Source organism: Carya illinoinensis, chromosome 9 (assembly GCF_018687715.1).
Source record: "Carya illinoinensis cultivar Pawnee chromosome 9, C.illinoinensisPawnee_v1, whole genome shotgun sequence".
Classification (NCBI taxonomy): Eukaryota; Viridiplantae; Streptophyta; class Magnoliopsida; order Fagales; family Juglandaceae; genus Carya; species Carya illinoinensis.
Genome location: NC_056760.1, coordinates 43908726 through 43979323, shown reverse-complemented (window position 1 = coordinate 43979323; position 70598 = coordinate 43908726). Strand labels below are relative to the sequence as shown.

Sequence of the window (70598 nt, the reverse complement as noted above, 5' to 3'; positions counted from 1 at the left end):
GACAATAGTTAGATCATACTCAATATGTTCGATCTGAAAGGAAAAAGAAAATTAATAATACATACACCATATTTTCTATAACTATTTTAAAAGTTAGTATATGTTAAAAGGTACAGTAAAATTTGAAATTTTAACTAAATAAAAAAGTCAATATTAAATTAAAAAAACTTAATAACTTTTTATGAAATAAAACTATCATGAATATTGATGCATTTCAATTGTGAAATGAGTTATTGAATAATAATATATTTTTGTGTAGATCTTTTATGATAAGTTTGATGTTATGATTAATTGATTAAGCATATATATAAATATATATATATATATATTTATTCTATTATAATAAGTATCTATACTATATGAACAATAATGAATAGTAATTATCTTGTATATATATATGTTAATTGTCATATGGAAATAGATCGAAGGTTTCCCACAATGATTTCTCATGGGACGCCATCCACATGAACATCATTAATGCATGTTAAACTATCATTTGCAGAATTAGCAGTTACTTTACTCAGTTAGCTAAGGAACGGGTATCAACCCAAGCAATACAAGTGCACAGCCAAAGAAAATTCACTCAGCCACATCCACCTCAGCTATAGAAGATTCAGGAAATATTCCTTAGTTTGTATTCTGTTAGTAGTGCAGCATTGCTGTAACCGTTTATTTCTTTTTATATTATTTTCTCATACTTGTACTGATGTCTATATAAAGACACACTGTAAACGATGTACCATGGAAATGAAGAGTATTATAGAAAACATTGCCTCTTTCTTTTCTTCATTCTGTTATGGTATCAAAGCTGTTGATTAGCAGTCTCTTGATCCTCTTTCTCACCATGGCCATCGAACCAGTCAACCTTAGCACACCTCCTTCCACCCTTTCATCTTCATTTTCTGATATAGTCACCATCAACTCAACCCAGATAATTACCTTTGTGGTGAGTTCAAATCTTTGCATATTTGAGAGGTCAAGATTTATTTTCTTACGTTGATGGTACCCAAAACATTCCTTCTCCCACTCTCTTAATTATACAAAATGTTTCTTCTTCCTCTACTTCCAATTCAGACACTCGACCCAATCCCTCTTATCTTTCTTGGAGACGGACTCATTAGTTAATTCTCAGTATCCTCTTTTCTTCCCTCACTGAATCAATCATTGGTCATGTTGCCTCTACAACTACATCCCGTTAGCTTTGGCTAGCTCTTGAATCCATGTTTAGTTCCCACTCGCAAGCTAAAGAATTCCAAATTCATTTTCAACTCACCAATTTGTCTTGTGATGAACAAACCATCTCAGACTATTTCAGCAAGGTTTATATGTTGGCTGACACCCTCTTAGCCACTAGAAACCCACTCCCTGATAAAGATTTTGTGAACCATCTCTGGAATGGTCTTGGACACTCTTATGAATCTTTTATCACCTCTGTAACTACTCGAACCGAGCCCATTACCTCTAATGAATTATATCATCTGCTCTTGATTCAAGAAAGTTGAATGTCTCATTTCTCTCACAGCAACAGCACTTCCAATCCTTTCGAGCCCTCTGCAAACTTGAGTACTAGACACTTACATGACCAACGTGGAAGACCACGTTATTGAGGTGGTTGATTTAACAGAGGATGAAGCAGGTTCTATAATCACCGAGGCCGTAACTCACCTTTTTCCCACCCTAGGTCTAATCCTCCACCTTATAACCAACAATGACCCACTTGTCAAACTGATAATATTGCCCTTCAATGCCATTATCGATTCGATCATGCCTACCAGTTTGCACCCCAAAACTCCTTCTCTACCCATTACACTTCTGATAGGGTCCTCGGTCGAGATCCTAGACACCAAGCTGCCGCGCCCCTTCTTGCTCCTCAATGACCGATGTGGGCTGCCACTTGCTTGACCGTGATGGTTATGGGTGGTGTTGGCTGAGTTCGTATGGTTGATCAGTGGCTGATGGTGGGCGAGATTCTAGTGACTGGGCGTGCATGCATGCATGTGCAGTAGCTGAATTGTCTAAAACGGTTGTGAGTGGGATCATGTGGTTAAGTGGCTGACTGACCAAGTTAGGCACACGTGGCTCCTGCTAGTGGGCTGACCAAGTCAGGCACCAGGTGTCTCCTGATGGTGGCTGACCAAGTCAAGCACAGGTGTCACTCGCTTGGGGGGCTGACCAAGTCACACCCAAGTGTCTTCAGATGATGAAGCACACGTGGCTAAGGGTGGTTTAAGTGGGTTGGCCGAGTGGGCGATTGCTGAGCGGTTTAAGGGATGGTTGGTTACTCCCTACAAAGTAGGGGAGCGGTTGTGGCTAGACAGGTGGCAAGGGCTAGGCGTGTGGCTTGGCTGGTGGGTAGTAACTGTCAGCTTGTCTCTGACCTTACTCCAGATTCGACCAGGGTGGCCTGGTGCAGACCAGATGCCCTTCAATGGCAACTCGTGGTTGCCTTAAGCGATGCCCCACTCGAACGGTTCAAAATAATCAGCAAGCAAATGCGAATGTGATGCAATAGACACAATCCAAAATGCTGAAATACCTCAACAATGCATTAATCAAAGGAAAACAATGAAATCAATAGGTTACCCTGATTCACGAATTGCACAGGATGAGCCTTCTCCTTTGGGATTCACGGATTGCACCCAATGGAGCCTAAGTGACAAAGCACCAATGTGTCTATGGGGGCTTACAAGCCAAATTCGTCCAAATGTTCAAAGATAAAAAAGTAAGTGATAGCCTATTGCCTCACTTATACTAGAAAGCAATTAAAACGATTACAAAGGGAAAATGGTTCTGGGCCCACGCCTCCTGGTTAAGGCCTCATGCTATCAGTGGCCCATGGGTGGCCAGGATGACTCACAGCATAGGCTTTATGCTTGCACTCGTGGGTCTTCAGGTTGGTCTGCCAGGCTAGCTTTGGTTGGTCCATGGTCCTTGCATGTGTGACATAGGTTGTGTGGGCTGGACGCCATTGGTGAGTAGCTTGGTTGGACCGTGGTTGGCTTAAGCATGGCAGGCTGTTGCACGGCCCAGGCCAGTGGGGCCTGGGCGTTGGTCTGCATGGCCCAGGCTGTGGTGCCTGGGCATTGGTCAGCAAGACCCTGGCCAAAGCCAGTGTGTTGATCAGCATGGCCCTGGTCAAGACCAAGGTGTTGATCAGCAAGGCCCTGGTCAAGACTAGGGCGTTGAGTGGCATGCCAGCATGCGTGGGCCTGCTGGGCAGCCGCACCGTCAATTCCAAGGTGGGTGTGCAAGCGTGCGCTGCGCGGGTGCCTAGGCCATGCATGGGCCTTGTGCCTACGCACAGCCCATACATGCACGCGGTGTGTGCGCATAGCCCATGCGTGCCCGCTGCGCACGCGCACTAGGCGTGCGTGTAGTCTAGCCGTGCGCTGAGTGTGGTGTGACAACCTCGCTTGCGTATGCGCGCCGACTATTCGCTGCCTGATGGAGGGTGACCGTGGTCTAGCATTCACCAAGGGCTCGGTCTGTGGGCAATCAAGCGACGCCAACAGTGCTGCTGGCGTGCTGTCCTGGCATGGGCTGGTGCTGGTCAAGGCATGGCCTGTGGCCTCCTGCCTTGGGGTTTTGACAACTTCTCCCTTGGCCATAACTGACCCCACTTGGTACCCCAACTCCACCGCAACCCACCATATTACACATGACCTCTCCTAGCTTAACATATCATTATCACCTTATAGTGGAACTGACCAGATTCGTGTGAAAAAAGACAACGGGCTGCCAATTAGTAATATCGGTGACTCCTCACTTCATGCCTCCTCTTCTTCTTTTTATCTTTTTAATATTCTTGAAGCTAATTCCATTACAAAGAACCTTGTCTCTGTTGCTAAATTTTGTATTGATAATGCATGTTTCTTTGAATTCCATTCAAACTTTGGTCAAGGAATGGATTTCGTTATTATCTTTCCATAGTAGACATTTTACTAGATTTTCATGGTTTTTCCTTCGAAATGTAAAACTGATGTATTGGCAGTTTTTACCTCTTTCATTGCCTTTGCCTAAAAATCTTTCAATACCAAAGTTATTTCCATACAATACAAACAGATATTGGTGGTGAATTTATCTTTGTAAACAACTAGGCATCTCTCATTGTTACTCGTGTCCTCACACCCATCAATAAAATGGGCTTGTTGAGCACATATGCCATCATATTGTGGAAATCGGACTAACTCTTCTTGCTCAAGCATCACTCCATTTTTTCCTTTTGGGATGATGCTTTTGAAACGGCAACATATCTCATCAACTTACTTCCCACACCGGCCCTTAAAAATACATCCCCATATTTTTTGGTTTATTATAAACCCTCTGATTATAAATTTCTCAAAATATTTGGGTGTCAATGTTGGCCAATTTAGGACCTTATAACTGCCATAAAATGAATTTTCAGTCTACTCCTTGTATTTTTCTAGGGTATAGTTCATCTCACAAGGGATACAAGTGCCTAGATCTTACCTACAAATGCATGTACATCTCACATGATGTTACCTTTGCAGAACATATCCTACTCCTTTCACAATACTTCTTCACCTTCCACTCGGCCAAGCCCACCCATTACTTCCACTATTCCTCTCTTATGCTTCCCTCATTCTATTCTTGGCCCAATACCCTCCACTTCTCCCTCTGCTCATCATTCCTCTCTTGGCTCAATCCATCAACCTCCACTAGGTCCAACAACCATGCCTCTCTCATTTTTCCCCATTTTCAAATCAACCTAATTCCACGTTCTCTTCAACCTATGTTCCTCCAATCTCTCCCATGGCACCACCCTTAATTCTTCCTCATCCGCATTCCTTAATTCCTCCACATTCTCAAATAATTACCAAGTCTCACACCACCTCTTCTTGGCCCAGAGTATATACTGATGGTACTATAAATTTTGTAACCACAACGTCGCTGCCTCTTGACAATGTAGCCGTGCCTGATGAACCAACTTCTTTCACACTTGCCTCAAAATTTCCCAAATGGTGCTCTGCCATGACCCAAGAATTTGATGCTCTCGGTAAAATCCACACTTGGACACTTCTCCCTTCTTCCTCTACTTCTAATCTTGTTGGTTGTAGGTTTCAAGGCTAAGTTACGTGCAGATGGCTCAATCGAGCGACGGAAAGCACGGCTCGTTGCTAAGGGTTTTCATCAACAACATAGAGTGGATTATACCGAGACCTTCAATTTTGTTTGTTAAGCCATCTACCATCCGATTAGTTCTATCCATTGCAATTTCTAGTGGTGGATTCTTTGGCAAATTGACATTCAAAATGCGCTCCTCTATGAGAACCTAACAGAGATAGTGTTTAAGCAACAACCACGAGGTTTGTTGATCCTCAACGCCCTGATTTTGTCTGCAAACTCAACAAGGAGATTTACGGCTTCAAGCAGGTCCCCCATGCGTGGTTTGCACAGTTGAGTTCATGGTTGCTCAACTACGGTTTTGCAGCCTCAAAGGGAGACCCCTCTCTGTTTGTTCTTCATCAATCTGATCTCTGCATCTTCGTCTTTGTCTATGTAGACGATATGGTAATTACTTCATCTCCCTCCTCTGCCATAGAATCCCTTATCACTGATCTTGCTCATGCTTTCCCAGTTACTGATTTAGGGTGCTTGTCATATTTCCTATGCTTAGAACTTGATTATTTGCATGATGGGATCCTAGTATCTCAGAGGAAATATATTGTGGATATCCTAAAAAAAAAACTAACATGCTTGGAGCCAATTCAATTGCTTCATCTATGTCTGCTTCAAACAAACTGTCCAAATTTGATACTCCTATGTTTGACAATGTCACACTATTTAGAAGTGTGGTTGGAAGTTTGCAATACCTCTCCTTGATTAGACCCAGCATTTCTTTTTCTGTAAACAATATCTATCAATTCATGCATGAACCAAAAATTCAATGGACAACGGTTAAATGCATTCTTCGTTACCTAAAGTCTACCATAAACCACGGCCTTTTCTTTTCATATCAGTCTAATTTCTCTCTTCATGCTTATTCAGATGCTGACTGGGTGGCTTGCCCTGATGATAGACATTCTACTGGAGGATATTGCATATTTCTTGGTTGACATCTTATTTCTTGGAGTTCTTGTCAACAACATATTGTTGCTAGATCAAGCACAGAGGCTGAATACAAAACCTTAGCCAATGCCACTGCCGAATTGATATGGCTCCAAACACTCATAAAAAAACTAAGTTTTTTCCCCTATTCCCCACCTGTTTTGTGGTGTGATAATCTAGGAGCAACTTACTTAACAGTAAATCCTGTGTATTATTCTCGTACAAAACACATGAATATAGATTTTCACCTTGTTCGAAATTGGGTAGCTGCCAATACACTTCAAGTATCTTTTTGTAGCCGTAAAGATCAGTTGGCTGATGTATTCACCAAGCCTATAGTTGTTGACAAATTAGTCTCACTCAGGTCGAGTCTCACTGTGCTAGACACCCCAATGGACTCGAGGGGGTCAAATATTCCTTAGTTTGTATTCTGTTAGTAGTGCAGCACTGCTGTAACCGTTTATTTTAATTTGTATTCTGTGAGTAGTGCAGCACTGCTGTAACCGTTTATTTCCTTTTATATTATTTTCTCATACTTGTACTGATGTCTATATAAAGAGACACACTGTAAACGATATATAGTGGAAATGAAGGGTATTACAGAAAACATTGCCTCTTTCTTTTCTTCATTCTGTTACCGGGTTATAATTTTTACAGCACGTGGAAAGTAAAACAAGAAGAAAGAGTGATCAGAAACAATAATAAAGCGAAAGACTGATCTCCGGAGCTTGACAACTATATATATACTCTTGATCTGCATTAATCGGCTTGTCCGACTGCCCAGACTCACATTCTTAATTTGCCAGATCGAAACGCATGAATTAATACAGAGTAGCTTTTCCAATCTATGATCTTCTCTCTTTCACTCAGGTTAGCTTTTCTTATTTGCATCATAACAGTACTTCATAATTTAGAAGGTCGTTTTACAATCATGCATACAAGTCATGTTCACGGCGACTTTGCTTAATTGACGCCTAATTTGTTAATTTTCCTGAAAAATCGAGTTCATAAAGCACCCAAATCAATGCTACTGAGGACAAAGCTACTAGCACCGGACCAAGCAACCATAACATCAAAGGAAAGGTAATGTAGAGCACCCGGTTACCGATGAGAGCCAACATGAACCCCCGCTCGAATATGGTTTGTGTGTGTCCAGGAGATGAGAATTCCCCACAAGCATTTATCAAGATATTTGCATCAATCAGGTATCCAATGGACATAGAGCTGCATAAGAAGCTAACCAACAAAAGGAGCGATGCCGACCCAAACTTGACGACAACAATCCTACCAGATTGGGATCCGAAAATAGGGTTCGTGAGGAGGTGACCGCTTGCTTTGAAGGCATTGTTGACCAGAGCTGCCAGTGCCATGTTCACAAGAATGGCTATTGAAGCAGTGAGCGTGGTCGCCATTATAGTGTTTCTTAAACTTTGGACAGCCAGCATACCCTTCTTGTTATCACCCTGCGCGCATGCATGCATGGCTAAGACTGATTAGCGCAAGCGAATCACATACTCCTCGCAGAGACTCTAATTAATTATGAGGGATAATATGAAAGCAGATACATACATATATATGCAAGAACATGGTTTAATTACCTGCGTTATGTCTTGAAACCATGCTCTCCTTGTTAACGTATTGATTCCGATGGTGGTATTACAGGGCTTGTTTTTGAAGCTGTGCCACAGATAGGCATGGTAACCCAACGTAAAAAAAAGGCTCAAGGGAACCAATATGGTGTCCAAATAAACCATCACTCCCATCCAAATTTCAATGGAGGGGCATGTTTTGGTAGCCAGAGAAGGCTATTTGTAAGGAAATATATCCTCCCAATGGAGCAGTGATGATTTTGTTATTCTGGCAATGCATGCCTGCCCATGATGGTAATAAAGTTTGTCTGACGAGGGGATGCATTTAATTTATTTTTGTTTTATATTAATGGGGTACGTACGTAGGCTAGGGTTCTTTTGTGGAAATAGCAGAGTGGACAACTCAGAAAAAAGTTGGTTCAAATGGCCATCCACATCCACTAAGTTATGCATGGTAATGGAAATGGAGTTACTCAACAATGGCATATATATATATATATAAATAAATGCCTTCCCCTTACGCAACAGAAATTAATAATTTTACAGTACCACAGAAGTGGATGAATCAGCAAGGGGTCTAAGTGGCATCCTTTCATGAGTCCATTTAATATGTAATTCTTGAGCAAGAACATTCTTCATCATCTGTACGTCTATTTAGCTTATATTATATATATATATATATAAGTTTAAGTAAGCTGGCAGAAGCACGTACACTAGTAGTGCATGGTCCTTGTGTTTTATTGGTTTAATTCATTGATCTTTGTAATGCCATTTTGCCTCCCACTCAAGTTTTATTCAACTTCTTTGTAAGATCATGATCAGGCCAGCCACGCCTAAAGGTTGGCATGCATGATCTCCGCTAGCAAGCTAGCTTGACATGGGAAGTTTTTGAGAGAAGTGGCCGTACCCATGCTGTTAATGAATAGTACTGATTATCATCATTAAATATATATATATATATATAAACTTCAAGGCCTGGCCTGTAATAAGGTTGTAATTAGATATGTATTGATCATCGATGCAGGATGCATGAATGAGTAGTACTAGAGAACGTCTCGAGATAAAAAGAATTAAATGCCCACCTCTCACGGCGCGGGCGGCATATTTGGTTCATATAAACACGATTCAAGGCATTATCTGATCATTGTTTATTTATTAAAGAAGGTTTGTTACCTAATAATTAAAAAAAGGGGTCAAGATTGCTTGAAACTGAAGCGTGCACGTACGTACTTGCAGGTAAGTGGAGGGTTCACTTCACCCGATCAGTCGGCATCATGATCCATAACCAGTATTGCTACAGTGGTTCCTAACTTTTTCTATTAAAGTTATTTTATTTAGCAGTTCTGCACCACACCTATAAAATAACAATAGATGTATGGTGTAGAGAGATGCCGATAGAATAGAATTTTTCTCTTCTATAATTTCATTAAGAGAAAATCTTAAAAACGGGTGTGGTGCGTTTGGAATGTTTACACCATCCAATGAGGCTGACACATCAGTCTTCTATTATTTTCATTATATACCGGGAAGCATAGGATTGACACTTCTATATATCGATGTCACAAAAATTTTCTAGAGACGTCGAACCAAATTCATTCTCCCCATTATCATTCAGGAATCTTGAAGACTTTTCGAGATTTTCAATGGAGTTCGTTCGGGTCAATGTTGTTTGAAATTGGGTCGTGGTGCTTCCCTTCCATTGTCATTCTCTTTCTATTATATTTTTAGTGGCCAGTAAAATTGAGACCACCATGTCTAGAAACCAGATCATCAAATCAAAGAATGGCATACAGATGGCAAAACAATATCGAAACACTAGCAACAAAGATTAGTTCCAATACCAAAAAATCACTCGTACTCTGCTCCTGCAAATGCTTCAACTCGTGTAGATTGGTTGTATGTTTATAAAAGAGGGACGAAACTTACCATCCTTGCCAAGAATACTAATAACAGTAACAGTATCAATACGAAGTCATTCAAACTTTCAGTAGCTTTTGTTTAGATTAAACTCATTCAATTTTTGGTTGGAAGTTAGATTAAAATCACTTAAAAAATTATTTTTATCATTTTTGCGACTGTAATTATCATTTTGTTTTTGTGTGTACAGATATATGATGTCCTCTTGTTGATCGATTAGTGTGTATATATATATATATATATAATGTATGTACTGAATTCAGATGTCTTAGCCAAATTCTAAGGTTTTGAGTGAGAGAGAGAGATAAATACACAAAATTGTTCACACAACATTTATTAAGAATTTAGTGCTACTCGAAAAACTCATCTAGACAATCATAAATGCTGGAGAACCTACTTAATTGTATGTTTATCTTTTTCCGTTCTAGGCATTAGAATTTGAATAGAAATTCCGGAAAATCCAAATCTATTTATATTCCCTTATCATCACTGTTCTTTGATTTTTGTTCTCTAGTTTCATTATGTAAATTATGACCTCCACGCATCTTTGTAATTTCTAACATATGTACTCTCAAAATAGGGAAACTCTGAGCATCTTGCTTTTGTCACTTACTTTATTCCTATATCTATTTGATTGTTTTATTTTGCCTTAGTTGAAGAGATTGGATCTTTTTGTAAGAATCAAACTTGAGAATTAGTTAAATTGCCCAAGAGCACCAAGATTATTGACTGCAAATGGGCTTCAAGAAAACGAAAGGTATCCAGGATATTGAGTATGCTAGATACAAAGCATGTTTGATTACAAGAGCCTACAATAAAAAAGAAGGTGTGGACTTCAATGAATTGGCTATGGTTGATTGTGAAACATAGCTCTATTCATGTTTTTCTTGCCATAATTGCTCTATTTTGATTTGAAACTTTAACAACTTAGCATCAAAACAACATTTTACAGTGAGCTTGAGGAGATTATCTGTATGTATCAATCAAAGGGGCTCATTAGTAAAGGTAAAAAAATTATTATTGTATGGGTTGAAAGAGTATCTCTATCTCAAACAAACAGGTGTGCAAATGTACTTGTTTAACCTTGGAAGTTTGAGGACTAGTTGCAAAGGCAAAACCCTGAAATGCACCGATATGGAATGTATTCTTTTCTTTATGAAAGGATGCTAGTCTATACAAACAAGTTGTAGCACACATCGTCTCACTATAACTTTTAGTCGCAGTTTAATAGTCTGTTTATCAGACTATTTTAAAACTACTTCAAGCGGCTTCTCCTTAGTGGGAAATGGGTGGGAGCCAATTTTTGGCTCCAGATCTTTTTTTTTTAACCGGTGTTGCGTTTGTTTACTTTGGGATGATTGTTGGGGACTTCTACCTCATTGAACCTTGTATTATGTAAATTTGTAATTCTTAGTTTATCTATGAAACTACTTGCTTAGAAAATAAAAAAGAAAAAGAAAAACAGATGCCAGTTAGTCATTACATGAGTAATGTATGTGTCCTATTAGATTAAATACCTTTGATTTACTATTAGTCATACATGAGCAGGACAATAAACAAATGTCTGATATGCATTCTAGCTTGACACCGTAGAGGCACTATGTTGGTTATTTGTAACAAACTTAGATTCCTTTTACTAGGTACATATATACAACCTTACAAATGGAATATGGTGAGGGAATTCATTTTGCCTTTGTGCATTGTCTGCTACAATAGTACTATGTCTTAAATGGTATCTAGAGCTTGCGATTAACTGTCTCTGATCCATGGTTGAATCCCCTTCCTCATCTTCTTCCCCTCCTTCCTCCTCTACCATTACCTCATCCTTCTCGCATATTGTCACCACTAAGTTGACCACTGAAAACTACCTTCTATGGAAGGTTCAGACCTCTACATATCTGCGTGGTCAGGACCTCTTCTCCTTTGTTAATGACTCATTTCCCAACCCTCTTGAATTTCTTCCTACTTCCTTTATTGAAAACCCAAAACCAAACCTAACTTTCCTCTCTTGGAGACGTACTGATCAACTTGTCCTCAACACTTTTTTCTACTCCCTTTCTGAATCTATCTTAGGCCATGTTCTTTCTTCTACTACTACTCACCACTTATGGACTTCTTTTTCTTCCATGTTTTCCTCTCACTCTCAAGCAAAAGATTTCCAAGTTTATTTTTAGCTTGCAAATTTATCCAAAGGAGATCAAACCATGTATGATTATTTTGGGAAAGTACGTCAACTTGTTGATTCTTTTGCTTCCAATATGGCCCTTTTATCTAATAAGGAGCTTTTAACTTATCTACTCAATGGCCTAAGTCCATCATATGAGTCCTTTGTGACTTCTATCACCACTCGGTCTGAACCTATTTCATCCCATGAACTCTACCAACTTCTCCTTATACATGAAACCCGACTCTCTCATAACAATAGCTTGTCCCTTCTTCCTTTGAGCCTTCTGTGAATTTTACTTCCTCAACCATAGACCAACGAGGAAGGAATTTCTTTTTGGGTGGACGTCAAGGTCGTAGTAGCCTAGGCTGCTACCCTTACGATGGCCATGGTAGTCGTCCCTCTTTCTCTCAAAATTCATCTCAACAGTACAATGCACAACATCCCCCTTGTCAAGTGTGCAATAAAGCTGGTCACGTTGCTTTTCAATGTCGCCATAAATTCAATCACTCCTATCAAATGGAAGCACCAAATAATCTCTTTGCACATTATACTGCACAAAGCTTACCTCCAAATTTGGCATGGTATCCGGATTCAGTAGCTACCCATCATCTTACAAATGATTTTTTTAACTTGAATTTATCTTCTGAGCCTTATGCAAGTGGTGAGACAATTAGAGTGGGTGATGGCGCTAGACTACCCATTCAAGCCTTCAACGACTTCTCTAAACTGCAACTTTGCTACTTTTATTCTTCACAACTTACTTCATGAGCCTTCTATCACCAAAAATCTTGATTTTGTTCTTAAATTTTGCATAGATAACCATTGTTTTTTTGAGTTTCATGACAACCATTTTTCTGTGAATGATAAGGAAATGCAGAAAACCCTTCTCAACGGGCCAACCCATAACAGTCTCTACATCTTTCCTTCCACCGTGCCTTCACCTCCATCCTCTCCTTCAGGTCATGTTGGAGAGCGTACCACTCTTGATCAATGGCATTGACGGCTTGGGCATCCATCGTTAGCCTTAATTTCTCGTGTATTGAACACCAAGTGTTTGCCCCTTATCCCCACATACTCTATTTTTCAATGTTCTCACTGTCCTTTAACAAAATGTCATCAACTTCCATTTCATGCAAGTCAGACTCATTATACTATGCCTTTAGAATTATTGTAGGGGTGCTACCCATATATGCAGGGGTAGGGGCACCCCTTTCCCCCAGATGCGGGGGGTGAAAATTTGGGGGGAGGAGGGGGGGCGGAGGAGGATCTCCCCACCCACTTCAAGAACACTAATGTCCCATTGGCTTAAAAATTATTTTTGAGTCAAAAAATATTTTTTTGGACCCAAATTGTTATATAGTTAAATCGTAAATTAAAATTTATATATAATAATAATTTAAAAACTGATAACATAAAATTATTATATAGTTAAATCGTAAATTAAAATTTATATATAATAATAATTTAAAAACTGATAACATAAAAATTATGTTATTACTTTTTAAATTCTTTAGACTTATTTACAAGAGTACTCACAAGGTCCCACATTATTTAAGTAAGATTCTTGTATGATCTTGTAGTTCTATATAAAGTTGGTTTAGGATGTCTATGCCATATGCAATCTTGTGAACAAGTTTCACATTTTTGTAACTCTTGTTAACAAGTCTGACAAATTGTAATATATATTTGTATATATACAATTTATAAAATATAAATATACATTTATAAATGTAAATATTGAGTGTGGGGTGGGGGAAAAGCGGGGTGGGGTTGGGCCTTACCCGCCCCTCACCCCTGCTTAGAGTATTTCATGCGGGGCGGGGTCCCTTGCCTCCTCATGGACAGTGCGGGGTAGCCCGTTCGCCCATGCGGGGGCAGGGCGGACGGGGGCTGGCCCCTGCTGCCCACCCCTAAATTGTTGTGTGCTGATGTTTAGGGCCTAGCTCACTATGTCTTTCACAATTGTTATAAATATTATGTCTCATTTGTTAATTATTATACTCGCTTTACATGGCTCTTTTCACTTAAATTAAAATCGGAGGCTTCGTATTTTCTCAACTTTTTTATCATTAATTGAAAGATTGTTTAATGCCAAGTTATTAACTTCTCAAATGAATGGTGGTAGCGATTTTAAACTACTCACCACTTTGTGTAAACAACTCGGGTATAACCCATCATTTTTCATACCGTCAACAAAATATGCTTGTGGAAAGGAAGCACCGTCACATCATTGAAACCGAGTTTGCCCTCTTGGCCCATTCCTTTCTCCCTCTCACTTATTGGGCCGAGATCTTTGAAACGACCGTTTATTTAATAAATTTACTTCCCTCCAACATTCTAAAAAATAAATCACCTTACTCAATTGTATACAAATGTGAACTAGACTATACATTTTTCAAAGTATTTGGTTGTGAGTGTTAGCCCAACCTATGATCCTATACATCTTATAAGTTAAATTTTAGATCCACATCATGTTTGTTTTTGGGCTACAGTTTGGCCCATAAAGAATACAAATACATGGGTATCAAAACCAAGGGCTATACATTTCTCGTTATGTCCTCTTCAATAAAGCTTCATTCCCCTTCTCCAAAGTTCAGTCCAATTCCACTTCTCCAAATCCAATTTTTGATCAAACCACATTACCTCTTCTTCGCACTCCATCTATGGGCCCTCACTCAAGTCCAACCACTCACGTCTTTAGTCCATCTATTATATGCCTTGGTCCAATTCCACTTTCTACGACTGTACCTACCACACAAATATCTTCATTTTCTTCCTCTCAATCCTCTATCCCTACCAATCTCAAATCCTCACCACCTTCAGTTCCCACTTTTCCTCTTCCTCCACGATCTCGCATAATCACTCGTACACAAACAAACTCCTCTCATCCTTGAAGGTTTGTTGATGGTACTACATATCCTACTCAACACTGTCTCACAATCTTTGCATAGGTTCTCGATGAACCTCCAAATTTTACTCAAGCTGCTAAGTTCCCTGAATGGACTCATTCCATGGCCTAGGAATATGATGCTTTAATTTAGAATTGTACATGGACACGTGTGCCGCTTGTTCATCACTCTAATGTCCTCGGATGTCGATGGGTATATCGCACCAAAACTCATGCCGATAGTTCATTTGAAAGGAGAAATGCATGCTTAGTTGCCAAAGGGTTTCATCAACAACTAGGAATTGACTTTCATGACACCTTCAACTTGGTGGTTAAGCCATCTACAATTCGTTTGGTGCTTTCAATTATCGTGTCCTGTGGGTGGCCTTTTGTGACGCCCCCAAATTCCATTTGGGATCGAACGGAAATTTGAAGCGTCGAGACATGCAACACAAGGTTACCTACCCCCGTTCATGACATATAAGATGCAATGTTCCTAACATGCATCTAACAATATGCAATATTCGCAGCGGATAATTTTTTTTCTTTAGCAATACTATGCACCAAATTGAAAATATCTCAAATGCTTAAAACATACTCCATACATAAAAATCTATTGAACAACTAAAATCACAACACTAGTCCAAAATAGTTATGATCCAAAAGTACTGGAGATGCAACTCCATCGTACAAGTAGTAATTTAACTACTATATTAACATTAACGACGCACCGTCGTTCAATCGACTGTGTCTAGTTGGTCAGCTCCTGATCCTCCTTCAGGTCCTGTAATAAGATCTACCATTCGGGGGGAATGGTAGTTGGGACTACCACAGTGAGATTTGATTTCAAATCTCAGCAAGTTAACAAAAAACTTCCACACATGCTAATGATGCATGGATGACAGTAAAAGTATAAATGCATAATCAAATTCATAAATAATTAAAGCATAACTTAGCGTACAACATAGCATAATTGACATAACTTAAATTGAAACATGAACTGAACTTGACTTGACATGAACTTGATCTGACTTAACATGAAAAATACATACTCTACAGTTGTTATGGCCTCATGTATTCTACGTGTAAATACATACTCCACAGTTGTTGTGGCCCCATGTATTCTACACAAACTTGACTTAACATGAAAAATACATACTCCACAGTTGTTGTGGCCCCATGTATTCTACACAAACTGAATGTACTCAAGATGAAACGTGACTGGAAAACGAAAGGACTGGAGCCCTGACGTAACATAACGTGATTTGAGCATAACTTGAAATACATGACCAACTTGAGATAGAAACATTTCGTAACATGGCATAACATATAATAGACAACATATTTAACATGACATACTTGTAATGTACAGTAAGACATGACAGAATATATTATGTAACAGATAAAAATTGATGACAGAATAAATTCTGTATAATAGATAATTACGTGATAACTTGACATGGCATGACATATATGATAATAAACATACATACACTGTAGTTCCTTTACTTAGCACACATACACAGTAGACTGCTAGTAAGTTAAAAGCTAACTTACCTCGATCTCCGCGTTTCTTATAAAACTTCAAGTGCGATCACGAGGAACTGTAATTAGTGATTCTAAAAGTTAGAACTAAATCACTAATAATTTGAAATATGAAAAATACTAACTTAAAGAGTAAAATTTTCATTTTACTTTCTACATGTGGGAAAATGACCGTTTTACCCATAACTTAAGGATTTTGCATACTAACTCCAAAAGTTTCCAAAATTTACATTCCTCATGTAAATTTTGTCCTAAACTTAAATATCAACTCAGAAAAATTTAAAACAAAACACAACTATGGAAAACACACTATGGCCGAAACATCTATAAGCCATTTCCCTTGATTTTTTTGTTGCAATTCTTTTCAACTTCAAAACTCATGCTTAAACCAAAATTTTACAACAAACATCTTCCAATCCTAAGTTCAAAACCATACTTAAAACATCCATTTAGAAAAAGCTAATAATCAATACCAAACTTTTTTGTAAAAAGATCCAAGTACTTGAATCACAAGTTTTGACCTTAAATCAAAACATCTCCAAGAGTTTCAAAAATCAAATCTTACTTCTAACATATTCATAATATCATCCTAACATCAACCATGCTTTAAATTATCAAACTAAAGTCACCAAAATCACAAAATAACATTTGGAGTTTTTGGTTTTACACTTAGTCCAAAAACAGAAACTTTTTCCTCAACTAGTTTTGATAAATCTCTTGATCTATGACTTGTAAATATATGATCTTCAAACCAAACCATCACATGGTTTAAAAAGATGTCCTAAAACATATATAAGCTTCTAATTCAAGATCACATGGTTAGAAATTAACCAAAATATAAATTTAGCCAAGAATATCCACACTTTGACTTATTTGAATATCTCTTTACATAAAATTTCATATCTTTGAAACTAACATCAAATATCTTCAAAATAATAATATAATATGTATATAAGATACTTAGGATCCTCCAATAAAATTATTAAAGTCATTAGAATAGGTTTAGACCACCAAAGAGTTAAACTTTCTCAAAACAAAAACTGTTTTTCTTCTTCCAGTTTCTAAGTTTCTAAATCTAAGAAAATCTTTCATCAAAACCTTTAATCATGCAAAAATCCTCAACCAATAGTCACATATACATGTTAACAATACTCCATAAAAATTTCGGACCAATATCTATCCATTAGCTTGGTCAAAAACTCCAAATTATAACATATTCTCCAGTTTATCTCCCAGAATGACCTTTTTATAGTTTACATAATATTTAACTGACCAAATGATCTTCAAATGGGGCAAATAAGATATCCATGTAAACTAGACTAAAAAAGGAACAACTTATATGAAGGAGACTTTATGATAAAACACTTACAATAACTTCGAAATGGGCGTGCAAAAGAACTCCTAAAAGCTGTCCGAGAGAGAGTGTTTGATAATCTTTTATTGGAAGGTGTAATTGAAGATAAGTTCATGGGTGCTGGCTGGACATATTTATGAACGAGATAAGGGAGGTGATAAGGCTGGAATTGAGAGTTGAGTGTGGTTTTCTCCTACCCAAAATATCTATAAAAGATTATCTCATAATATTCTATCTAATAATATTTACAAAAAATCAACTTAAGATATTTTTATCTAATAATATCTATAAAAATCAACTCAAAATATTTTTACCCAATAATATTCACGAAAATTACCTCAAGATATTTCTTTTTATCCAATAATATCTACAGTTTTGAATATACGTTTTGTCTGAAAAAATGAAAAAATGTTATTGCGCCATAAGACTTTAAATAACCCTCCGAGTCTAATGGCACAAATCATAATACATTTTGACACTTCTAACTATCTCCAATAATCAAAAATACACTTCTGATACCATAGTAAATAATAACACTAACTATGTAGTTAGACAAAAACCTATACGATTAATGGATTTGTGAAAACTTATGGGGTTTTCACGAGATTCCTAAACTTAATAGAAATTTCACAATTGAATTTCTAGCGGGCTGTTACAACTTTGCGCCATACTGACATCCAAATGGTTTCTTGCATGGAATACTAATGGCTGGTGTTTAAATGCAGCAGCCTCAGGGCTTTGTTGACTCCACTCGGCCTCACCATGTTTGCAAACTTTAGAAAGTCATTTATAGCCTCAAGCTAGCTTCAAGAGCTTGGTTCACACATCTAAGAACATGGTTACTTGACTATGGTTTTGTTGCATCTAGAGCAAATCCATCACTTTTCATTCTCACAAATAATGAAATTCAAATTTTTTGTTAGTCAACGTGGATGCATGATATTGTCATCACATCATCCACTCTTTCAGCCATTGCATATTTATTACACGAGTTAGGTTGTGCATTTCCTATAAAAGACCTTGGCAGTCTCTCATTTTTCCTAGGCATTGAGGTAGACTATACTAGTGATAGTCTTGTTTTATCTCAACGTAAATACATCAACAATCTGCTCACTCGAAGCAAAATGCTTCAAGCTAAACCCATGTCTTCACCCATGACGCCTCTCTAAAACTGTCTCAGCATGACTCCCGAGAGTTTGAGGATGTCACTTTATACAGAAGCATCATGGGTGGATTACAGTATTTGTCAATTACAAGACCAGACATCTCCTTTGCTATGAACAAAGTATGTCAATTCATGCATACATCCAAACTTCCTCATTGGAGTGCACTTAAACGGATTTAATACTTAAAATCCACAATCAATCACGATTTATTCTTTGCCTCAAAATCAAGTCTTACACTTCAAGCTTACTCTGATTTCGATTAGGGTGGGTGCCCCGATGATCGTCGATCGACTGGAGGCTTTTGCATCTTCTTAGGCAAACTTCTTATCTCCTGGAGCTCCAAGAATTAGCCAACTGTGTCTAGATCATCAATTAAAGCACAGTACAAGTCTATTACCTCATCCACTACTGAGCTTAATTGGTTACAGATAGTTATATGTGAGCTGAGAATTCTTTTAACTTAACCTCCAATTTTATGGTGTGATGACCTTGGTGCCACCTACTTCTCGACAAACCCTGTTTATCATTTATAAACCAAACACATGAACATTAATTATCATTTTGTTTGAGACCGAGTAGTTGCAAATTCACTAAAAGTTTGCTTCATTAGTTCCCAAAATCAAAAAGTTGATGTGCTTACAAAACACCTTGTAGCTGACACAACTTCTTATGTTTTGAGTCGAATCTCAACGTTGTAGATACACCCTTGAACTCAAGGGGGTGTATTAGATTAAATATTTCTGATTTACCATTAGTCATACATGAGCATGACAATAAACAAACATTTGATATACATTCTAGCTTGACACTGTAGAGGCATTATGTTAGTTATTCTTTAGGTTATTTGTAACAAACTTAAATTCCTTTTACTATGTATATATACAGCCTTACAAATGGAATGCGACGAGGGAATTCATTTTGCCTTTGTGCGTTATCTGTTACAATAGTACTTTGTTTAACATGTCCAAGTGCAGATTTGGTGAATAATATAGTCAACGAAACGACATCGTGTTGATGCCGCGAAAATCAATGGTCCTAATTTAGTTGGTTCCTCTGCCGAAGTCGCACTCTAGCGACTAGTCCCCCTCTGCCAATCCGCTTTAGAGGGAGACAGAACCAGAGAGAGAGGCATGGGGCTAGGGTTTCTAATTGGGTTAATCTGCGTCTGCAGCTCAATCTTATTTCCAGTGAGTGCTTCAATCCACGAATACAGAAACGAGGCGTTTATTCCTCAATCAAACGCCTCCTTCTTCCATGGCGGCAGTGAAGGGCTTTACGCTTCTAAGGATCACAACGCTTCTAAGGATCAAACTTCGTCCACTTCCCTAAACAACAAGTCCCTTAAGGGCAAGTCCTTTATCAGGTTTTGTTCTTACTTTCCTTTTTTACTTCACCAAATATTTTAATCATTTCTGCTTCTGTATGTCTTCTCTTACTTCTGTGCCTAACCGTGAGGGTTTGTTTAAGTTAATTGAATGTAAAGATGATAATTCTGGCTTTATCTATTAACTTAAATCTTACTAGAATATCCCACCGAGGAGCAAGACATGGAACATGACTTTTCTGTTTCTTGTATTGACATTTGGAATCGATCGTAAGAGTGCCTTTCTTGGTCTAGGAGCCCAGGAGATTGAATTCTTTTTTAATTTCTTAAGCTTTAATGAAAATTTTTTATTACCAGATTGGAAGGATAGTTTCTGACCCGTGGGGTCGTGTAGCGGGTTTACTCTCCAAGGTTTGGCCCAAAATCCGGCCTTGGTGAGTTTTCATGTCGTTGAAAAAACCATTCTATTGTAGTAGTACAGCATTGCACGTTCTGATTTGTTAAGTAGTTTTGTCCAAATCTTTCTCATCCAAACAAGAATATTTCTGTATACGATTCAGAAAATACTGGACCTCCGCCTACTTAAGTAAATAATTGATTATTTACTTACAAAAAAAAAAAAAAAAATTAAGTAAAACACCAAAATGGCATTTTCTTTTGAAACATGTTCTTTTAATCCTTGTGGGTACAGACTTATGCTCATAGATTTCATGTTACCTCATCTCTGAGGAATTTATTAATGCTAACTACTTGAATATGGGTTCCTAATTTTGATGTCCATGTATATGTACCGAATCTTGTAATGCTTGGGTATGGATTTATTGAGGATTGCCACTCTCACTGTGGACTCTCAGGTTTGAAACGGTCACTTTTGTGAGGACAAAAGAGTCTGCTAGTAAGCAGTATGCGATGCATCCGAACACTGGGTTGGTGGAAGCTATCATACTTGAGGTAAAAGACAGGGAAAGGATTGGAGGTTCTTTCCTGAAGTCTAATGCAATATGCTGCAACCCAAGTCTTGCAGACTCTGGATCCTGCAAGTTAGGAGAGGTTATTATACAAAACAATGTGGACAATCCCAATTGGCCTAGACGCATCCAAACCTCCTTTGAAGGAAACAAGGAAGAAGTTACAATGAAGAATATTGAAGTTGAAATAAGTAGTACTGGAATGTACTACCTCTATTTTATGTCTTGTGATCCATTACTCAAGGGCACAAGAATCAAAGGAAGGACTGTATGGAGAAACCCAGATGGTTATTTACCTGGGAAGATGGCTCCTTTGATGACATTCTATGGTTTCATGTCTTTAGCTTACCTTGCACTTGGCCTAATCTGGTTTTTAAGGTTTGTTCAGTTATGGAAGGATATCACACAGTTGCACTACCACATTACAGCTGTAATTGCTCTTGGAATGTGTGAAATGGCTGTCTGGTACTTTGAATATGCCAACTTCAATTCAACTGGAAGCCGGCCGATGGCGATTACTTTGTGGGCTGTAACTTTTAGCTCTGTCAAGAAAACTGTGTCTCGCCTTCTTCTTTTGGTGGTTTCGATGGGCTATAGTGTTGTGAAGCCGACACTTGGTGGTATAACCTCTAAAGCACTTATTCTTGGCATAATATATTTCATTGCTACGGAGGCACTTGAGCTAGTTGAACATTTGGGGAACATTAATGATTTTTCTGGGAATACAAAGTTATTTTTGGTTCTGCCCGTTGCTTTCCTGGATTCCTGCTTTATTCTGTGGATTTTTTCGTCATTAGCAAGAACTTTAGAGAAACTTCAGGTAATCTTTTTGTTTTCTCTGTTCCTCTTTCCACCTTATCACTGCTTCAGTATGAATGCAGGTATTTGTTTACAGTCTATTATATGTACATATGATGGTAATAGATTATCTAATTCAGTAACATGTTATAATGTAAAATTTGTTGGTGCAATGATGTTTATTCATCTTGATGTATGGATTTATTTATGGTTCTATGGATGTGGCTTCTCCCTAATTAAATATGCAGGTTTCAACAATGAAATTGAAGAATGTGCAAGTACAATGATTAGTAATGTAACCATTTTTGCACTCTTAGCAATAGGATAAGTTCTCCAGCTAAAATTACTGAACATTTGCCTTTATATTGGCACTGTCCTTGATATAAAATGTTTTTTTGCTCCTTGTTGTTTGTTGTGGATGCAGATGAGGAGAAACATGGCAAAACTGGAGCTTTTCCGCAAATTTACCAATTCTCTTGCAGTGTCTGTTATTCTCTCTATCGCTTGGATAGGCTTTGAGGTAATAGGACATCTGTTAACTAAACATTTGCAATTCCATGAGATGCAACATTAGATGAAGTTTGGTGGACTATTTATAAGTATCTTAATTTAAGTATCAACTGGAACTCATTTGACTTGTGTTGACTTAGCTCTACTTCAATGCAACGGACCCATTGAGTGAGCTGTGGAAAATTGCCTGGATCATTCCAGCGTTCTGGAGTCTACTTGCATACTCTCTCTTGGTGGTAATATGTGTTCTTTGGGCTCCTTCACAAAACCCAACTAGGTACTTGCTTTTACATTGTCACTTGACCTACTTTGATGTCTTAATTCTTGGTTGGTGATGGTTAACTGTACCTCTAATGTTTTAGACAGGATTTGAATGTGTTCAGGATTAATTGATTGGGATGTAGATCCTTGGAAGTTTCTGTATAAACTTTAAAGTCTAAAGTAGGAGATAGATTGACACATGAAATGGGCTTTATAATATGATCCAAAAATTCTTCTGGACAGCTCTTAAGTGCTAAAGAAGTGATACATAGACAACCATTTTATAAGTACATAATAAAATAATATATATTTTAAATTTAAACAAATCAAAGTCAAAAGCAAAAGTAAGAAAAATTAGAATTTGAGCAATGATTTGTACACAGGAAAAATACAAGGGGAGAACAAATTGGTGGGGGGCATTACTGATCATGCCCCCCCTTTTCCGGAGGTAACTGGAAAATAACTGACATTCACCTGGGATTGTTTGCTGTTTTCAATTCTTGTTTGAATTTTATGACTTCTATGGATAAATTATTTTTTGAGCAATGGTTTTAAAAACTTTTTCTCCATGTGTCTTCAACATATTAGTTTCAGAAACAATAAGAATGCCTTCCTTTTGTAGATAGCATTTTAAAGCTGAGCCATCCACTCAAATAGGCCTTGTAGCAATTGACTTTATTTTGGAGAAACATACAAAATGGGAGTTCTCTCGTATCATTCTTTTGCCCCATCATTCCAAAGCCTTATTTGTTAATCCATTTTCCTTTCTTTTTTTGGTGGACGGTTTGTAGAGTACAAATGGTCGCAAGCATATTGGTATCTTTGTTTTGCTTGTGTTTGAAAGTTTTAATAGGAAGTAATGACATTATATATTTACTCTGTTTGGTGTTGGACTTGTAGATATGCATACTTAGAGGAGACAGGAGACGATTTTGAGGAGGAGGGTATATCATTGACGACGGGAGGGACAAAGGTGGGTGGGGATATGGGGGCTAAGCTGGAAAGGAAGGAAAGGAAAGCGTCCAGTGCGACGGACCTTGTGTATGGGCTTGGAGAAGATGTGGAGGAAGATAAGCGAGAATAGACGTGTTGCTGGCCCTGTGAACGGGGTTCTTCTGTTGGTAATCTAGAAATCTAGTAATAGACGTAAATCTCGATGTATTCTGAAAGGACTTATAAATGAGAGAAGGAAATGCAATACTATTACTACAACATAAATCACAATCACTGAAAATTACTTTTTAATCATAGTTTTGTTAAAGTTGTGTGTATAATAAGGTATAACTTCATTGTTTTTCATTTTGTAAATCGATGTTACTTTTACCATTAAAAGTGGAAAGCTTTTAAATATTCCACAAAAATATTCTTAAAAAACACTGTTATTGGCATTTATATTACTCGTTTACTGTAATAAATTAATAATCAAGTGGAAAGCTCCTCACAAATTTGTAGTACCTAATTTTAAATTTAGAAACCAAATTAATAATTTTTTTTTTTTTTTTTTTTTTTTTTCTAATATGTGATTGTGTTAAGAGTTATGAAAATGCAAAGATTCAGACTAGACTTGTTACACGGTTACAGCACTACATAATTATAACGGAAGTGATGTACTTTGTGAAGAATATTTTCTATGATATGAAGTTGCATAGAAAGCAAAGTCAGTCGGTAGAGTTTAGGTTTCAATTAGCAATTTTTCATAAAAGTAATGTTACGTGCAGTCGTAAAATGTGCAAATGTCGTACAATCGCTTTGAAAAAGAGCAGAGTCTATGATTAAAAAGTTAGTTTTTTTTTTCATGTAGGTTCTGTATTAATTCACTTTTTTTAAAGAGACCGCGTGACGCTTATACAACTACGACTGTAAATATCATTTCTCTTCGAGTAATATCAGCTCCAATATATATACATATATATATTTAAAACATTTCCCATCTCCAAACAAATCATATTCCGATATATTTATTTACATTTTGTCAACTTAGGAATATAAAATATTTTTGTTTACATTAATTTTACTTTCTTAAGGAATTAAATTATAATTGCTCAACTTATGGATTTCTTGCATTTTTTCTGATTACTCGGGAAGTTGTGACCCTATCAGCTTGAGCCACAATTACGCCTATACTTGCTCGCTCCGTACTATATAACATAGAAAAATGGACAATGCCAGGGACCATCCAGCATACAATCCCGCTAGGTACAGGAGACTTTGCGCAAGGTTGCCATATCAGCATATATTAAAAAAATAAAAAATGAAATAAAAGAAGGAAAAAGCAAATAAAAATTAAAAAGAAAAGGAAAACTTTGCACACACATAAAAACTTCAAACATTTTCTGACTAAAGAACTTTTGAAACTGTAGTTCTCCACTATAATCCATCTTTTGCGAGCGTCTAGTATTTTCCGACCCAAGAACCTCCACCTCACTAGTCATCTGCATCGGTGTTATCTTTGACAGTTTTGAACACTTCACATCTACCAGGCTTCATCATCATCTGTGGTAAGTGGGTTCATTTCTCTCTTATGTTGATGTAGAAGTTTCCTCTGCCGTTATCAAAGGGCCCCCCACCACACACGTCCCAGCCGAGATCCCCTATTTAATTGTTTTACTTTTATACACAAAAATATAAATCCAAAAAACCCCCTTCCCCTACCCCACACACTCAGGTTAGCTTGATTGTGAATTTTCTCATTACCGTTTGGGAAGAATATACTTGAAAACTTTCACACCATTGAGTTTCCTTCAACCCATGCATTTTTTAAAGCATGCGAAGTGCCCCTTCAACCCTCCAGGTTCATTTTGTAAGCAAAAGAATCGTCCTTTGGACTTTGCTAACGAGGTAAATTGGGCTTAAAGTCAATGTTAAGTTGCCACAACATGTCAATGAGGAGACGGAGGAGGGAGATGGTGGGAGCTAGGGTTCAAAAACCCATCATGGGGTGCGAAATGGAAGAGACAAAAGAGGGAGATGGAGGGGGTTAGGGTTCATAAACCCATCCATTGTTTATGATGAATATTTTAGAAAGATGAAGGAAGGTGAAAATGGAGGGAGGGAGGAGGAAACTGGGAAGGGCGGCATGAGATGGGCTTCAGAAATTGGGAAACTGAGATGAAACACAATGTTTGAGAAAATTCTTAAACGCACAGTATTAATTTCCACGTAGACTCCCGCATTTGTTTGTGCGCATCTCCTACGCCAACTCTCCTGCATAAAGAGTTTTCTTCCAGCATATACCACTAGGCATACCTTCTAGCATATTTGAGACTTTTTTTTTTCTTTGAATTTTTTTAACATTGTTAATTATTAAGAAAAAAATAACAATTTTATTAAAAATCACTTTCTTTATTATTAAAAAGCCTTCTAAAAAAAATTCACAGTCGAGGATGTGGGCAACTAGTTTTCTCTCATTTCCAGACTATTTTGGTGAGGAGGAAGAATATCCTTCATAGGAAGGTCAGTTTGCCAAAGGCAATTCAAGGGAGATAGATAGAACAACTCAGTGATTAAGATTGAACAAGAACAGAGGATTGAAACAAATTACAAGATATCTAAGAATTAATTGAACGTTGGAACAAATTCTCACTTATAGAGGAAGAAAAAGATGAAATTGTAATTACAGGAAGGATGTTAAGGAGACTATGGAAAGAGGTAAGTTTTGTCTAGTGGGGAAAATCATAGCTGATAAGAAGATTAACAAAGAGGCTTTTAAATACCATGTTCAAGATATGGAAATTCTGCAAAAATATTAAAATAATCGAAGTAGGAGAAAACCTATATATATATATATATTCGAGTTTTAAACTAAGGTAGACTTGAATAGGATATGGGAGGGACAACTATGGATGTTTGATATGAACTTGCTGTGCCAGGAAAAATTTGAGGGCTTAACTCCTCCAAATGAATTGTCTTTTACACATACCAATCTTTGGGTCCAATTACATAACCCCCCCTGTGATGCATGAATAAAGCAATTGGAAAGAGAATTGGATCATCAATTGGGATTGTTATTAAAGTGGATTATGATATTAATGAAAAACTATTGGGGAAGATGGCTAAGAGTTCTTGTGGAAGTAGACTTGATGAAACCATTGGCAAGAGGGAAAGTGGTGGACTTGCTGGGACATAGAGGGCTTGTTAACTTCAAGTACGAAAAACTCCCTAAGTTTTGCTTTACTTGTGGAGTTATTAAACATGCTTCTAGTGGTTGTATTGGCCAAAACACCCATTTGGATACTTCTGAGTTGACAAGTATGAATCAATACGAGACCTGGATGAGAGCTTCTAACTTAGGAACCATTATTACTAGCTTAGGTACAAGTTCAAGTTATGGTAGTAGCGCAGAAAAGCAACTTGAAAGTATCACTAAGTCTAAGTCTGATTGCCAATATAAAGAAAGTCAAAGCCTTGCTAGAACTGATGGAGGGATAGGGGAAGAGAGCAACAAACTTGTGTTGAAGTCAATGCTTCATGAAGATATGCAGGACAATAAAACAGAAGCACAAAGGATGCAGGTCTTTCCTAAGTTAGCTTTGGATATGACTCATAACAGTCCGAACATCTCAATCCTAGATTCATTATCAGATTTGAGGGTTAACACTGAGGAGAAAGGACTTGATATGGAGAAGACTCAACTACAACTAAGTAGACCATAGCAAGTGGCTGAGACATGTGGAAATAAGTGGAAAAGAATGGCAAGGGGGTAGAGTAACATTGAGGTGCAAACTAATCCTACATATACTACAAGGAAAAGAAAATCAGAAGAAGATAATAATATCTATGCTCTGGAGAATAACAAAGATGTCAAGGGCAAGAAACAAACTATGGCACCTGATGTGAATATATCGGTGAAGGCTGTTAATCATCCCCGTTGAGAGAAATAAGGCTTCTAAGTTGGAAATGCAGAGGAATTGGCAACCCTTGGACAGTTAGGGACCTGAGCCATTTGGTTAAGGTTTATAAGCCTAGCATCTTGTTTCTCATGGAAACTAAGAAGCACAAAATGAAATTAGAAGCTACTAGAAGAATGATGGGTTTTAAAAGGTCTCTTTACAGTGTTGGAAAAGGAAAAAGCGGGGGACTAGCTCTATTTTGGGAGGAGGAAGTCAGACTCAGAATTCACAATTACTCCCAAAGACATATCAACTCATGGATTGATCAAAAAAAAAAATTCATGGATGATGACATGCTTCTATGGTCACCCAGAAACAGAAAAAAGGGCAATCAAGTTGGAGTATCTTGAAATATTTAAAACTTCAACACCCTAAAAAGTGGATCTACTTGAGAGACTTTAATGAAATTTTATATCAAAATGAGAAGCTTGGAGGGGCTAGAAGAAATGAAAAACAGATGGAAAGTTTCAGGGAAGTGATGCAAGACTGCAAGCTTAGGGACTTGGGCTTTACAAATGGCAAATATACATTGGCCAACAACAAGTTAGATCAATCTTTTACCAATGAGAGATTAAATAGGGTAATTGCAAATGCTACGTGGTGTAACATTTGGAAGTGGTGATGTGAAAGTCTTGCCAACATCTACATCTAATCATTGTCCTATTTTACTGTCACTAAGTCAAAATAATAATGAGGCAATCAAACTTACTCGAGTAAGAAGATATGAAGATAAATGGTCATCTTTTTCAGATTGTGAAGATGTGATAAAAAAAAAAAAAGGCATGGGAAAAAGGGAGGGATCAGGTTGCTGGAATGGAAAAAATAAAAGAAAAGTTAGAGGATTGTATGAGGGACTTAAGGAGGTGGAGTTACAAAAAAGAACAAGAGGAAAGAGGTAGTTTAATGCAGAAGACAAACATGTTGCAACAATTGCAGCAAATTATCACAGCAGAAATAGTGCAGCAGGTTAGATAGATTCAAAAAGAAATTGATGATGTGCTTGAGAGGGAACACTTGAAATGGAAACATAAGGCACTATCATCTATGTGCAAGCCAAAGGAAAAAGAGGAATACAATTTTGGAACTGCTGGATGAGTTAGAAAATAAATTGACAAAGCCTGATTAGATTGGTAAAGCTTTTACTCAATATTATAAGAGCCTGTTTACAACCTCTGAACGTACTAATATTGAGGGATTTCTTGATGCAACTGAAAGGAAAGTATCTCAACAAATGAACAACAGTTTGCTTGCACCTTTTAGTAGAGAAGAGATAAAAGATGTTGTCTTTTAAATGGGGTCACACAAGGCCCTAAGACCAGATAGATATGGAGCTTGCTTCTATCAAAGGTACTTGGATATAGCGAGGGAAGAGGTATGTGAGGCTATTTTATCATTTCTGAATTTTGAGCAAGACATGTCAAATGTGAACTATATATACCTGGTGATGATTCCAAAGAATAATAACCCAAAGAAAATTACTAAGTACAGACCAATCAGCCTATGTAATGTGCTGTACAAGATAGTTGCAAAGCTATTGGCCAATCAAAACAAAGAAGTTATGCCTGACATCATATCACAGAATCAATGTGCTTTTATTTCTAGAAGGCTAATTTCATATAACATTCTAGCAGCATAAAGCAGTCCACACTAAGAAAACAAAGATGCATGGAAAGAAGGAATGTATGGTTATGAAATTGGATATGAGTCAGGCTTATGATGAAGTAGAATGGAGATTTCTTAAAAAAGCAATGCTCAAAATGGGGTTTGATATAAAATGGACAGAATTGATACAAAGGTGCATACCTTCATCAACATTTTCAGTCTTATTCAATCGGGCACCTCAAGAGCTTTTCAACCCATCAAGGAGGTTAAGACAAGGCTGCCCACTATCTCCTTTCTTATTTATTATCTGTGCTGAAACATTATCTGCTAAACTAATCCAAGCAAAATAGAAATGGATGATATCTGGGGTTCCATTGGCTAGGGGGAAGATTAAGATGAACCATGTGTTTTTTTGCGGATGATAGTCTGATGTTTTGTAGGGTTCTATACAAGAATGGACAGGTTTGAATCAGATTCTATATGCTTATGAAATGGTCTTTGGACAACAACTTAATAGATAGAAAATATCTTTGTTCTTCAGTATAAATACCAAGCAATTGACCAGGAATTATATTATGGATATTGTTGGATTAAGAGCTTCTACTAATTTGGAAAAGTACCTAGGATTACCATCTTTCATTGGAAGGTCTAAACATAGGGAATTCCAAAGCATTGTGGAAAGAGCAAGCAAGAGAATAGAGAATTGGAAGAACAAGTTTCTGTCACAAGCCAGTAGGGAGATCCTAATAAAGGTTGTCGTTCAAGCTATCCCCACATATAGTATGGTGTTTTCTCACTACCTAAAACACTATGCTATAGGCTTAATGCTCTGATGGCAAACTTTTGGTAGGGCTCTCAGAATAAACTCCAAAGTTCATTGGAAGAGTTGGCACAGATTGAGTTTAAGCAAAACAGAATGAGGAATGAGATTTAGAGACTTAGTGAGTTTTATCAAGCCTTTCTAGCTAAATAGGTTTGGAGATTGCTCACTCAACCATCATCTCTAGCAGCTAGAATTATGAAGGCAATCTATTTCCCTAACTAATCTATATTAAAGGCTAAACTGGGTTCAAGACCCTCACTTATTTGGAGGAGTCTAAACTCAGCTATTGGGATAGCAAAAGCAGGTTGTATATGGAGAGTAGGAGATGAAAAGAAAATACGTGTGGACTGATAAGTGGATACCAATAACAGGATATGGCAACATTCAATCTCCAATGAGAATTCTGCCAAAAAATGTTAAAGTTGAAGCTTTAATTGATCACAATAAGAGTTGGTGGGACTTGCAATTACTGAGAGGGGTGTTTAAAGAGGAAGAGGGTAAAGAGATTCTCAAGATACCTATGTCATAGTGTGCTAGTGAAGATAAACTGGTATGGATAGCCACAACAAATGAAAAATTCTTTGTGAGAAGTGCATATCACCTGTACAAGCAGCAACAACAAGAATAGATGGGGGAATCATCAAATAAAAGGGATGACAAACAACTATAGAAACAAATATGGCAACTAAAAATAAAAAATATGGAAACAACTATGGAAACAAATAAAAGGGATGACAAACAACTATGGAAACAAATATGGCAACTAAAAACAAAAAATTTTGTCAAAGTTTTTATGTGGCATGCAATGAATGATGCTTTACCAACAAAACAGATATTCCAAAAAAAAAAAAAAAAACAGAATTTACATAGAATAAAGGTTACAATAGACCAATTGTGTTCTATCTGTCAAAATGAAACTGAAACACCTACTCATATTCTTTGGTCATGCCCATCTACACAAAATGTTTAAGGGTTGGGAAGCAGGAAAACACAGAAAGCTTCCATTACAGATGAAGAATTTGGTTCCATTTTCCTTCACATGATTCATAGAACAAATCATGAGGAAATTAATCTATTTGCTAAAATAGCAAGGGCAATATGGCACAGGAGGAATCAATAGATTTTTGAAGGGCTTTCTTATCTCCAGAAGCACTGATTAATAATGCCAAACAAGCACAGCAATATTTTAAGCAAGCACAAGATCAACAAGAAGGCAAGCATAAAAGGATACAGCATCAAGTCAATGCACAATGGATTGCACCACCAACTACATGGCTAAAACTTAACTAGGATATAGCTGTTAGAGGGGAAGAATACAGAATTGGAGTGGGAGTGGTTATCTGAGATAGTGATGCTGAAGTCTTTGCTAACTTAATGCAGCCAATTAACTTTTGCTTATAGTCAGACATTGCAAAAGCCATTGGTCTATTCACAGCAGCAAGAATGTGTAAGGAACTAAATCTGCAAGATATCATTTTCGAAGAAGACTCAAGCCATGTAGTAAATGTTATGAGACAATGCACAAAACAAAATGGGACACTAAGCTGTTTGGTGGAGGATACTAAGGCCACATTGCTAAGTACAAGCTAGAAGATCCAACATGTGAAAAGAGAAGCTAATAAAATAGTACATCAGTTAGCAAAAATTGTAGTGTCTTTGAGTCAAGAAACTTTTGATATAGACTATTTAGATCTTTGTATTGTCTCTTGTAAAGGCTTAAGACCATAACAATTATTGATATTATGAAAATCCTTTTATTAAAAAAAAATTAAAATTTTCGAGATAAATTTGAGCCAACTAAGATTGGGTTTAGATGTTGAGAAATGTTAAAGTATGTTATAAATAGTAATGAAAAAGTAGGTGAAAAGTAATAATAAAATATTAAATAATAATAAAAAATAATGAATAATAATAAAAAATATATAAAAATAATAATAAAATAATAAATAATAATAAAATATGTCGAAAAATATAGAGAATTTCTTAACACACCCTGAGTGACATTTATCTAGAAAAAGAATAAAAAATAATAACTCTGCAGTTGAACCTGTAGCAAGTAGGTAGAAGTCACAAGAGTGGAAACTGTTTCCTCGGCACCTGGGTTGCATGCAAATACGTATCGACTTTCTCTCCGACGTGGGGTCGGACGTGGGGTTCCACGTTCTCCTCCAATCAAATACTTATCTTTCATTATTAGTATACCTTGTAAAAATTGATAAAAGCACCGTTAAAAAACCAACACAAATAAGAATAAATCCAAACTGAGAAACCCTTTATTAATGGCGGGTTAGATCTGTCGCAACGTTTTTCACATTTCAGAAAACGGGTCCTTAGCTACTTTTTTCTTATTCCTATATAAATCAACACGTCGAATTGATTTTCCGGGAAGTTATATCGAGTGGAGAGATTGAATTTACCGTTGAGCGTAACCGACACGGCTTTCAACTCCGACCTTCGTTCTTATTTTTCCTCCTTGGGAAATTTACTCATCATTACGCAGAAAATAACCCCTTCGTACGTTTCTCTGTAATTTCAGCTCAAGACCCAGACAACTTCACTGCAAAAAGTTCGTTCGGATCTTGGTTTTCAAAAACATCCAGATTTTATTAGAAACAAAAGAGCTTTTACTTATCAGATTTGGTTTAATATACTTTAAACCGAGTTCTAATTTTGTTGGGTCTTTTCGAGTAAAACGTAGTAAATTGGTCTTTTTGTGGATTGGTTTAGGGAGACTCAGTGAAAAGATGGGGAAAAGGCTCGGGCTTTTGCTGTGTTTTTTGTTTATGCTATTTGGGTTTTGTGTGGCACGGTTTGTGGTGGAGAAGAACAGCTTGAGAGTGTCTTCACCGAGCTCGTTGAAAGGTGTATATGAATGTGCAATTGGAAATTTTGGGGTTCCTCAGTATGGAGGAACTATGGTTGGCATTGTGACGTACCCCAAAGCCAATCAAAAGGCATGCAAGAGCTTCGATGACGTAGATATCTCTTTCAAGTCGAAGCCCGGAGGCCTACCCACCTTTCTTCTTGTCGATAGAGGAGGTCAGGTTTCTTGTTTGTTTGTTTTTTTTTTTTTTTTTTTTTTTAAAGAAGTCTTTTAATTGACTATACACTAAGGTTTTCTTTTCCCAATATTTATCTTTTTGGTTTTCCTTCCAATTATGAGTTACCCTGAAAGAAGATTATGGCTTGTTAAAAGTTTCATTTTTTGGCGATAGCTTATGAATCCGATTCTATGTTGTTAAATTAACGACGTGGATATTCTAAAATCGATTTATATTATTTTAATTATGATATTTATAGCAGCATGACATAGCAGATGGTGTCAATGACTCGATGCTTTGTATAGTCCGCGACGGGTTTACCTTGTAAATATATACAATTGATAACTGGAGCTTCGTCCTTCTTCATTAAGATTCTATTAAGGAATTTTTTCATAGATTTCGATATTTCCCGTTTATTTGATTGAAGCCCAGGTGCAAAGTTTTGCTTCTGCCTTTTGGATTAACTGTATAACCAAAATTGTCATCCATCATTTAGTGTTTTATTAGGACATAAGTTGAAGGCCGCTTACATGATTTTTGGATTTTTTTTCCTATTTTCTTTTGAAAGTTTTCATCTTTAACTTGATGTGCTGGCAGATTGTTACTTCACCTTGAAGGCCTGGAACGCACAGAATGGTGGAGCAGCTGCCATTCTGGTTGCAGATGACAGGATTGAACCATTAATTACCATGGACACTCCTGAAGAAGAGAATGCCGATGCTGATTATCTACAGAACATCACCATTCCTTCGGCTCTTATCAGCAAATCTTTGGGGGATAGCATTAAGAAAGTTCTATCTAACAGAGAGATGGTTAACATAAATCTTGATTGGTCCGAGGCTCTTCCACATCCTGATGAGCGGGTTGAGTATGAGTTTTGGACAAATAGCAATGATGAATGTGGGCCAAAGTGTGATAGCCAGATCGACTTTGCCAAGAACTTCAAAGGGGCAGCTCAAATACTTGAGAAGAAAGGGTACACTCAGTTCACCCCGCACTATATAACTTGGTATTGCCCAGAAGCTTTTATTTTGAGTGAACAGTGTAAGTCTCAGTGCATCAATCATGGGAGATACTGTGCTCCAGATCCAGAACAAGATTTTAGAAGAGGCTATGATGGCAAGGATGTTGTGGTTCAAAATCTACGCCAAGTTTGCTTCTTTAAGGTGGCAAATGACGGTGGAAAGCCATGGCTTTGGTGGGACTATGTGGCAGATTTTGCAATCCGTTGCCCGATGAAAGAGAAGAAATACAGTGAAGAATGCTCAAATCAAGTTATTCAAACACTTGGTAGGTTCAAGACTTCATATGGATGCTTGTGTTTCGATATATCCTTCGTGTTCTATGCATAAGCTGTAAATTTCAAATATTTAACAAGAATATTGTAGTACGTATTAATTTTGCCTAGCACATTAGTTACTTCACTGCAGTCTTTCTATATAAATTTTGGATTTATCTCTGAAATTTGCCGAATTTTGCCAGATGTTTGGTTCAGGGTTTATGTCTGCTCCTAGCCATCTTTAATCAAGGTGGATTGTTTTCTGTGACATCCTCTTGAATGACCGATATATGTGCCACTCCCTGAATTGGCTCATTCACCACATTACCATCATTCCAGTGGTTAATTCTATTGTTACCCAATGTTTTGTTCTATCTTTTAAATTAGCCAACGACTTTTACTTCTTTTCTTCCATTTTAAATTAAAATTAGTTACAACTTGTTGGTCTGTGTTTTAGCCGTGGCATTATCTATTTTAGCTAATTTCTTGAACTTCTGTCGATGCCTGAACTCCATTGATTTGGATATTTCTTGCTTGAACACAATGTCTCAGAATGTCATCTAAGTTAGTTTTGTAGGGTTCTTGGAAACACATTTTACTTTTTCATGGAGTCTTTGTTTTTGGATGTTCGTGTAATGTACTAGGTACTGGCTGATGAGAGCAAGCTTATGTTCCATATCTAAAGACTGAAACTTATTGTTATCAACACGTTCCCTGTGATGTGCTTTAACAGGCGTTGATCTCAAGGAGATAGAAAAATGCGTTGGAGACCCTACTGCAGATGTGGACAACCCAGTTCTTAAATCTGAACAGGATGCACAGGTGAACTCTTCAGTCATTCACTACTTGTCTGTATTTCTCTTTGTTTCCATGCTAGGCTTTTGCTCATCTTGCCCATTAACAATTCTGGTTTTCAGATTGGCAAGGGTTCTCGTGGAGATGTTACCATATTGCCAACTCTTGTTATAAATAACAGACAGTATAGAGGTTTGAGGAAGCTCTATACGGATCCTGTTAGGTGTTTAGCTGCATAATAGTTTTTACATTGTTTACCTTTTCATTTAATTCCTTTTATTTTGATGTTAACAATGCTTTCAGGTAAGTTGGACAAAGTAGCAGTTCTCAAGGCCATCTGTGCAGGTTTTGAAGAGACCACAGAGCCTGCCATTTGTTTAAGTGGAGGTCTTCATCTTCCCTTCTGTGTGTGTGTCTGTGTATTGCCTTCTTACAAACAACCCACCAGAAGAAAAGCAAAACAAGTGGACCGGCTTGACTTCTGTTTTAGTTCAGCTTCGGATGGGCTTGATAAAATCTATCAGAATCTCTATGAAGTATTTTATTTCCCCAACATTTTTTCGGTACAGCTATTGTTGAAATTACATGGCCCCTTGAACTGGCATTTTATAGAGAAAAACAGATCAGCTACATGTGTGAGCTGGCCGTCTTTTATAGATTGGTTTGGAAATATTTGAAGATGATGTTCTTAATCTGTGATCCCAATTTTCAACTGAATCGTTGCAACATACTTTTGACAATATGTTATTTATTGTCTATAAATTGTTCCTTGCAGATATAGAAACAAATGAGTGTTTGAACAACAACGGTGGCTGCTGGCAGGACAAGGGTGCCAACATAACTGCATGCAAGGTATTTTCATTGTCTCAACATTTCTGGTGCTATTTTTGGGGGAGTTTTAGAGAACTTCTAATTTCGTTGAGTTCACTTGTTCCTTGGTTCTTATTTGATTCTCGCTATTCTTGCAGGACACTTTTAGGGGAAGAGTATGTGAATGCCCTGTTGTGCAAGATGTGAAGTTTGTTGGAGATGGTTATACTCACTGTGAAGGTAAAATTCTTCCCCTCATGTAGTGCTAGTTTGGTTTCAAGATAGACCTGATATACCAAATTAACGTAATCTGCAAAGAAAGCTATTGTGAGTGATGCAGCTAGGTTTGAGTAGCTATAATTCAAGTCTCTATGGCAATTGGACTTGGGAACTAGGAGCTTGATAGAAGCAGGCCTAATAACTTGCTTGTTACCTGGGTCTTCTTGAAGTAATAATTTTGTATGCAAACATGCCCCTTTTTTGTTGGCTCATTCGTTTGAGTCTTATACTTAAAAAGCATACTCACCAGCCCGTCTATAAATTTTCTCTGTGCTCATCCCTGACATCGCATTTCTGGAAATCAATTCTTTTGTTGCTGTGACCTCACATGGTCTAACACTAAAAAATTTGAAGATGAAAGGAAAAATGGGCCAGGACTGTGCGGTAATAATAGAACTCTTAAACTATAACAGAATTGGCTCCCTGATAAAGGTAGTATATTGGGGGGTTTTCCCCCTTTGGCATGGGTGGGATCGGTAGGGTTATAAATGATATGTAGCTCTAATTAGGTGGAAGTATCTAGAGATTAATGGGTTGCGCCTGGTGTGGTCTTTAGACGTGGTGTTGACTCTAATTAGTTGGTTTCAATTTATGAGAAAACTGCTACTTTTGTTTTGATTCATCTGTTTCATTTCTATTCATGACATGAGTGTGCTTGGTTTAACAGCTTCAGGAGCTTTACGCTGTGAAATTAATAATGGAGGTTGTTGGACGAAATCCCAGGATGGCATGACTTACTCTGCTTGTGTTGTAAGTTTTCCAGCTTTAAGTCAATTAATGACGCACAAATTTCACATTATCCTGTATTCTTGTTTCTGATCTAATGGGAAAGTAAATAGGATGATGACTCCAAAGGTTGCAAGTGTCCACCAGGATTCAAGGGTGATGGAGTCAATGCCTGCGAAGGTATGGTTGCCCTTGATCTCTCCCATTAATAAAATCAGGCATCATATACATAGTAAAACTGATGAAGTTGTGAGTAATTGAAACCTCAATTAGAGTTGAGGCTCCTCTGGTGGTCCATTGTCATGGGATTTTCATCTTAACCTGAGGACTTGGACTTGTTCATTGTTACAACACTAAGGAATTATTACAGAATATACTTTGTGAAGAATATTTATGATTAGAGCTTACATGCAAAGCGGATTTAGTGCTTTAGTTTTTTAGGTTTCAATTAGCACTTCAGAAGCCCACGGTTGTTCTCGAGGGGCGGGGGAAAGGGATGGTTGTCTTGAGCCTAGTCATAAGCTTGCACATGCTTTGTTCTTTTCAATTACCAACTAGGATTTATTTATTTTTTTAAACCTGACTCACTGCACATGCTTCTTTGCTGTTTCCTTGCGCCAGATGTTGATGAATGCAAAGAGAAGCTGGCCTGCCAATGCCCAGAGTGCAAATGCAAGAATACATGGGGCAGTTATGAGTGCAGCTGTGGCGGTGGCTTATTGTACATGCAAGAACATGACTTATGTATAAGTAAGTATCCCCAAAGTGTCTTATTTTGTTTTTCGGAGGAGATACACTTGTTGGCTGAATTTCATCTTATGTTCACTATCCACAAGACTGAATCTTTGATTGACATTTACCATACAACGAGATTTGCATCTAGCTACCAGTTTTGAATTTGCATCTAGGAACCATGGTAAATTGTTTTTGCTAATTTTCATTTGAAACGGTTGTTTATTTTGATTTGGCTGTGTTTGAGTTTCATCTGATATACAAGAAGAGTATTCTGCAATCTTTCTTTCTTTTTCTTTTTCTTTTTTTTTTTTTTTTTTTTTTTCAGTCCTACAATTTGATTGTCATTTGTTAATGAACACTCGATACCAATTTCCCGTTGCAATGTGCCAATTGTTTTCCTCTGCTAACTTATCTTTTGGGAAAATCCAGGTAAATATAATACAACAGTCCGCTGGAGCTTTGTTTGGGTTGCTATTCTCGGCTTGGCTGCTGCTGGGTTCGGGGGGTACTCAGTTTACAAGTACAGGATCCGGGTATGTCTGATATTGCATAAATCATGGATACATTAAAACAATCCTCTGAGTAGACCTTGATTCGGAATGGAGTAAAAATGTATGCATATATCACACTCGTTGAAGTCAATTCTATATGGTTCAAGAAATGCTGAAATTGATAGACAATACATTTGGTAATTCAGCTTATCTTCTGATTCTGAAGAAGAATCCAGAGGTTTTTAAAGTCAAATATCAAACTAATTGAAAGCGAGAATGATAAGATGCTGGGATATGTTTGAATTGCGAGACACTTAGATTGGTAATATTCTTGAAGTGAAGAGTGAAGGAATGAAAGAAAGGGTAAAGAGAAGAAAGCAGAGGGAAGGAAAACTTTCAATGAGAGAGAGAGAGAGAGAGAGAGAGAGAGAGAGAGAGAGAGAGAGAGAGAGAGAGATTTAAAAGGGGGACTTGGTGTAGGTGGCCAACTTTAGAGTTGATGGGCAATTTGTGCAATAGATGGGTGGATGAGTTGAATATGCAAAAAACATAGCTTAGACCCAAAAAATGCCCTAAAATGCAAAGCATGTGAATGAGTTTTGGTCGGCAATCAATCATGATGGATCTAATTTGGATCATAGGATTCAATTTATCAATGTGGCCTACCTTTTGTAGTAATTCAAATTTTGTGTGTAAATTGCTTGCTGCAGAGATACATGGATTCTGAAATACGAGCAATCATGGCGCAGTACATGCCATTGGACAATCAAGGAGAGGTACCTAATCACATATCCCGTGGCAATGTCTGAAAGTTGGTATAGAGATGTTGAAAGGTGCAACCGAGATGATGAGAAAATGACAATCACCAAACTCTTTAAGTTGGATACCTACATTCCCCCACATTGGATTTGAGTATTTGGGGATGGTAATGTTTTCAACCGTGTTGACTTGCAACAGGGTTTTTCTGTTTCTCTTCAAGTAGGAAGGTTGTCCTCGTGTTCTTAGTACTTATCACTGTAAATCTGTAACCTAATGGATGAACATATATATATATACACACATATACATTATAATAATTAGAAATTGTCCTCCCAATCAAGGAACCAAGTATATTTGTGTTAGTAATGGTCTGTCTGTCTTTTTATTTTTGGCAATTAGATTCGGTGAGTGTTTTCCTCCCACGTTTTTGGGTCCTTGGATCAAAATTCAAGTTGAGGCCCGCAATTGGTAGAACAACAACTTGACAATGATCTTGTTAAAGTAGTGGAAGTGAGCTTGTGAACTGGACAAAGGGGCCATTATGTGTTTCCAATTGTATAATATTGTGAAAAAATATATCTAGGGCGATATTCAAGATCTCATCCAAAACTTGAAGGAATAGCAGAGGCTTGCCGGTATAATATTTAAAGTTTTCAACATGATTAACGCGATATTTGATGGTATAACAAAGGGGGAGATGTGAACCATGATTTATTTAATAGAAATACATATACTTCATCGTGCCCATAAGTTGATGAAAAAGAAAAGAGAATAGAATTTGATCAAACAATCTAATAAGAGACCAGCAAAGAACTCGGCATGCCCATAATGAACAAAGGTCACCCATGGAAAAGATGGAGAGAAAAAAATCACTGCCTTCAAGCATCTCCCAAAACAAAGAGAGCGCGTATACCACATCATGGCAACATCTATATTATTCCTAATTAATTCATAAAAATACACGAGCACAAAACATATTTGAGGGAGCTCTCTTTTGTTGCTCGAAGCATTCTCCAAAGCCATTGGACAATAATGCCTCTGAAATCTAGAATTTTTGTCCTCAGAAAGCTACCGTAGTCTAGTGAAACTTTCATCCTGGAGCATATTTAAAGGTTAAATTTGGTTCTGCTCCCAACAGGAAACATATGTTCACTTACCAAAAAGAGAAACAAATGTTCCGAGTAAAATGCTTGACGTCAGAATTTAATCCTGGTATTTTATCCAGCTCTTTAACTTCTTCGAGTATGTGAAAAATGAAACATAGAGACTGCACAATGTAAAAATACAACTAACCTTGCACAATCGAACTAATTTTCAGTTTGGTTTTCCAAGTTTGAGCCCCTCTTCCTTTTACGATTCCGAAGGATCCTATAGACATAGAATGCTACCACAGCACCGCTGCACAGAAAAAGCAATCATCTAACAATATCTACTCGGCCAAAAAGAAGTAAATATCACAATCAGCTACGCTTTATAAGACTTAAATAAATGAATAATTGATTTTTGATAAGTAAATAAATTAATCATAAGTGGCGATCATGCAGAGCCATCCACAGTTCATCTGAGAATAGATCATTAATTTAAGCTATCTCACATAAGGTATCTGCCGGTGCATGTTCCCGTGTCTGTGTGTGTGTGTGTGTGTGTGTGAGAGAGAGAGAGAGAGAGAGAGAGAGAGAGAGAGAGAGGCATGAGGAAGAAGACCAGCATGAGCAATATGTGAAGCTCCCAGAGAGTGGCTTTGAAGTGACCAGGGTATAATCATCGACTACCACAGAATGGCTTCAGGAGGCAGATGACAACACTCCAAAACAAGATTACGAATTCTCCAAAGGAACTTGTTACGTTTTTATCTGACCCCAGACACTTCAAAATAATATTACGAATTCTCCAAAAACGATAAAAGGGCTAAATGGGGCACCAAATAGTTGACACAAGATTTCGTTTTATTCTTGATAGAAGTACTAGATAATTCGAGCATGTAGCCTTTTGTTTTCTGAGTCAGCCACAGATTATTTCTAGCATTCACAGCATCTTGCGACATTATTCTACTGAAAGTATGACAGCTATTGTCATGCTCTAACCCAAGATTCTTTCTTCAGCTTCCCAAATGGGAAATTAGTTGGAAATTGCTGGTAAGCAATCCAGAGTCTAGCTTTCACCCAAGAGGAGGAGAAAGCATGTGTTAGACAGACAAGGATTCTCATTTTGTCATTCAGCTGCATCATAAAGTCACTTCAAGTTCTGATAAAGATTGAGTTGAACTTTAGACAACACAAATCACTGTAATTTATTTTTTGATGAAAATAAGAAACTTATTTGTTATTCAAAATAGTTAAGAACATACAGAAGTTGGGATGTATGTTGCCCACCAAAGGCAGGTTTTTCATCCAAAGGAGAGAGAATCAAATAGAAAACATTTTTTCTATAAGAATCAAATAGCAAACATAAGTCACGAGAATAATAAGAACCTGATGAAGGTTGTAAAATAACTCAGAAATGATGGAGCCTGCAAACGGGATAATGAGAAGCGGCAGTCATTAGAAGTTGAAAAGGTCATTCATTTGACAAGCATCACAAATGAAGAATATATTACCTGAGACAGCATGCGTATCTCCTGTAAAAATATTATACTTGCTATTGCTGCAGGTTCAACAACCCATTTAGAAATAAATAGAGAAAAAGTATAACATAAGAGTGCAAACTAAAACAAGAAAGTAAACAGCAAACAAGCCGAAATTTCAACTTCTTTTACAAGTTCGAACTACAAAACAAATTGGATAAATTAAACATCTGAAGTCAAACAACAAAAATCCAAACATCCGGACCGAATTGAATATATTCCATATGTTTCACAAGTGACGTAATTGTGCTCAGGGTGTGATGGGTAGTAGGGGCTATCCCCATGCCAGGAGCGTTGCAACCATCAACCAAGAAGCTCTATGGGAGGGGCCAGAGATGAATAGGAAATAAATTAAGATATGAGGTCAATACAGAAATGAGAAATATCTTAAGATTGAAAATTACATTAATTTAAAAATTAAACTAATATCCATTTAGTGTTAACAAATATTATTTCTATAGGTAATAAGATTCTATTAAAAATGCAAAAGACATAGCCTAAGCACATGGGTAGTTTATAAGAGGAACACATAATTACAAATAGTAAAAGAGAAGGAAATCATAAAAACTCAATTCACTACAATCTATAAAGGCTACCCAAAAGAACCAAGTATTGAAAAATACAGTTTCAAGCTCCTCCAACATCCTCTCATGATTCTCAATATGCTTTTATTTCCTTTTTCTCCAAATACACCACACTATTAAAAATAGGGACCATTTTCCACATTGCTGCAATTTTTGCATTGCAATGTAATCCTCTCCAATTGACAATGAGATCTACTAACGTTTTGGCATAAACTAAACTAACCCACCTAGAATGAAAATGTCATTCAACAGTGTACCGACACACAATGGGGTATAAGGTCGTCTGTCCCAATGATGTGACATTTCCTTAGGTTGTTCACAGTGAAAATTTTCCCCGAGAATGCTATCTAGGCAAAAAAAGCATCTATCATCAGCACCTTCGATTACAGCACGTCTATGATCCAACTGTCAGCTCATTTTCCCAAGCTCACCAGATCAGTAAATCCAGCCACAAGGGTTGGTTAGTGGTAAACCCACACAGTATTTATAAATTTTTAGCCACGCTTTTCATGTTCTGAAAAAATACCTAAACAGAATGCGGAATTTATAACATGGAAAGGCGTCTACAGGCGCAAACACCTAAGAGCCAAGTTAACAAAGTGTTCCAAGACACGTTGACTATATTCTAATAATTGAAAATGATAAGATAATCAGAAAACCTATTGTGGGAAAGAGAATGTAGTGAAAAAGTTTATCAAAGGTAAATTTGCAAGCCCTTAATGTAATTATACAGATAAAAATTACTTATAAAAAAATGTAATTATACAGATAAAAATAAAGATCCTGACCTGCTTGTCCTTTCAAGCCCAGAGGAAATGTTTCTCCTTTTCCATACGATTTCAAGCTTAAAATGCTTAAAGACAAAAGAGTACCACCTAGGATAACACCAAACCTAATGGCACCAATGCTTCCCGTCAGCATGAAGGAAAGAAAGCCACCAAGAGAAAGGATCAGACCTGAAAAGTATTAGCAGCACCATTACAAAGATTGAAAGGGAGAAAAGTGCTAGATATTATTTGATATCATTGTCTGCTTAATTTTCATTCAAGCAGATAGAATTTGACAGCAGCCCTGTTTTAAACGAAACCATATGACATCATAAAAATTTGGACTGGCATATTCACATTTGGTGCCATTCTTCTCACACAAACTGCATCTATTCCCAGGCTGATTCAACTGAGTAATCACTCCAAATGCATTGTAATGAAAAACCTCTACATTGAAAGCTTTTGCATACAACTTACACCATACATTGTACATACCATATGGTATCCCAACATGGAAGTCATGGACTCTTGAAATTTCATTCAGATCATCGGTTGAGGAAGTATATGTCTCCACAATCTCCTTCACTGGTTCAGGGGAATTCTCTGCAGCTGAGGTGAGATATACTTTACCTTCTTCACTAATTTCCTTTGCTATCACACTCAAATCGTTCTTTGCCTTTTCTGCCTGTATTTTCAACTGTTCCGAAGTTTCTTTTAGGATGATAACTGCTTTCTTGGAGTATACCTCGTATGCTTCTTGGGAAATGCTTTGCATCTTCAAGGCTTGTTCTTTGAAAGATTCTAGAGCTTGCTCCCAAGCTTCTTCTGAGGCTTCAGCATCCAATTTGATATCTTCCTTATCCTTCTCTACTTCAATATCTATATTGTCCTGTAGAGGGAAAAAAACTATCATGAGGCCACTCTCATGGTAGAAAAAGCATGGTTAAACGATGTATATAATCCACTTAAGGGCATGATTGTGCCAAAACAAAGATGGCACGAGCCAAACTTGAAGACATCTTAAAATAAACCACAAAATATTACCTACTTCACAATTCGTTTATCAAATAAGATATTATTAATAGTAAACTAAAAGCCCATCACAACGTAACAGCTTTTGATCCCTTTCCAGCTCAAGAAACAAACTGAGATGGCATATCGCATTGTCAAATTTGTCGCCGCCATTAGTGTATCATAGCAAAATAGAATGGTATTGTATTTAGAATGGAATCGTGACTCGTATAAACCTAAACACAAAGCACTTAAATGCACTAATATCTATAAAAACCCAGGTGTATGCTACTCTTATTCAAACATAACCATCACGAAAAAGTCAAATCTCCATTCTCCAGAAAATGGCTCTCATCAAAATGGCCAAATATCGGCACCACGAAATACGTATTCATAGTTAAACGGAACGGACATAACTAAATTTACCAATTCATCATCAAATACCAAACTCAAAACAGCTGAAGAAAATGAGAATTTTTATTTGCACACAAAGAAAATTTCAAATGAAATTTCAAAAATTGCTCCTACCGATTCCTCGTGAGAGGCTGCATAAGTTAGAACCGGAGGTTTCCAGGAGTTCCGTCGCTCAAGAGAGAGAAAACGAGCCCCAAGTAGCTTGGGAGAAACAGCTTTCGGCATAACAGAGAACCTGCAGAAGCGAGGCCTGAGAAGGGGATCGAACCTTACAGACGGCACAAACGTAGACATCTTGGACGGAAATGAGACGTAGCTAGGGTTAGGGTTTAAGACCGAAAGGGACTCCAACGTCACACTCATCTTATAGTATTTTTGAGAGCGAGAGGAACAGAAAGAGGCGAAGCAGACGAGAGGAGCGCGAGTGTCTCCTCTTTTTATTATTTATTTTTATACTGTTTTTGGTTTTGTGAAAGGTTGGCTCTAAAATACGCCGAGGGTGTGATGCGCGTCCATCTACGCTTGCTTCCGATGCTTTGATGACACGTAATCAACTAAATTTGATGCTGTCCGGGGCCCACTGAATCTTGTAAGGTGGTGGGTCATAATCTGATAGACCAAGCGTGCATTATTTTCTGTGGACCCGAATGATGAAATTTTGAAGATTTTTAATTATTTATTATTATTTTAATTTCTTCTAAAATGTCTGATATAAAATTAATTTTCAATCTTTTTATTAATTTTAATGCTTTTGATTCAATAAATGTATTTCCTGTAAACTGAATAGAACAAAATCATGAGTGGTTGGGGGGAAAGAATATTGGAAGGGGCAAAGAAAGGGATAGATGCAAGCATTAGAAAAGAAGCTAAGACCTGAATGAATGGGAAAGCAACGCACCTCAGCTAAGTAGCTTTTCTCTCTCACATAGGGCTTCAAAAGCCCAACCAAAACTAGTAGCTGAAGCCCAGTCCAAATAATAACATATAATCAAGTGGAGGAGGAGAAAGGAGGTGTGTGTGAGAGGAGTCCATTGTCCAAAGGCTTTTTGAGATAATTAATTACTAAATGAAAGAAGTAGAAATTGGTGAGAGGAAAGAGTACATTTTGAATTCACTCAGCTGCTGATCAACACCTATCTGAATTTAATTTTAAAACCAAATATGGAAAAGAACTACATAACTTGATATTACTACTGTTACTACTCTTACCAATGAGTTGCCATTTCCTTTTTTTTTTTTTTTTGGTAATTGAAGAATTGAACTCAGAATAGAATCGAACCTCTCTCTCTCTCTCTCTCTCTCTCTCTCTCTCAACAACAATAACATAGTAGCGGTTGCCGTGGCGCATGGGCGAACAATCAGGGCCCAACTTGCACCCCAGCCCATGCAAGGGTAGGAGGTGAGGGCAGGCCCGTTTGGAGGTGGGGGTAGCACCCCTTATTGGTAGCAATTCAATTTACAAAAATTTGTGAGTGAAAATATTTTATGCCCTATTTATAAGAATCTTATTAAAAGAGAGCACTCTTAAAGAAAAGGAGTTAATGTTCATTCAAAAAAAAAAAAAATCTGCTAATTGAGTTTATCTCATAAATGAAATGGATTGATTTATCTAAGGGGTTCGGTAACTATGTCATTATTTTGCAAGAGCTCCTCACCAGTTTGGTCATACAAAAAATTGCATATAATAGTTTGGTGCCATCTAGATATTCTTCTCTTATTTTCTATTGGATGGGGAGAGTTCCATCCTGGCAAATCTACAATCTCTTGTATTTGATATGCACTCATCTACAACAAATATTCATCGTTTGTAAATCTACTATACACGTTGAAACTTCCTTATTGCCTTTTATTTATTTATTATTTTTTATTTTTTTTATTTTATTTTTTTAACGTATCACATTGTTCAGGCTAACACCCCAAATAGGCAGCATGGATTTTGCTCTAGCTAGTACCCCAACAAGAAACTAAACACCTTACTCTGGTCAGTACCCTAGCAAGGCACTAAAGACCTTCTCGGGCTAGTAGCTCCAAAAGCACCAAAGACCTTGCCGAGCTAGTACTTCGGGCCACGGCAGGATACCAAAGACCTTGCACGGGCTACTTCCCCGACGAGGCACCCTAGACCATGCTTAGGTTCATTCCTCGGCAAGACGTAGCTCGGATCATGCTTCTTATACTAAATATCAAAAGATCTTTCTTTGACTAATCCCGCGAATAGACCATCACTCATAACCAACAAGCAAAGAAAAATGAGGGTCTCACTGTAGCTCAATAAGAGAACGGACCAATTTTGGAACTAATTGACATAGAGTATTTGATGAAAATACCTTAAAAGTATTAGTTGTGATTTTATCGATATTACCAAGACATCCCTACTAGGGTATGACAGGATAAAATGATGAGCTACAAGCTCAGGGGTTAGACATTCCAACCAAACAAAAGACACTTTGCCCATAATAAAGAATGATATAACTCGAGAGACTCTTTTATCTTCACCGGATGGGTCCAACTATAACGAGTAAGACCTATACAGAAAGTCCAATGAGTTTAAAGGTCGCAAACATACCATACACTAGCACCAAGAGGGCGCACAACCTAATGGGATTAATATGGTAATCATTGCCAATCAAAGATATCTATTCCTAAGAAAACAACGAGATATCTATTAATTGTCACCTATTAATATTATCGTTTCTTTGAAGTATATTCGTAGTATATTATTCATTATTCAAGGACAAGTGTAAGATGAGACTAATTAACTACAAAATGCCTCAAGATCCGATATTTATCTAGTACGCACCACTGTTTAAAATTTAACAAGTAATCATTTAAGTGTCAATGGTTGCATACTATTTTCTTTTTCTTTATACTATAGATGAACTAATACATCTTAAATCACTTTGGATGAACAAAAAGAGTTGCCATTTCAAGCAAGAACAATATTGTATGTAGTCGCAAAAGAACACACTGCCCGGTAAGGCATCTGTTACGATGAAGAAGACAATATTTTATGACATGATAAAAGAAGATATGTTATATAATACATCCATATCTTATTCTCATCTCACTATATGAATGTTGCATTGTTGATTAACTTTTGAATTTCTTTTATTGAAATAATTAAGAATTGATTCATGAGTTAGATGTAATGTCATATTAACATAATAATAGAATGAAAATAAGATAAAGATAACATGCCGCAGCATATTCCACGAAAATATTAATGCTGTGATTCCTAAACCACCCTTGACAAAATCGTGTGAATCTTGGATCCAATGAGTGCACACACTACATAGGACAAATCCCGTGTGATGTAACACCAAATCATAGGAGCTTCTAACCCAAAAAAAAAAGACATGAATGATACCGTAAGAGTGGATAGATCAACTTAAAAAATAAAAGGGTCTTCTCTTTTCCAAGTTCTCTTATCTGTACAAGGCTTGTTATAAAAAGTACCAACATGGCATCGGGCTAGCTACTGCATCTTTGGCATAGCAGCGGCCATTTGCTACGGGTAGGGTATCTCATCTAAGGCACATGACGTTAAACTCCATTCTCCACCCCTTGAGTCTTTCCACAAAATATAATTAAAGATGAGTACAGATAAAGGTACAGAAAGAAGGTATATACTTTAATCTCCCGTACTTCAAAATCCTAGAACAAAACAAGACTTTTACAGACCTCATTTTGGGCTCCAACTATAACATGAAAGGATCAAGAAAGCCCTACTTTTGATTAAAAAATAACACAAGCGTGGGAAAGTTTTGTATTCGTTTTTTCATAAACCTATTTGTTCTACATTGATTTTTTATTTTTTTTATTTTTAATTTCTCGTACATCCTCTGCTACTTCTGCTACCTTTTAGCAAAAATTTCTCTTTCCGCCGCCACAATTGTCTGTCAAATAACTAGTCATTCCAGTCATTTTCCCATCCATCTCTGTTTGAAGATCTAGAAGTAAGGCCATTTGCAGAAATGCTTCCTACAAGTCCTTGGGGCTTCACTGCATTATTTTCATCCCAGTCATCATCCCAACCCTGATCCCAACCTTCTGCTGTTTCCACATTTGTAGCTGAAACAGATTCCGGCAGACCCATTTCAAGCTCTTGATATGGGACTCCACCGGGATGCCTCCTCTTCCTAAGCTTGCAGCAAGCCCATGTCCCTCCAAAGACTAGCACTGTGAGGATCAAGAAGTATGCACCATTGACTGGTGTCACCAGCTTGTGAAAAGAAGGGAGACGCACATAAAAGTTTGCTCCTACAGGAGGGCCCACAGGAAGCTCACAAACACCATTTCCAGCATTTAATATGAGTTTGGAGCTTTTGTCATCAGTTAACGAAATATTGGTCTGCAAAACAAACATTAAACAAGCCCATGAATGAGGCAAGACTGCTCACAAAAAGTCAAGTATTTTCCAGTATTTTGTATTAAAATAGAATTGGCCATATAGCAGCAAGATCTAGAATCCAATAACAAGCCTTTCTGTGAGTAATAATTCTTCATTGATAAGTGCGAAAGGCGCAATCCAAGTACACAAGAGATATACAAGAGAGACGCCAATCTAGAAGGTGAAAAGGATACTAAAAATTCATTCAAGTTTAGTCCATTAAAATCTATGGATACTGTCCAAAGGAAAAGTGTTGATAAAAAAGTTCTTGATAAAGTTCTCTCGTTCCACCTACACCAAATGAGGCAAATAGGAACAATTTTCCATGCTGCTGTATTAGCGGGCTCCTACCTAGTCTTCTCAAGAATAAAAAACTCCTCAATACTTCTAGGCATGACCTAAACAAATCCAACCTGCCTGAAGAAGTCATTCCATAGAGCACTGGCAATATCACAACGAAACAATAGATGGACAACGGACTCCCCACTATACATGCAACACCAATCAATTACAGTTCGCTCCCAGAAAAATATGCATTCCATACCCCCAAATCAATTCCACAAGCCTCTTATCCATTCTCATTCAATCATGGTGGGAGACCCATCAGCTGATAAGTCAATAATAGTCGGAGCTTTGGGCATCAAGCACACAGCAAGAAGTAGCTCCGTCAAAGCAACTACATGTCTCTTCCTTAAGTCATCTGTTGTCAGAATCTTCCCATGTGTGACTGACTGTCCAAGGAAAAACAGCCGCTCTTAATGGAACCTTACTCCACCAGATGCTCTCCCATGGAAACTGATTGTTGACGTAAGGACTGAGTACATTATAGAAAGAACAGACACTAAAAAGTTTCTTACTTTTCTCAAAAAAAAAGAACAGACACTAAAAAGTTTCTTACTTTTCTCAAAAAAAAAGAACAGACACTAAAAAGTATTCGCTTGAACAGAGTTCAAAATGTCTTGTCCCTGCCTCCTCTTCTCAACCTAGTGGAGTATAGAAAATTAAAGAACGCCCTAAAGACATCAACCTCCTAGTCTTACGCTGTTCTGATGAAGCTAACATTCCACTGAATCGCATTACTCAACGTCTCCAAGTTGTTTGACACTAAAGTATTCTCAATGCATGTTTGGGATTGTGGTGGGCAATATAACTTTTAGCTTCAGGGCTTTTAGTTGTAGAGCTTAAGTAATAAGCTCTACCATTAAAAATTTATTTATAGTTTGGTAACCATATGTTTAAAGTACTTTCAAATACGTTACATTTGTTTGGAAACAATATAATAAAATGCTTTTTGAGGTCATTTGAGTTAATGTCGTACCTATAATAAGATCAAAGGGAAAAACTGTAATTTTTTAAAGTTGTATAGGTATTTTCACCCATTGACAGTCTTCTTTAAAATCGGAACTATGTTCCGCATTATTCGGAAAAGCATGTTTGAGGAAAAGCCTAAAACTTACATTTTAGCTCTTTTGATATTAAAAAGTACTTTAATATGTAACAACCAAACAACCTAATTTTATCATTAAAGAATTTTTTAGGCTATTTAAGCACTTTTTACGACTCCTAACACAACCCCAAACAATCCCTTAATACACCTCCAGTAAGACTTCTATTAGGATCCTATCTCCACACAACAGATCGTGCCAAAATTTTATCCTGGCCCACCTCCCACCTCAAATCTGATATGGTTATAAAACTTCCCCCAACCTCCCCTAATATTCTTCCATAGCCCTAACTCTTTTTTTTTTTTTTGGGTTAGTATCCACAGCCCTAACTCCTATGGCCCATGGACCTCACTTTGTACTCCACATGTCTTTTACCCGTTTAACGAGCCATGTAACGCAGACCCCATCTCCCTTCTCCAGATCTTAGACAGAAATTAAGGTAAAACCCTTAAAACATGAGGATATGGTTCTTCCAGCCATATATTATTACCTGAACAAGTATATTCCACAAGCAAAAAAACATTATTTTGAAGTTTCAAGGAAAGGAGGAGAAGAAATATTTCCAATGGATAAGGCCTACAGCCCAATATGACCTTTCAATAGCAATCTTACACATAAAGATAAGATTGTCATTACATTTCCAAGAAGATCAGAGAGCATATTGAGGTTCTCCTAGCTCCTAGCATAATAAAGCAGAAAAATAAGATTGGCACGTAATGATACATACCCCTTCAGTATGGTGTTTGCGTATTTCCAGCATCTTACTCTTGCTTTCCACTGTAAACTTCACTTTCAAGTCGCTCTCCCCTCCATTGTAGACTAGAACAAGCAATTCTTTGGACCCTGCTACATGTAAAAGAGAGTAAATTTAAACTCAACAACACATGTGTAAGATAGAATAGTATCAATCAACATACAGCAGTGTCAATAAACAGCACATAATGGGGAGGAGTTACCCTGATTAAGAGCACATTGACTAACCTTCCCACTTATTTCCTTTCTCTCTTTCCTTTACCAGTTGGGGTTGCTAAAAGAATTGAGAGGATTTATAGGAATTTCCTGTGGGATGGTAATGGGGAGGAAAGAAAGCTTCATTTGGTGAGTTGGAATAAGGGCTTGTCTTCCAGTTTCCTGTGGAGGGTTGCGTGTGCGAAACTTAAAGAGTTTTCAATAAAACTCTCCTTGGGAAATGGCTTTGGAGGTATCTTAATGAGAGTAATGCATTTTGGAGAAATATTGTGGCTGTTAAACATGGAGTATGTGGGGGAGTTGGTGTACGAAAGAAGTAAGAGGGATGTTTGGGGTGGGCTGTGGAAGTCGATTTGGTTGGAATGGGGGGACTTTGTCAAGAATACTAAATTCAAGGCGGGGGATAGGGCAAAGATCTATTCATGGCATGACACTTGGTGTGGGGATTCACCTCTTAAGGTTTATTTCCCTAATCTCTATAAATTCTTGCTTGGGAAGGATAAACTTCTCTCCCTCCCTCCCTTGTATCAGTTGTCTTCATGTGTACCTGGGCTATCTCCTTTGTACTTCTATAATATGGGGTCCTATCGTAAGCTACTTGTTGATCAATTTTTTTTTTAGTTTAATCATGAAAATGCATCGTGGTGGAAGATCACAGAAAGTAGTCGTCGAGTTGTCAATTTTATTAGCATTGATGTTGCTACAATGAATTGGTTGGCTTCAGTGGTGGGGCTGTGTGGAACTTCAAGGGGTCCTGAGTTTTTTAGAACTTGCAGAAATGGAAATCAAGTTAAGGTGATGTAGAGGGGTTAGAATAGATATGGACGATATCTAACGATGTATGAGTATGGGCATGATAAGAGGCGTGGGTCAATTGTTGTGCCTGAAGGTTCGAAGGGAGAAAGTTGGGAGGAAATTTGGAGCTCTGCTTGAGGAAGTTTCTTATCCTAACTCTGTTTCGGGGGATAGAAACAGAACACTCTATAAAACTGGTTCATCTTCATTGGAGTCCGTTGGGAGGAAGGAATTGTTTGTGGAGATTTTGAAGAAACCTGCTCAACAAAGATTGGAGAAGCCTCGTGTGATTACTGCAAGGGATGATAGATCGCAGGTGCACTCTGTTACGAAGAGGAAGATGGTTCAACTTCTCAAAGGAGATGAACAGCCTTCTCAATCGATGTTGTCTAGAGAAGCTGACAAGTCGACGTTGGAGGGTCTGTTAGAGTATCTAGGAGATATTAAAGTCAAAGTTGATTGTTTAATGGACTGGGTTAAGATGGGCTTAAGTGAGGGCAAGTTAGGCCCTTTTCACGTTAAATCAAATATCAGTTCTAATATCTCTTATATGAAAAGTAGTGGGTTAGGCTTTGTTGGGGGTGGGTTGAGATGTAATGATCCGAAAGGAAAGGGGGCTCCTTCTGGGTCTGGTCCAAGCAAAAGCCCGGTGTGGGTCTGGTATCAAAAGCAAAAACGACCCGATATTTCAAGTATCTCAGATGAACTTAAGGGCGTTGTTTCATTGCCGATTTCCGAGTCGACAGTCACCGTGTAGACACAGAACATTCCGACAAGTACTTCTGAAGCTTTTGGTGGGGCTAGGGTGGTGTCTCAGGCGCCAGAAAAAGAAGAGGGTGAAATCGTTTGTAATGAGTCGATGGATGGTCTTAGTGCCAACGCAGAACTTTTCGATTGATACTTCCGAAGTTTCTGGTGGAGTTGGGGTGGTGTCTCAAGCGCCGGTTCAAGAAGAGGGAGAAATCAAGGGTGAATTCGTTGGTAACAAGGTTAATATGGATTTGGTTCCTGTCATGGATTCGGTTTCTGTTGGTTACGAGTATAATCTGTTGAATGAGGGTTCTAGTTTGTTGAAACAGTTTATGTTTGACAAGGGGTGTCAACAGTGGGAGATGAGGTGGTTTCTGAGGAAGATTCTGAGCTTAATGGGTTATTTTGAATGAATCTTTTCGGGCGCCAGTTCTTTCAAGAATAAGTGTTTGTCTTCTTCTAATTAGCTGGTCAAAGATGTTGAAATCTGCACTGAGGAGGAGCCAGGTAGTCCAATGCCTTTACATATGCTTCCTCCTCAGGTTGATCCAAAGGATAACTCAGATTGGTTGTTAAAAAAAGTGGAGGAATTACAAGGTTGTGTGGCAATTTCTTGCGTGAGGTTTGAAGATCAATTTAGGGCTCTCCTAGTAGCTATAGAAGCTGCTAATTCCATGGCAATTAAATCAGGTGTGAGGAAGGAAAGAGAGTTGAAGCGCTTGCAATGTTCTATTAATTATGACAATAAGGAGGGAACTTCTGGGAGAGATAGAGTAAAAGAGAGGGATTTTTCTGGTCTTAATGAAGCCTAAAATTTTGTCTTGGAATGTTAGGGGGATAAATGACATTAATAAACGCCTTCGTATTAGAGCTCTTATTCGTAGTTGGAAGGTTGACGTTGTTTGTCTCCAAGAAACCAAATTGAAGTTTATTGATTGTAATATTATTCGTAGCTTGTGGAGATGTGCCTTTGCTGGTTGGATTCATTTACCTTCTTTGGGGGCTTCAAGTGGTATCTTGGTAATGTGGGATAAGAGAGTTGTTGAGTTGGTGGAGGATTGCATTGGAGTTTTCTCGGTAGCTTGTGTTTTAAAAAATATTGATTTGGGCTTTGGCTATTGTTTATGGGCCAAATAGAGATTGGGATAGATTTATGTTGTGCAATGAATTGTCGGGCTTACATTACTTGTGGGATATGCCATGGTGTATTTGTGGGTATTTTAATACTACTCGTTTTCCTAGTGGGAGGGAGGGTAATTCTCCTTTGTCTTCTGCTATGGAGAATTTTTCTCGGCTTATTTTTGACCTGGATTTGCCTTTGGTTGGGGGGGAATACACGTGGTCTAATCGTAGAGGCGGTTCAAGGCTGGACAGATTCCTTGTTTCTTCCTCTTGGGAGTCTCATTATCCAAGGGTAAGTCAAAAAAGAATGCCTACGGTTTGTTCTGATCATTTTCCCATTCTTCTTGATTGTGGGGGTATTATTGAGGCTAAATGTTATTTTAAATTTGAGAATATGTGGCTTCAAGTTGAGGGTTTTGTAGACAAGGTGAGAAGCTGGTGGCATTCTTGTTATTTTGAGGGGACTCCTAGTTTTGTGTTGGCAAGTAAACTTAGAGCTTTGAAGGCCGACTTGAAGATGTGGAATAAGGATGTCTTTGGGAATGTAGAGCAGCAGAAAAAATCTCTTGGGAAGAGCTTCAAGCCTTAGAGTCAGAGAGGAATTGTGAGGAATCATTGTCAAGAAAAAACGAAGTGGTCTTAGAACTTGAGAGGGTGCTTTTGTTGGAAGAAATTTCATGGAGGCAGAAATCGAGTGTCTTATGGCTTAAAGAGGGGGATAAATGCACTAGTTTCTTTCATAAAATGGCTAATTCTCATAGACATAACAATGCCATTGAGTTGCTCAAAGCTGATAATACTGTTCTGTCTTCCCCTGATGAGATTCATGAGCATGCTGTACAGTTTTATAGTTCTCTTTTAACTGAGACAGTGGATTGGAGACCTAAACTGGATGGGCTGTTTTTTGATTTATTGGATTCTGTTTCAGCAAACTGGATTGAGAGGCCGTTTGAAGAGGATGAGGTGTATCAAGTGGTTTGTGGGATGAGAAGAAACAAAGCTCCGGGCCATGATGGTTTTACTATGGCGTTTTTTCAAGATTGTTGGGAGATAGTAAGGGCAGAGGTGATGCAGGTTTTCCATGAATTTTATGATTACCACAAGTTTGAGAAGTCGTTGAATGCAACTTTTATTTCTCTTATCCCTAAGAGAGTAGGTGCTTTGGAGTTAAAAGATTTCCGACCTATTAGTTTGGTGAGTGGAATTTATAAGATAATTTTGAAGGTTATAGCTAATCGTATGAGAACGGTGATGGAGAAGATTATTTCAAAATCTCAAAAAGCTTTTGTTAGGTCAACAAATTATTGATTCTGTGTTGATTGCAAATGAGTGTTTAGATAGTCGGCTTCGGGAAGGTGTTCCGGGGGTTCTTTGTAAGCTGGACATGGAGAAGGCTTTTGACCATGTTAGCTGGAATTTTCTGATATACATGCTTAGAAGATGTGGCTTCGGTTTCAAATGGTGTGGTTGGGTTGGACAATGTATTTTGACTGCTATGTTTTCAGTCTTAGTTAATGGTCAGCCTTGTGGTTTTTTTAAGAGTTCAAGAGACTTGAGACAAGGAGATCCATTATCTCCTTTCTTATTTATTCTTGTTATGGAGGCTTTCAGTCGTATGGTGAAGGCTACTGTAGGGGTGGATTTATTTCAGGTTTTTCAGTTGATTCTTCTTCTGATGGCTTTACTTCCGTATTGCACTTACTTTTTGCCGATGCTACTTTAATTTTATGTGATGCTGTTGAGAATCAGATTAAAGCATTGAGGGCTGTACTGTTGTGTTTTCAAGCCACTTCTGGGTTAAAAGTGAACTTGGGTAAATCGGAGTTGGTCCCGGTAGGAGTTGTTCATAATATTAATGATTTAGCATCATTGTTGGGTTGTAGAGTTTCTTCTCTGCCCATGAAATATCTCGGCCTCCCGTTGGGGGCATCATTCAAGGCAAAGTATATTTGGGACAGGGTGGTTGAGAAGATTGAGAAAACGTTGGCGGCTTGGAAAAGGATGTATTTATCTAAAGGGGGTAGAATCACCCTTATAAAGAGTACCCTTTCGAATATTCCAACGTATTTTCTTTCTTTATTCCCTTTACCAGTTGGTTTGGCTAATCGTATCGAAAAATTGTATAGAGCTTTTTTGTGGGGAGGTTTGGGGGAGGAGAAAAAAGTACCTTTAGTTAATTGGAAAAAAGTATGTCACCCTATTGAGGTTGGTGGATTGGGTGTTCGTAACTTGTGTAGTTTCAATAAGGCGTTATTGGGGAAGTGGTTGTGGAGATTTAATAAGGAAGAGGATGCGATGTGGAGAGGGGCGATTGTCCGGAAGTATGGTAGTGATTGGGGGGGTTGGTGTACTAAGGAGAGCAGGAGGACTTATGGGGTAAGCTTATGGAAATTCATTAGAAAGGGTTGGGATGATTTTGTGAAACAAGTTTATTTTGGGGTAGGTGATGGCTCAAGAATTCGTTTCTGGTTTGATCTTTGGTATGGTGAGTCTGCTTTGTTTAGAGCTTTTCCGAATGTCTTCAGATTGGCTGTTAATCAGCAGGCTTCCATTTCTGAGATGTTGAGTTTTTCTAATGAAGAGGTGCATTGGAATGTCTGTTTTTTCAGATCTGTTCAGGATTGGGAAATCAGGAGGTTACTGATTTTTTCGAGTTGTTGTATTCAGTGGCTATTTGAAGACATGAAAGGGATCATATTCTGTGGAAAAGTACAGAGACCAGTAAGTTTTCTGTTAGATCTTTTTATAAGACGATGAATGGTCAGCAAAATTTTTCTTTTCCTTGGAAGAATATTTGGAAAACTTAAAAAAAAAATATATATATATATATATATATATTTGGAAGGTTTGTGTTCCGTGAAAAGTTGCTTTCTTTGTTTGGACCACAGCAATTGGAAACATTCAGACTATTGACAATTTGAGAAAGCATGGAATGATGGTTATGGAGTGGTGTTTCATGTGTAAGAAAGCTGGAGAATCGGTGGATCATCTTCTTATTCACTGTGATGTGGCAAAAGGGTTATGGGAAGGGGTGTTTAGAAGAATTGGACTATCCTGGGTTATGCCATAATCAGTGACAGAAATTCTTGCATGCTGGCCTAGAATTCATTCTTGTTCTCAAGTTGCAGCGGCGTGGAAGATGATTCCTTTGTGTATTATGTGGTGCATCTGGATGGAAAGGAATGAGAGGTGTTTTAATGATAGGGAACGTTCTGTAGATGATCTCTGGAAATTTTTTATGTTTTCCCTGTTTTCTTGGTTTTCAGCCATTGTTCTTAATGTTGGGGCAGTCCATGAGTTTTTGTTTTCGCTGTTTTAGTTCTTGAATGTTCTTAGGTGTTTCTTTTGTATACTTCCTATGTACATGGACTTCACCTATTTCATTTGTGGAATAAAATTTTTACTTATCAAAAAAAATCTCTTCAGGATTGCTAGAGATGAAGGGGCTGCTGTGGCTGATTCCTATCATTTTTCTAACAATATGATCTGCTGGGATGTGGAATTTACTAGAGATGTGCCGGATTGGGAAGTATGTGAAGTTTCAGAATTATTAGGAAGATTATAAGAGATGAAGCTTCATCAAAACAGGGAGGACAGTTTGCTGTGGGATCATACAGTTAATTCCAGATTTTCCGTGAGTTCTTTTTACAAGGCATTAACCAGTCATGGGGTCAAAGATTATCCGTGGAAAAGTATTTGGAAAGCCAAGGACTTGAGGAAGAGAGGTTTTCAGGTGGCTGAATGGTGTTTTATGTGTAAGAAAGATGGTGAATCTACTGATCATATTTTTCTTCATTGTGAGGTAGCTACATCGTTGTAGAATGAGATTTTTGTAAAGGTTGGCATTTTCTGGGTGATGCCTATGCATGTGGTGGATTTCTTTGCATGCTGGCCAGGTATTGTGGGGAGATGTAATAACACTGCTGTAATGAGATGATCCCCCTGTGCTTACTTTGGTGTTTATGGTTAGAAAGGAACAGGAGGTGCTTTGATAATTGTAAACGTTCTATAGGGGAACTTAGGGAGTTCTTTCTTTGTACTTTAAACTTTTGGGTGAAGAATCTTGTAAGGAACGGGAATTATTGTAATGTTTTGTTTTAGTTATATTTTGCTTTAGCTTGTACGAAGGTGTTTCTCATTGGTATTCATCCTGTGTACTTGGGCTATGCCTATTTACTTGGAATAAAATTTCTCTAATAAATTATCAAAAAAAATAAAATAAAATAAAATAAATAGCACATAAACTTTTTTTTTTTATAAGTATAAACAGGACATAAACTGAGAAGTAGATTTCTTTAACTAAGCTGTAGCCAAATAAATAAAATAAATACAGTAGCAGAAGATCTTATTTTAGAAAATGATGTAGAGCCAACGATCAAAAAGTCTTTGTACGTGACAACTCCCAAAATTATAGACATGGAAACCTTTTTTCCTCAGACAAATGGAATTATTATTATTTTTTAATTGGTAAATATGAATTTTATTGAAAAAGGCGACAAGTGGAATTATAGGTTGGATGAATGGTTTATAGGCTTAACTCTATGGACTTATAAAGGGTTTCCATTTTCACCCTAAGAAAAATGGAATTATAAAAGGTTTCCATGAATTATAGACAAATGGAATGGCTGATCATTCATTCTATGAATTTTTATGACCTCACTAATCAGCCTTGCACTTTTTAGTTCATAATGAATGAAGTGAACCCCCAGATGAGAAGAAAATCTCCCCTCCCTTTTACTAAACAGCTCACCTACAATACTATACTCTACTATACATTACATTAGTAGGGTAGGGTAGGCTAACTCAGTCACTTACTTCTACTAATGTAGGGCTAAGTGGCGCCTTTGTTTTTTTAGTAACCCATTCTCATTATCTTTCATAAATCAAGTAGGCAAACCTCTGCAGGTTTCTTCAATTTTTAAACTTGCTTTCTCTTGAGCCTCTTGTAGCCCATGTGAATCTCTATATTTGAAAGAATCATTGAAAGAAATAGAGAATAAAAAAAACAAGTTTATAACAGGCTCCGGCCTGTTGTACTTGTGATTAGGGCATTGCTGAGTTGAACCATACGATTAAAAGCAAATTCTATTCTGCTTTCTAATATAAATATTTAGTGGAACCAATAATTTTTTTAACAGTACTAGTCTTCATAACACATTCATAATCAAATCTGTAGTAGTATTTTGCGCAACAACATGACATCCATGAATACATTTTCAGTTTCAATACATAACATATATGCTAATAAAGTGTCACTGTTCAAATACGCTTTTTCTGTAATCAAAATTCAAAACAATCACAATTGATTATATGACAAAGAGCTACGTATTGATTTACCGCGTTGATAGTTTTTTATGCAGGCAGTCATGCTCCCATGGTCGTTGCATATCACATCCCCGGGCGCTTTACACTTGTCAGTGCTCGGCACTTGCGAATCATCCTGCTTATCCTTCTTCTTTTGTGTTGTTCCACCGTTCTTCCCATTATTATTATTACTACTACTAGTAGTATTAGTCTTATTACTCGAATCTTTTAGAGGACCCTTGGACTCCGCCGGGGTTGACTTCTTTGGTACCGGAGGCTCCGGTTCGTTGTTCGTTGACCCATTGTCTGGCTTAGTACTCGGTTTCTTGTTAGAAGGAACTGGGCTCGGCGACGGGGAACTCTTAAAAAGAGAACCCGTTTCTTAACCATAAGCAAGTTTGTAACCCCAATAACAAAGCAATAAAAAAAGATGAAGAATTTACTTACTGGGATGCTAGGATCCTTAGGCGCCGCACCGACCAGCTTTCTGAACTTCAAGAGTAAGGATGCATCGCAAACATCGGGAACAATCATAAACAAGAAAAAAACCGCCAGAAACGCATTTTTGCCCATCTACAACACAATTTCGACCGGCTTTTCCGGATCAGGAAAAACACTTCGGCTCGGGCAAAGCCCCCAACTCCCAAGAATTAAATCCAAAATTAATCACAGAAAGGAAATGAATTTTTCCGATAATTTTTTTCGAAAACAAGATAAAGATAGGTATCTAAAAGCTAAAAGAGAACACGCAGCGGAAGGGGAAATTTTCGTACAGAGAAAATATAAGCCCAAAGGGCCAAAGGGAATCCGGGTTCTAGGGTTTTGTTTCGGTGGGAGATAATATCGAACAAGAAAATGAATAGGGTTTTGGATTTTGATGCTTGAGAGAATAGAATTGGAACGGGTTTGACGCTATGATGTATGATCTATCAAAGTCCGATCGTGCACGAGACGGAAGTCTCCGGTCCGGACCTTATTATTACTATTATTATTAACAAATGAAATGATATTTCTCTTTTTATGATTTTTATCTCAAAACTTTAGATAGTAATATAAAATACTGAAAACACATTTTTTCATGTTAGATTTTCAGCCATAATTCTTAGGCAATGGGAAGGACTCCCAAACGGCTCCAAGATTCATCCATTTATGATCGAAATAGTTTCTGTGCGTAGATTGGAGAAAATTTCTTTCAATCTATTTAAAAATCGATGAGCATGTAAAAAGAAAAATGGTAGTGGAGTCTCTTAAAATTAATGCTCAATTTTTTTAATTTTTTTATTTAATAGTTAAGTAAGTCACTATTAGTAAAATTATATATATTTTTTAATTTTTTTCTTAATAATTAAGGATATTAAAAAATTATTTAAAAAAATTAAATAGACTGAGAGTACGTTCAACGGTAATAACTGGCGAACACTACTCATAAAAAAATGTGACAGAGTACATTTTTTTTTAATAAAAGAATATGTGTCAAACACTTATCATATTTATAGATGAGTTGAAGTAAAGACACGCTGGCATTTTACTATAATAGAAAAGTCAGTCCCTAATAGGCAAAATGTTTCCAAAAGAATAAGGGAGCTGCTAGAAATACAAAGGGATCTCATACACTGATGTAGAACACGTGTCCCCATCCCGTGTGCCTATCTTCAGCCAAAGAGAAGAAATTATCTCTTCTACCCCACGACTCTCAACCCCTCCACTCACCCGATCTCCTCCCTCAAGCAATCCAGCCATATCGCACCGCCACCTGCAACGTCGTCACTGGCATCAGTATTAGGGACCTTGGTCAAATCCCTAAACACCATGATCTTCTAGTCCTACTTTGCCTTTTGGTGACCGATTGTGCCTAGTTTTCTTGCTTGGTCTTTGCTTGAGTATAGCAATAAAGGGTCCCTAGATTAATGAATGTATGTTGTTTAGTGATGGAATAGATGGTAAAGATGTGTTTGTGTGATCTACTTGATGCTTTTGTGTAATTATGCAATGTGGTACGGATGAGGATCTCTCTTTGGTGTTGGCACCACTTATAGTGAATTAGGGTTTTGTGAAAGTGAGGCTATGGTTTGTAATGTGTAAGATGGGATCCTAGAATGTAGGAAGTGATTTAGGATTATGGAATTTTGGCTAAGACAATATGGGAAGGTATTTTTAGGGTTTGATAGATTTTAAGGGTACTCCTAAATTCTAGGGATGAGAGTATGGATGCTAGGATTAGTATTCCTAAATTATAGGAATTTCCTTATGGAGGCTAGGGTTTCGACTATGGCTTGATGGAAGAAGGAGGCTAGGGTTTTATGTCTTTGAAGAATAAGTAAAGTATGGAATTGGATCTATTGAGGCTTAATCCGTGTTTGGTAAGAAAGAAAGTGCAAGAATTTATAATATCAATGAGAAATTATATGAACAAACAAGAAAGTAAATTATCAACAATGGAAGATTGGATGATGAATGGAAAAATACTTCATAAGATTGATAAATGAATCAATATCTATTCACGAATTGCAAGATGAAGATCTTCTCTTTGGGATTCCCTAATTTCACCCAAGTAGCCCAAGTGGTAAAGCACTGAAAGAGATCTCAAGAACAAATAATCTGTCCACTAACAAATTTGAAAAATAGATGTAAATAAAATGCTAAGGGTTCTATTTATAACAATTACATAAGTGGAAACCCTAAAACGTCTCTTGATAAAAATAATAAATAAAATAAATAAGATTGGCGTGGGGCCCATGATGGCCCATGGCATGCACTGGTCCAAGGCTGGCCCACGACTCAAGCCATGGTCATGGTCATGGTGACATGGCTATGATGCGCGGCTGGCATGGCCCAGCCATGGGCATTGGCTTGTTGTGGCGTGCAGGTAGGATTGTCGTGGCCCAGGCAGGGGCCTAGGGGTTTGCCCAATAAGTGTCGTGGGCAGGGATGGTATGGCCTAGGCAGGTGCTTAGGTGTTGAAACTATTGGGCGCAGGCAAGAGCCATGCACGTGGTTGGCACGCCTATTGAGGCATGCCACTAACTTCGCTGGGTTGCTACTGTGCGCGCTGGGCCTGTCATGGCGCGGCCCTAGCATTGTCATGGCCAGGTGATGGAAGCCTCACTCGCACTCAAGTGTTTACGGATGTGTTGGACAGATGAATCAAGGGTTATCTCGAGGCAACACCAAGAACCGAATGGATGGAATATGAAAATTAAGACTAACGCAGGATAGCACTCAATTCTCAAAAATTGGTTGAGAAGTTCTTATGCAAAACTAGCATAATAATGAAATACAATGCAAAACTGAAATTAAGTGCTAGGGTTCGACTAGCCCTCCCCCAATTATTCCATCTAACAACTTCTTTCAAGATCACAATCCCAAAACAAATCAAACTCTTAAAATTAAGGAAAACAAATCTACTAATTAACAAACCAATAAAATCTCTAATTTTAAGAAGTAACAACTCGGTCAATTTCCTCCAAATCGGCTCATCCCCTATATTCAAGGGATTCACCTCATCTCCTACAATCAAGATATTTGTCTCGTCCCCTAAAATCAAGGGATTTACCTTCGAACTCGATCTCATCTAGGTGCCAAGCGGTTGTTCCTTTGTGACCGTGCCTTGCAACCCAAAGCTTCCTTATCTGAGCCATGCAAACAACCCAAAGCCACCCTCCTAGCCTCAGCATGCCTAGCCCTCCTAGTGACATTGTGAATGACCCCTTTTGCATAGACCATGTGCTGCTGGTGCATGTTGGGGCATGTCACTAACCTCACTAGTGTGCTACTGGACATCAAGGGCATGTCATAACAAGGCACATGACATGCTTGTTGGGCTGTCCTCAGCGTGCTATGGCAGGGGCCATGGTATGCCTACAACATGGCTGTGGGGCTGTCCTGACATGTTAGCGATAGTGTCAAGGGGTTGTCATGGCATGTTAGCAGCAGTGTCAAGGCATGGCACGTGGCCACTTTCCTTAGGGTTTTGACATTCTCCCTCCTTTCAAGCACATTCTTGTCCTCAAGAATCAAATGTGGATATTCGACACCATCTCATCATAATCCTCCCAAGAAGCTTCCTCCCTTGGCACTCCTTGCTATTGTATCAACATTTGCCACACCTTCCTCCTAGTCCTCCCCGTGTCACCACTCTATACTCAAGTACCTCTCTTGGTTGCAAAGGCATCATTCCCTCTTCATCAAAGCTAGGCAACTCCTCTACCATGGACACATGGAAAATTGGATATAGTCTTGATGTTGGAAGAAGTTCCAACCTATAAGTCACTTCTCCCAATCTCTCTAGCACCTTGAAAGGCTTATAATACATTTTGGACAGCTTCAAACTAAGCTTCTTATTCAAGGTCTTTTGCCTATACTTTTTCATTCTCTTGAGCTCTCTCTTTACCTTCACTAGGATCTCATCTCTAGTGATCAACTCTCTCTCTATCTCATCATTCTTGGCTGTCCTTCTCTCGTAGTTCATCAAAATAGATGGTGGTATTCCATGTGCCACCTCAAAATGACTCATTTGGATTGAAGAATGGAATAAGGTATTGTACCAATACTTGGCCCAAGTGAGATAATCCCCACTTTACTTGCTCCTTAGGACAAAAACATCTCAAATATTTTTCAAGTTTCCTATTTACCACCTTGGTTTGGGGATGGTAAGAGAAACTTGCCTTCAACTTGCTCCCTTGTAATTCAAAAAATTCCCTCCAAAAGGTGCTCATAAACACCTTATCTCGATCGATCACAATGCTCTTGGAAAACCCAGAATACAGAACTTCCATTCACAATAAATAAAAAAAAAAAAATTTGTTAAAATTAAAGAACTCGAATGGATTGTAGAGACAAAGGTATTGATTTTGTGTTTTGCATTTAATATAATATACCATTCTTTAATATTATACACTTTCTATAATAACTAATAACAATTTAATATTGTAGGAATTATTAGTGACGTGCTCATGCCTAATTGTAAAGATAGACAACAAATTTGGATGATATTATAGTTCATGCCTTATATGCAAAACAAAAGTTAAATTCATTGAAAGATCTTCTTAATATGAAGAATGTAAGATAGAACCAAAACGTATTGTACCAAGGTAATTTTACAAAACAAATTCCATGTATATTTTCATTTGCACAGACACATACATGAACATCTATATTTTAATTAAATGTGTAGTTAATTTAATAAGTGTTTCGGTATTTAGGTATTGGGTAAATATGGAACTGGTTGATGATTCAGGGCCAGTGTCGTTGGTGCTATTTGACAAAGAGGATGAGAAAATTTTACATAAAACTACAAAAGAACTTACAGAAAAATAAGATCAGGTAACAAAATAGTATAATATTTTTAAAATGAGTTTTAGTATAGAAAGTATAATAATTACACTAAATATTATATATACCATTATTTTTATTTTTTTTATCTCCGTGAGTGTCTGAACCAGCTTGTGCACACCTCGACTAATCTCATGGACCTTGAAATTAACGGCCATGTAAACTTCTAGTGGCCCTGAGGAGACTCAAAGATAGTATATATATTTGTATTTGTGTAGGACCAGAATGATGATGGTTTCCGAAATGATTTACAGCAAATTGTTGGCAAAGAATACATCTTCATACTATGACTTGATGAGTACAACTTAAAATATGGACCAAAAAACTACACAATTCAGCAAATATTTGATCCTAAATTTATAAAATCAAAGCCAATTAAAAAGGTCTCATATTAATTGTATATGTTTTACATTGTTTTAAATTGAACAATCATATATATATATATATATATATTACATTGTTAATATTATAAATTGACCATAAAATATTTATTGGTAAAGTGAACTCTTTTATATATGTATGCTCCATTTTATATATATTTGATAAACATTTTTTTAATAGTTGTGATAATGATTATGTATAATGAACTATTTAGAGTTATAAAATTCAGCATAAATAACGGTCCGCACATTATGTAAATTGTAGGCTCATTCGTACAGTATGCAAATTTCATACACTCATTTAAAATAAATAAATAAATCTATTATTAAATAAATAATCTGCTCATCAGCCGGTTTACGCCCCCCCCTACCTTATGTGAACCGGGTTCACTAACCGGTTCTACCCTAACCCCTTAATCTCTCCCTCAGTGCCTTACACGTAGAAAATTTGATAAAAAAAATAAAGTAAAAATCAAACCAACCCAAAGTTGAGAGAGAGAGAGAGAGAGAGAGAGAGAGCTCTTGATGAGAGAGAACTCGATGAGAGAGAGGGGGTGGGCAAGAGAGAACCTGTGAAAGAGAGCTTGATGGGAGAAAGAGGGATGAGAGAGAGAGCTTGAGGAGAACATGTAGTCCAAGCGGAACTCAATGTACCACAAACCTACTATCCATTGATTTAATTAGCTTACTATCATTAAATCTGTGTCCGAAAGTAAATTACCGCATCCATTATTCTATAATCGGATAACAAGCTAGCTCATGACAAAAAAGCCAAATAAAACTTGATGCTTTCTCTATGCAACTTTCGTCCAAAATAAGCCCTCTTAAAAAGAGAGCAAGAGCATCAAAAAGAGAAGAGAAGAGAAGGCAACATAGTCTATTTCCTACAATAAAGAAGAATAAAGTGTCATTGGGTTCTAAGATCTTAACCCTTTACCACTTCTTTAATGGCTCCGGCTTCAACAACGATCTGCAGCATTGGGGTTGGAATTCTAATTTGTATGATTTAATTATGCAAAGGAGGTGCATTTATTTCCTATCGGTCCATTGCCATGACCCGTGAAACCTGTCTTCCCTTTTGCTATTGCAATTTTTGAGTTTGCGGGAAAACCGAGTGACTAGGAACCACACTTTTGAGTCTGACAGTCTTTTCAGTTTCCTTGCAGGTGGTGGCCTTATGTTGATACTTTGCTTGGATGGAGACTCCTCATCTCGTATCTTAATTATCGCCAGCTTGGACTTCTCAAACTCAGCTCAAATCATGTTTCCAAGCCAAAACTGAAAAAGAAGATATTTGAGGCGGTGGAAATGGCTCAGAAATCGCAAGCAATGGACCATATAGTTCTTAGGAAGTTTGGAGATGAGCAGAGCACGCTGTTGGACCGGTTTGAAAGACTGTCTTTTGAGGTGCAGCTGAACCAAGCCATACTGGGGAGGAGCTTTTCAGAGCCAAGTGTGGCTCGGTTCCAAGCACCACTGTTTGGTCAGGGCCCGGCTCCACCACCACCTCCGCTGAGGCAGGCGCAACGAGGGCGTCGTGGATCGGCTTTCCACAAGGTCCTGAAGAAGTTTCTCAAGCCTATTCTTGGTAGAAAGAGTCGTGGTGGAATGAGTGAAGTCCAACTACCAGATCCAAGAAATCCCAGGTCATGGAAAGCTTTCAGCAGATCACTCCGGGCTTAAAGCTATATATCTGAGCGTCTATATTCTGGTTCACATTTATACTTATTTTACAAGTTTTTCTTATTTTTGTTTTGGCTAAGTAAATTATAAATAAAGTCTATTAACGTCGATAACATAATATTCGATATACACATGCAAATGGTTATGTAACAATATTTATAAAGGAATGAAAAGCAAGAATTCGGTTGTACATGCATGATTTCATTCACTTGACACTTCATCTTGAGTGAACTCTCTACTTGACCTTCGCTCGAGTCATCTATCTTGTGAATATTGAGCAAACTTTCTGCTAGGCACTACTCGAGTAGTAAACAGTGCCAACAATTTTTTGTGAAAACAACCTCCTTGAAAAAGAAAATTCTTTTTATCATCCTCACACTTCACACACCATATTTATTTATTTTTTTTCATTTTTTCTATAATAAATACGTAATGTGTAGATGATGAATAGAATAATTTAATTAGTTTAATAAGAATAAAATGAAATAAAAAATAAAAAAATAAAAAATATTATTTTAATATATAAAATAAGGCCAAGACACCCAACAAACTTGGCTCCACAAATCCAATACCTTAGTGGGGGTAAGAGTCTAAGTCATGCTTAAACCCAACTTCAGAAAATACCAACAGCTTCCTGCCGACTACCGTATAGACCACACTGGTTCGGTTCCAGCGGGTATGGTGCTATTATAGTCATGCCTCCAGTTAGCCTCTCCTACCCCTTTCACTCATTAGGAAAATTGCGGGAAGTATTGAATGATTCAATGGAATGAGAGTAACAGCCTGAGAACAAATTTGAATTCAGTTGAGGCCATAGGATCAACAGAGTAAGAGCACGAGGAATTCTCTAATACCATGTGAGATATGATATTCCAAAGGTTTGGTTAAAGAGATATCAAACCGGATATTAAATTCTCAATTTATAAAATTTTAAAATTTTTACAACTGTGTAACTCCTCTGCTCATAGAGCTTCATAATACAAATACAAGATTTAATATAAAACGATAAGATAATACAAATCAAATCAAAATGTTACCGAGGTTTGAGTAAATGATATCTGTAAACTTGAATTCTTTAGTAGGAGTTGTGGCAGGGTTTGGTCACTCATATGGGCATGCTACTAACACCATTGCAGAGTATAGAGCTCTACTTTATGGGCTTCGGCTATGTAGGCAGTTAGGATTGAGAGACATTTTAGTAGAGTCAGATTCAAAGGTCATAATTGGATGGTTGGCTTAAGAGTTTGTAAATATTGGTTCTATTGGAATTTTTGGGAGGAAATTTTAGCCATCATAAGCGAGTTAAATGTATGTTTTTGTCACATTTTCAAAGAAGCGAATATGGTTGCAGATTTTTTAGCTAAACAGGGGACACAAGGAATTAATTTACAAATTGGTGATGATACATCCATTTAAAGTCCTATCCAGGGAATTTTTCGAATGGACAAATTTGGTATTCCTTACCTTAGACGGAGTTGAGGTTTTTGGTTTTTTAGGGGGATCTTTTGTTGGAAGTATCTGAGTTATTTTGCTTGTTCTTGGAATTGGTTTAAGGTATTACTCCGTCATAAGTGAAGGTTTTATTAAAAAATGCATAAATGAGTCACTCTTGTACATGTAACCTCGGCTCTTTTAAAAAAAAATAAAAAATAAAAAAAAATCTGTAAATTTGAATTTGAGTTCAGTTCCTCTCTAAAACTTATGAGGAGATGGTGGGAGATGATTTCAAAGTGCATCAGAGTATGATGAATACCCTCCTGAGAGGGTTATGCAGAAGACCATGAAAAGAAAAGAACTGCCAGAAAATACTCTGCATCTACTCAACTTCCAGCCATTGAAGGATTGCAAAAATGTTAGGTTATATAAATACCATGCACCAGCGAGAATGCAAGGCCAATCAAAATGTTACCTACCATATAGACTAGTCCATTTGAATTACTAATAATATCTCTCCTCTAAGACCAAAAGATATTTCAATTTAACATTCATAGACATTCACCATGCTAAGTGCCGCAAATGAAGGTATAAAACTCTCGCAGAATAGTAAGAAATAAAACAAAAAGAAAAGAAAAGAAGAGAAGAAGCTAAATATATATGCCTGATGACAGGAAACTTCTGAAGAGTAGAGATTATGCACGACTCATGTACTGCCCCGTTCTTGTATCCACCAGTATTTCATCACCTATATTTACAAACAATGGAACATTGACAACAGCACCAGTGTCAAGAGTCGCTGGCTTAGATCCACCTGCCAAATAAGATTTCATTTCTCAAACGGTTAGCCAGAGAAAATAAATGAAAAATAAAAGGAAAAGAGAATAGAGAGTCAACATGACTGCAAAACGAACTACCACCATTTTTTCAAGTTGTACCCTTAATTACCAACTGACGATTGACCATTTAAAATACCGAATTTTGGTAATTTACATTCTCGGTTAAAAACCTGACCTTAACATCAATGGATAATCGTACATAGGGCATATGACATAGTCTTAATGGTCATGTCTCAGTCGTCAAAATTATATAGTCTGGAATTGTCAATTACCTATTTTTTGACAGTTTATGATGCATGTTATAAAATACTGGTGGTTCGAGATGCGAAGTGTAATTCCCCAAAAGAAAACAAGGCAGCATAAACCATATCACAATTGGTGTCCTGATATTACCTAAAAAATATATTTTTTTTTATAGGTGCTATTACGTAAAAAAATATTTAAAGTTGCAACACAAAGGGCAAACCAAAAACAGTATAATTTTCACCCACTTTTTGTATTTCTTTACCAAAGTTGTAATGAAGTATGAAGGAGATTCTAAATGTCTCATCAACCAAAAATATTCATTCGTGTAACATTATTGAAACCTACAGAAGCCATTTAGATGCACATTCAGCATGGTTTATATTTAGTCTTGGGGATTATGTTGTTATCTACTCTTCCCCAACTTGTAAGTACAAAGACCTCAATTTTTTAAGTAATGACCATCTAAGTCAAGTTTAAAGGTAAAAAAACAAAAAACGCCCTGAGAAAGAAGCCTCAAAACTGACTCACTATTTATGTTGATGATGAGTTGTTCATCAGGAAAAAGGAGAAGGCAGATCTGAATCAAAATGATAAGGAGGACGCTTATCTGGTATTGTCTGACATGATCGTGAAGAATATATGCCCTGATCAATTCACTTACCCAATCCTCACAAAGGGGGTTTGTGGAAATGGATATCAGAGTCCAGCTCTTAAACTAAATAACCAGATTATGGGAAAGAACCTCCCCGCATATTCTTTTCCTCACATTATTCTCATCAATTATATTAAAACCCATCTACCTGTTAAAAAAATTATATTAAGACCCATCTGTACAGCTATCATCTACATCAAAAACTCCTTTGCTTTGTAAAAGCTTGTAAAGTTTGGGAAGAGGTTGCGATTGATCAAAAAGAAGAATCTAGTCCAACTGATATGCCCTTAGGCACAACCATAGATGACATAGGAATCACAATAGGAAAGGGTAGGCAATTTTAACACAATAGAATGATGAACCTGCCTGCACTGTATTTTGTCTCGACAAACTGAATTGAATTTTTTATTTTTATTTTTTGTAACAAAGTGAAATATACATCTACTACATTATGAATTTTATCATTGAAATTGCAAAAGAATGCAAATGACATTACCTTGAGCTGTGTCACCTTTAAGTCCAGGATCAACATCAACCACAGTCAACTGAACTGTAATGGGCACTTCAAAATCAATAACCTGCAAGATCAAATGGGTAGATTTCTAACTGAAAATAGTAACACTGACAATAACAATAAACACCGTGTGGTGACATTGGCACATAAGATAGCATATGCATGTAACTAGCAAACCTCAGGGCACTAAAAATGAGCACTGCTCAGTTTCATCAGATGGTGCTTAACTAATGAAATTCATAATGGACTGCTCCTCCAAGAACAGAATCATCTATGCAAACTTTGCCCCTTCCTAATGTTTACAGAGCAGCCTCTTAGGTGCTGCTATTGGAAAAATGTCTAGCTCTTTTGCAAGTGAAAGACTCAGAAACAAAGAGATGAAAAGATGTCGGAAAGGTTAACAGATTGGGAAAAATACTTTTCCATTCCAAAAGAGCATAATGCAGTCCATTCCCTCTTTCAGGTACTTCATCTTATCCCCGACATCTGATGCATTAAGACGAATTTCTTCATATGTATTCTGTGAAAACAAAAGACTGAGAAACTGAGATAGGAAAACAA

The 70598-nt window shown here is 37.4% G+C and overlaps 7 protein-coding genes across 15 annotated transcripts in view; 3 read left to right on the top strand and 4 right to left on the bottom strand.

Moving 5' to 3' along the window:
• Window positions 1-6771: 6771 nt before the first annotated feature.
• LOC122277317 lies at window positions 6772-7951 on the bottom strand. The gene is made up of 2 exons (XM_043087274.1): window positions 7668-7951; window positions 6772-7532 (listed from the first exon to the last, which is right to left on the bottom strand). Exons 1-2 carry the CDS (start codon window positions 7830-7832, stop codon window positions 7044-7046), a joined length of 654 nt encoding a protein of 217 aa, XP_042943208.1. The 5' UTR covers window positions 7833-7951; the 3' UTR covers window positions 6772-7043.
• An 11795-nt stretch (window positions 7952-19746) lies between these two features.
• On the top strand, window positions 19747-23800 carry LOC122276517 (transmembrane protein 87B). Its single transcript, XM_043086310.1, has 5 exons — window positions 19747-20057; window positions 20873-21806; window positions 22209-22304; window positions 22435-22571; window positions 23456-23800. The coding sequence occupies exons 1-5, from the start codon at window positions 19825-19827 to the stop codon at window positions 23637-23639; spliced, it is 1584 nt and encodes a 527-aa protein (XP_042942244.1). The 5' UTR covers window positions 19747-19824; the 3' UTR covers window positions 23640-23800.
• An 8311-nt stretch (window positions 23801-32111) lies between these two features.
• LOC122275089 (vacuolar-sorting receptor 1-like) lies at window positions 32112-39101 on the top strand. 3 transcript variants are annotated; one of them, XM_043084034.1, is made up of 13 exons: window positions 32112-32383; window positions 32597-32908; window positions 33508-34200; window positions 34923-35011; window positions 35107-35176; window positions 35288-35371; window positions 35760-35836; window positions 35953-36034; window positions 36741-36823; window positions 36913-36979; window positions 37421-37549; window positions 37964-38067; window positions 38736-39101. In XM_043084034.1, the coding sequence occupies exons 2-13, from the start codon at window positions 32614-32616 to the stop codon at window positions 38832-38834; spliced, it is 1872 nt and encodes a 623-aa protein (XP_042939968.1). In that variant the 5' UTR covers window positions 32112-32383; window positions 32597-32613; the 3' UTR covers window positions 38835-39101. The 3 variants fall into 3 exon arrangements, with proteins under 3 accessions (XP_042939968.1, XP_042939967.1, XP_042939966.1); XM_043084033.1 differs by having other exon boundaries at window positions 32112-32435; XM_043084032.1 differs by having other exon boundaries at window positions 32112-32908.
• Window positions 39102-39480: 379 nt separating this feature from the next.
• Window positions 39481-44628, bottom strand: LOC122275090 (protein FATTY ACID EXPORT 3, chloroplastic). Of its 2 annotated transcripts, none has more exons than XM_043084037.1 (7): window positions 44298-44628; window positions 43254-43647; window positions 42780-42947; window positions 41381-41427; window positions 41256-41293; window positions 40078-40182; window positions 39481-39993 (listed from the first exon to the last, which is right to left on the bottom strand). In XM_043084037.1, the coding sequence occupies exons 1-6, from the start codon at window positions 44544-44546 to the stop codon at window positions 40092-40094; spliced, it is 987 nt and encodes a 328-aa protein (XP_042939971.1). In that variant the 5' UTR covers window positions 44547-44628; the 3' UTR covers window positions 39481-39993; window positions 40078-40091. The 2 variants fall into 2 exon arrangements, with proteins under 2 accessions (XP_042939971.1, XP_042939970.1); XM_043084036.1 differs by having other exon boundaries at window positions 39481-39879; window positions 44298-44627.
• A 3130-nt stretch (window positions 44629-47758) lies between these two features.
• On the bottom strand, window positions 47759-59959 carry LOC122276296. Its single transcript, XM_043085906.1, has 4 exons — window positions 59406-59959; window positions 58992-59319; window positions 50746-50861; window positions 47759-48534 (listed from the first exon to the last, which is right to left on the bottom strand). The coding sequence occupies exons 1-4, from the start codon at window positions 59529-59531 to the stop codon at window positions 48091-48093; spliced, it is 1014 nt and encodes a 337-aa protein (XP_042941840.1). The 5' UTR covers window positions 59532-59959; the 3' UTR covers window positions 47759-48090.
• A 5222-nt stretch (window positions 59960-65181) lies between these two features.
• LOC122275540 lies at window positions 65182-66544 on the top strand. Of its 6 annotated transcripts, none has more exons than XR_006228586.1 (2): window positions 65182-65652; window positions 65836-66544. XR_006228586.1 is itself a non-coding variant. In XM_043084640.1 (2 exons), exons 1-2 carry the CDS (start codon window positions 65466-65468, stop codon window positions 66350-66352), a joined length of 720 nt encoding a protein of 239 aa, XP_042940574.1. In that variant the 5' UTR covers window positions 65247-65465; the 3' UTR covers window positions 66353-66544. The 6 variants fall into 6 exon arrangements, 3 of the variants coding, with proteins under 3 accessions (XP_042940574.1, XP_042940573.1, XP_042940575.1); XR_006228588.1 differs by having other exon boundaries at window positions 65182-65668; window positions 65825-66544; XR_006228587.1 differs by having other exon boundaries at window positions 65182-65692; window positions 65825-66544.
• A 1650-nt stretch (window positions 66545-68194) lies between these two features.
• Window positions 68195-70598, bottom strand: part of LOC122277682 (elongation factor P) — a 4987-nt gene continuing 2583 nt past the window's right edge. Inside the window, exons 5-7 of the mRNA XM_043087770.1 lie at window positions 70456-70557; window positions 70020-70101; window positions 68195-68600 (exon numbers count right to left, since the gene is read on the bottom strand). Of these exons, the coding sequence (XP_042943704.1) occupies window positions 68482-68600; window positions 70020-70101; window positions 70456-70557 (303 nt within the window). The 3' untranslated portion in view covers window positions 68195-68481. The remainder of the gene's footprint in view (window positions 68601-70019; window positions 70102-70455; window positions 70558-70598) is intronic.

Coding starts and splice junctions, on each gene's coding strand:
- LOC122275540 (XM_043084639.1), top strand. CDS start 65,466: ATGCAACTTTCGTCCAAAATAAGCCCTCTTAAAAAGAGAGCAAGAGCA. Junction 65,693..65,835: donor GATTTAATTATGCAAAGGAG/GTGCATTTATTT, acceptor GTTTCCTTGCAG/GTGGTGGCCTTATGTTGATA.
- LOC122275089 (XM_043084034.1), top strand. CDS start 32,614: ATGGGGAAAAGGCTCGGGCTTTTGCTGTGTTTTTTGTTTATGCTATTT. Junction 36,824..36,912: donor TGACTTACTCTGCTTGTGTT/GTAAGTTTTCCA, acceptor GAAAGTAAATAG/GATGATGACTCCAAAGGTTG. Junction 37,550..37,963: donor AGAACATGACTTATGTATAA/GTAAGTATCCCC, acceptor GGGAAAATCCAG/GTAAATATAATACAACAGTC.
- LOC122276517 (XM_043086310.1), top strand. CDS start 19,825: ATGGGGCTAGGGTTTCTAATTGGGTTAATCTGCGTCTGCAGCTCAATC. Junction 20,058..20,872: donor AAGGGCAAGTCCTTTATCAG/GTTTTGTTCTTA, acceptor GTGGACTCTCAG/GTTTGAAACGGTCACTTTTG. Junction 22,305..22,434: donor TCGCTTGGATAGGCTTTGAG/GTAATAGGACAT, acceptor GTGTTGACTTAG/CTCTACTTCAATGCAACGGA.
- LOC122277317 (XM_043087274.1), bottom strand. CDS start 7,832: ATGGGAGTGATGGTTTATTTGGACACCATATTGGTTCCCTTGAGCCTT. Junction 7,533..7,667: donor GGTTTCAAGACATAACGCAG/GTAATTAAACCA, acceptor GCATGCGCGCAG/GGTGATAACAAGAAGGGTAT.
- LOC122275090 (XM_043084037.1), bottom strand. CDS start 44,546: ATGAGTGTGACGTTGGAGTCCCTTTCGGTCTTAAACCCTAACCCTAGC. Junction 43,648..44,297: donor CAGCCTCTCACGAGGAATCG/GTAGGAGCAATT, acceptor TTCCCTCTACAG/GACAATATAGATATTGAAGT. Junction 42,948..43,253: donor CCATGTTGGGATACCATATG/GTATGTACAATG, acceptor AATACTTTTCAG/GTCTGATCCTTTCTCTTGGT.
- LOC122276296 (XM_043085906.1), bottom strand. CDS start 59,531: ATGGGCAAAAATGCGTTTCTGGCGGTTTTTTTCTTGTTTATGATTGTT. Junction 59,320..59,405: donor CTAAGGATCCTAGCATCCCA/GTAAGTAAATTC, acceptor TCTCTTTTTAAG/AGTTCCCCGTCGCCGAGCCC. Junction 48,535..50,745: donor GCAAACACCATACTGAAGGG/GTATGTATCATT, acceptor TTTGTTTTGCAG/ACCAATATTTCGTTAACTGA.